Source organism: Brassica napus, chromosome C8, assembly GCF_020379485.1.
Source record: "Brassica napus cultivar Da-Ae chromosome C8, Da-Ae, whole genome shotgun sequence".
NCBI lineage: Eukaryota > Viridiplantae > Streptophyta > Magnoliopsida > Brassicales > Brassicaceae > Brassica > Brassica napus.
In genome coordinates, this window is record NC_063451.1 from 3942878 (window position 1) to 4012656 (window position 69779).

A 69779-nucleotide genomic window follows, 5' to 3' on the forward strand; every position below is an offset into this window, starting at 1 on the left:
TAATTAACAGATCGCGACAGATCAATAATTTTTAAGAGTGCGACATGTGTCAAATATATGATCTCTTTTCTTAAGAATTTAAAAGAGATTTAGAAAATAAAAGTTATTATTAAAAAAAATATCTTCTTACGATTTTTTTTAAGATTTTGGAAAAGAAACAATTACTATTACATAGTCTTTCACAATTATATATTGTTAAAATTATTAGATAGTATTTTTTATTTTTTTTAATCCTAAACAAGTAAATAATTGTAAAAAGTTATTTAAAAGTAATTTTTTTGTTTTAAAATATATAAATTTCGTTTTTAAAGATAATAAATAAATAAAATTGTAAAGAAAAATATTAACTAAACCAAATCTAGAAAAAAAAAAACGAATTATAAAATACTACAAGGGCAATAAATTATTTAATAAAAATCATAAAGTAAAACTAACTATAAAATAAGTAATATTTATTTTTTAAAGCTTAAACAAAAGAAAATTCTAAAATTATTACTATTATTTTACTATAAATAAAAAACTTTCCTTTTTATAGATAATTGTATGTTAATAATTTATAAACCAAAAAATACCTACAAATATTTCACAACTATATTTAAGTTTTAGCTTCCACATATTATTTTCAAAAAATAAAATATTATTTTCGAAAAAAATATTACCTAAGTATTTCTTTTAATTTCTTGATACAACTCAATTTTTCTTATAATCTTATTACATTTTATGATGCTAACGCAATCTTTTTTCAATTATGATGTGTTGTCGTATATGAGTATGTGTTAATATGAAAAATATGTGTTTGTACGTATAAGAAAAAATATAAAATTCGTTAAACAGAAAATTTTTAAAAGTAAATTAATTTTATAAAAAAAATTAAACAAAAACGAATTATAGTATCCTACCAATACACGGAAACTTTTAATAAAAAATATTAAAGAAAATAATTATAAATAAGTAAGTTTCCTTTTAAAAAGTCTAAATAAAATAAATTGTAAAAGCAACATTATTTTTCTAATAAATAACTAACTTTTCTTTTTCATAGGTAATTTTTTTTTTAGAAAATTATAAACCAAAATAACTTCAAATATTTTACTCGATATGATTGTTACATGTGCTAATAAAAAAATATATTGTTAATGTGTCAATAAAAACCTGTCATTATGTGAAACTAACTTTTGTTTCCTAAAATCCTAAATAAAAAAGATTTATAAAATAATTTTTCTTTTTTCAATTTTGACCAAATAAGATTTAAAAAAAAAACAAATCCTTACAAAAGATAATTGTAAAAGTCTATTTAATAGTAATTTTCACTTTTAAAATTTAATGATAAAAATAATACTAAAAATTATTTAATTAACAAATAAAAATTGTTAAAATATTTTTGATATTGAAAAAAACGAATTTTGAAAATAGGAACTTCTAAAAATAGTTAATATTAACTGGAAATAATTATTTGATAGTAATTTATTTTTCTAAATCCTGAACAAAATTAAATTTAAAATATTATGTAATATTAATTTCATTTTGTATAACCCTAAAAAAACTTTAAGAGAATATTTGATATATTTTTAAAAAATCATAAACAAAAGAAATTTTATCATATTTTTAAGTTCTAACCAAAATAAAATTGTAAAAACTTATTTGGTAATGTTTTTGAAAATAATTTGATGATGAACATGATACTAAAAATTACTCCCTCTGTTTAAAATTAGTTTAGATACGAATTGTACAAATAGTATTTTTTAAACTTATTTAATAGTAACTAGAAATAATTATTTGATAACAATTTATTTTTTCTAAAATTTTAAAGAGAAGATAATTGTAAATGTTTATATGATAGTAATTTTCCTTTCCTAAAATCCTAAACAAAAAATATAAAAAAAATCCAAACAAAAATAAATTTAAAATTATTTAATAATAACTAAAAAAAGAATTCGATGACAAGTATGATGTAAAACTATTTAATTATCAAAAATCAAAAATTAGGATGTCGTCATGATTGCTGTTGATATATATTTTCATGTATGGTCATAGGAAATAGATTATTATTATTATTATTGTCACTGAAGTGATTTTTATATGCATTTTGTCAAAAAAAATCAAGTTTCATTGCCTTTCTTATTACATTTTTGTTTTTACTATGTAATATTTTTCTACTTTATTTTTAATTAAAATGTTGTTATAGAAATATATCATTTAGAAATAATAAATTAAAAAAATTATTAAGTATCAGATAAGTTTAATAAAATATTAAATTATTACATAAGAAAGTGTACGATGTTGTCAATGACTCGATTGACCTTATTTAAGTTTCATTTTTTTCATTCTAATTCTTAATTCAGATTGGTTGGATTTAAATTAATAGGTATGAGTGTTTTTTCTAGCACTAAGTAGAAAGTTGATAAAAATTCACCTATGCACATGATTATAAAATACAAATATTACCTGAGATTTATGTATAAAAACGAGTTCTTAATTATAAAATAAGTCTCACGCAATATACGCAAAAACAATCCTAAAATATAATAAAATGATTTATTACTTTTATTTTTTTATTAAATTAAAACATCAAACAAAACCCGTTGCAACGCACGGGTTCACAGGCTCATATCTAGTATTAAATAAACCATTTAATTAAGCAAACTTTAGTTAGCACATGCGTTGTTCTTGCCATCTTTGTTTTCTATTCTATTTGTTTTGTAAACTAGCTGTGTAAACAAGATATTCTATAACGAGGACTTAAATTATCAGTTACTCATATAGTCATATTCTACATCTCATTTTTGATCGATCATCACATAAATTGACGCTACTTGCAATATCCTATGTAACTATTTGCTCTATTTATTCTTTTTTTTTTTTCCTTTTGTAAGTTTTATAATTTTCTAGGAATTTTGAAATCTGCACAAATAATTAACAGAAAATGGATTCTAGTCCGTTAGACATTTCACAAAGGAAAAATGATGATGATAACGTATTTATACCATATGTTGCCATATTATACAATTTATATATTTTTTATTTTTAGAAAACGCTACAAAAAATAAGTTTAGTAATCAACAAATGGTTTGCCAATGATATTAATAGAACTAAGCTTGCATAAACATTTTAGTTTTATGAAATTGGTCCAAAATTATTCGAGAATAATATGATTTTATATTTTGTATTTTATTTTTATGCTAAAAAATTAATTAATATTATATTGCATTATTTTCATAGCATAACTAGAAATACAATAAAATATCTTTATAATTTTCTTTAGGCGTCAGATAAGTCTGGACTGGCATTGTATGGTGTCAAGAAACATAGTTAGTTAGAGTATAAAATCATTCATTAATACATGTTTTGATTTTTTAGTATAAGTGGAGCTTCACGGGGATTCTTCTCGAGAAAATGATGGAATTTTTTACTCTAATTGAGCACTCTTTGACGTTTTAACCATTTTCTTATTGCTTTTGAAAAACCGTCTTATGAGATTTACTCATGATGTTACCTCAAGTAACCTCCTAGGCATTTGCTCTATGCCCAAAATAATGTTAAATATGTAAAAAGTTCTACTAATCTTAATATATTGAACACTCTTTCGAGTAGTATTCTATTATTATGGCAGCTCTACTATTTGTTTAATGTATTGTATTAAAAACATATACTAGATTTTGAGTAATTTTCTTTTCCAAATTTCATACAAATGTGTAAAATATTTGCATTTCAAGTGTATATATATTATTCAACTTTACTACAGATTTGGGAAAGCATATGAAGTTCCAAGTTCTAGAGCGGTTTTCATGTTTTTCACATTGTGACAATAAGAAGACCATTTTTATATGATTATTTGTTAGTTAATTGATATTTTTTAATATGAGATAATTTAAATTATTAAAATCATGTTGATTGAAGATTTACAAAGTATTAATTTGGTGAAGTCATCTTTCTATATTCAAATAAAAAAAAAAAGTAAAATCAAAAATCAAATTTTTTAAATGTGATTATAATATTTAAATATTATTGTACTGATTAACAAAATATATTCAAAATTCTTAGGAATTTTTACTGTATAGTTTATGAATGTTACAAGCATATTGCTGTAAATATATTCTAAGATTTGGTAAGATAATCATACACATTAAGGATTGAATTGGATAAAACAAAATCACAATTACATAGGGAACTAATTTAGGTTAATATGTCAAAAAAAAATAATTTTAAAAATTATCATCATTACAAACATCGGTAACGTTAACAACTTCTTAAATCTATACTATTATTTATGAAGTGATTTAGCTTATTTGTCATGATTTCTATGATTTTAGGTAATTTTGCTTATTTGTCATGTTTTAATTAGGTTTAAACTGAGTCATTATATATAAATAGTTTTAAGTGATTAGCTTATTTGTCATAATTTCCATGATTTTAGATAATTTTGCTTATTTGTCATATTTTAATTAGGTTTCAGCTGAGTCATTAATTTATAAATAGTTTTATTAATAGTTTTTAGCCGAGTCCATAATTTATTAATTTAAATAATACAACTATAAAATATGTAATTAGATATATAATATTTTTGATTTTGCTTATTTGTCATGTTTTTATTAGGTTTTATCTTAGTCATTAATTTATTATTAGTTTTTAGCTGAGGTCATTAATTTATTAAGTTAAATGATATAACTATACATTTTGTAACTAGATATATAATTATTTTATTTTTTTCTTATTTGTCATGTTCTCCATGATTTAAGTTAATTTTGCTAATATCATGTTTTATTAGGTTTTAGCTATTCATTAATTAATTATTATTTTTAACTGAGTCATTAATTTATTAATTTAAATAATACAACTATTTAAGATTTGTGATTAGATACTAATTTTTTTAAAAAAATTGTAACTTTGATGAGTTATGATCAATTCTTATTATTCTATTTTAAAATCATATTTGTTACTGGATAATTTTAAATTATATTCGTTACTAAATGTGGAACATAATCTATCTTTTAATATAGTTTATAGCTTAATGATAGTATAGATAATGTGTAAGTGATATTTATCTTAGTCTAGGTCGTATTATAGTTATATTTGTATGTAAATGCTAATACATAGAATTATGATGCCGACTTTATTGAGTTTTATTCAAGTTCTCTGCATAGTTCTACAAGGCCAAGAACTGTACTACTAAATTAAATATTTGTTCCTTCATATTGAGTACGCTTACACTTAAGCTAAAAATTGTAAAACTAGATTTTTTAATATTAAAAAAACTTGGGATTCAATTTCCAGATGAATCATGTATAAACAATAAGAAAAATATTTTCACACAGTAAGCAATTGAGATTTGGTTAATAAAGACCGAAAACACACAAAAAAATATTTATATCTAACTAAATACATTAGCATAAAATAAATATAATAGTAAAAAAATTAAGAATATATATTAGCTCGCACAAGGTGCGAGCCCACACCTAATTGGGTATGTATAAAATATTCATTTAATTGACAACCACAAAAACATTTATTTAAGAAAAATATACATATACATAATACATTATAATGATTATATTTTTTGCAATCAATTGTAAGAAGAGAATAATCAAATCTTTTATAGATTACATCTTTCAACAAGAAATAATTACATTGAAAAGCAGTTTTAAGTTATTTATGACACAATAAGTCAGTTTATGCTACAAACACACTTTACTCTAACTTTATCACCTATCATTCAGTTTTTCAAGTTAAAACAAAATTATCTTGTAAATAGTAGGACCCACTTTCATCGCTCTTATCTTCTTGATCCACTTTCATCTCTATTTTTTTTTCTCTGAAACTTTGTTATCTTCTTCATTTTAAAATCTTTGACCTCCAATCTTTTTTTTCAAAAGATTATCTTTGCAAAATTAAGATTGAGCCACTAATTCAACTCATAGTGACTATTTACGTCACAGACCATAGATATCATGATTGATGTAAGTCGACAAGTTTTCCACCGCAATTCATAGGTACTACGAGCTCCACTACCATCTCTTTTCTTCTATACAGATCTTCTCTTATGCAGTATCTCAAGTTCGATGGGAAGCCTCAACCTCGTGCGTCAGCCTCTCTTCCACGGTGTCCCAAGAGGTCTTCGTGCTGATCTCAACCTCTCTTCGTGCCTCCGGTGGACCGTAAAGGGAAGTCGCCGCCGCATCCGAGATTATATCGCCATTGTTGAACCTTGAAATTAAGTTTCCTTACTTTTCATATGTGGTCATTGTAATTTTAAATATTTCCACTATTGCCCTAAAACTTTCAGATTTGCAAATAAGTCATCTTCACTTAACCTAAAACTTCTAAATTTGCATTTTAGACCCTATCGAATGAAATGAAGAAATCAATGTACCAAAAACCTCTAAATACATCTTTTTAACAACTATACTCAAAATCATTAAAATTATTAAATATCATAATTTGAGAAATGTACAAATGAATATGTACATGTATCATTTCGTATAATATTGTACACATGGACAATAGAATATATGTGTACTCGTTGATAATATTTGACACACTGAGTACCTTTCAACTATCATTCAAAATGTGATTTTGAGTTTTTGGGTTTTTAACCAAACAATGTGATTTGCGGTTTTAGTGGAGAACCACGATATCTAATTGTGATCTAACTAGACAATTTTATTTTAATTGTGATCTTGTATGCAATTATGGTGCAGTTTGTTTGTTTATATCTAAAGAACATGTGAATTGTACACATGTACAATTTGAAGTTGATGTACATATGTACACTATGAAATAGATGTACATGTACAATATGAGCATTAAGATGTTACTATTGCATCTTAATTAGATGATTTAGACTATTTAAGTAGCATTTAGTTGTTAATATTGTATTTGCATACATAATTGCATAAGACGGTTTGTGGAATGCATACATGTGTAAATTTGTATATGTTTATATGTGTACTTGTGTGCATGTGTATATGTCCATCTTCACTTGTGTACATTGTACATCATTAAGCAATATACCGTACAATCATGCCTCTTCACTAAAACCGCAAATCACATTGTCTGGTTAAAAACCTAAAATCACATTTTGAATTATACTTGAAAGCTACTCAATATGTCAAATATCTTCAACGTGTACACATATATTCTACTATCCACGTGTACCATATTCTACGAAATGATACATGTACACCGATTCATTTGTACATTTATCAAATTATGATATTTAATACTTTTATGTACATATATATTATATAAATATGTTATATTACATTTTAAATTCATATCTACATATTGTAGGGATTGGATTGAACAATTAAAAGTTTTTGGACAATTAAAAAATGATGTATCTGAAAATTTGATAGTTTGGGCTAAATTGATAATAACCTAACAAGATCTGAGAAAGAAGAGAAGCGAAAGAAGATGATAAATTAGTGGATCCTACAGTTTATGCTTTAGTTATACTTTAGTTAGTAATGAATAAAATATGTTAAGAAAAATTAAGAAAAATGTTCTATGAGTAGAAACTGTCTTATTGTGTTATAAAAAACTTAAAACTGTCTTTTTGAGTGTAAATAACTCTTTCAATAAATACTATTGACATCTACACTATAATTATATCATAACCCTAAAACTGTCCATTCATTATATATCACACGTAATTCCTGAACTCATAACTTTACTCGAACATCACACTAAAACAAAGCTAGAATTCACAAAGCAAGCAAAAAGAATAAAAAAACAATCACAATAACAAAGAATAAAGAAATCAAGTCAGATATGCAAACAAAGATGCAATTAAATTAAAACAGCATAAGTTAATGGAGTGTTTTACACTATAGGACAGTTTCCAAGTTTATATTACATCATAAAGCAGTTTCAGCTACTAGGGTAGTTTATTTTGGTTGTTTACCTTGATGCCTTCAACTAAGACCAAACCAAAGTTACATTTTCTAACCAGTGGGACATATCATTTCCTCTCTCCTGACTTTCTTCTCCATTAATCTCGTTCTTTCTTTCCTTTCTAACAAAAAAATTGATTTTAGAAACTCATTCTTCAACCCCTCCAAAACATAAATCTTAGATCTTTTGATTTTTTTTCATCGGTTTTCTTCTCCCAACCTAGATAAGTCAATTATAAAAAAATCCAGTAAGTTATGAGTCACGCAGTTCCGCTAGAATTTCCGTCCAATCGTTAGCTTCTTAAAACCCATTACCATCCCTAAGGTGAATCACGTATCTGTCTCCTCTGCTTTTCATGTCTCTGGTTCTTTTTTTGGTCAACTATATCTCTAGTTCTTTCTGATTGATGAATCATGCTTTCTTTCTTCATAAGTAATTAAAGGTGATTCATTTATCTTAACTTCACATTCACATGGCTATTTCAAAATTAACTATCCGTTGATTGGGATATTAAAACTTGTTTTTTTTCTTGGTTTTGGGCTCTAATCAGTTAATATGTATATAATATTGTAACTTTTGGAGGTAAAAACACAAAATATAATGAAGATTGCATGTTAAAAATCAATGGCGGCTCTGAGATATATTTGCAGAAAACCCAGGAAACCCTAATACGAAAAAGATGAAAATATTACAAAATTGCCACTCATTAAAAAGAAAAATTCAAATAAAATTTATGTAGATTTAGTGTACATGTAAACATCATAATTGTGAACAAAATATGAATTTAATGTACATGTGTACGTCATAGGTTTGTGGACACCAAAACAAAATAACCCAAAAACATGTCCACATATATATATATATGCAGATTTAGTGTACATGTAAACATCACAACTGTGGACAACATGTACATGTGTACAACCTACGTTCGTGGACACCGAAACAAAATAATGTTTCTTTCTATATTCAGAAGATATGTCTACCACTGTAGCTACACCAATGTCGATTACTTTTCTACTATTGATGTTGTTATCATAAAATGTCACTATTACACCATCATCAGAAGATATGTCTTGACATATCTTAAAAGATAGATTAAGAAACATAGACAATAATTATATGCAAGTTATTTTGAAAAAAATAATATGAAGAATCAGATTTTAATTTAGAAAAAATAGAAAGTTTGGAAGAAGAAAGAGGAAGAAGAGAGAGAGAGAAGAACACAAAATAATAATAAAGTTAATATTTTATTATTTAGGGGGGGGGGAGGTTATAGGGAGATGAATTTGTGTAGAGTTTGTGAATTTTGAGAGTTGATAGATTTAAAAAAGTTATATGGATTGTCAAAATTTATATACATTGACTTATGAAATTTGATCATAACCTTTTTAGATTGATATAGATTTTTATGAATTTGTATTACCACTTCTATCATTTTTCGTAAAATAATTATATAATATATTTATTTTCTAAATCATATAGCATGATTATTTATTTTTTGCTTTCAAATTAAAAAAAAAATAATACTGATACATATAAAACTGAACAATTTTCTTAAATAGCCATTTTAAAAGATTTTGTTACAAAAAGAGCATTAAAAAGAGAAAAAGACCAAAAGAAGTTTCATTAAAAATGTAAAAGACTATTTTACCCCTTATGGTATATATGTATAATTAATAAAAATTAAAAAATAAAAAGTTGTTTTATATATATTTTTTCCAAATTCGAACATTTTTATAATTTTTCTATTTTTTAAAAATATTTTTTTCAAATTTTCTTTTTGAAATTCGAATTTTTTTTTGAAACTATTTTAAAAAAAATATTTTAAAATTATTAATATTTGTAAATCTAATTATTATTATTTATATTAAAAAATATAATATTTTTAAAAATAATTATATATTCAAAAATGTAAAAGTATATAAATGTAATGAATTATAGTTTCGAACATATAATTTGGATTTAAGGTGCAATATATATTTGGTAAGAATAATTATTTTGTTTTCTAGTATTTTTATCAGAAGATTTTGAAAATCACATGGATACATATGATATTTTGAAAGTTGAGTATTTTGAGTAAAAATGAAAAGAATTAATCTCCCAATAATACTAGATTTAGTTTGAATTACAGAATCAATAATAACTAAACTTTTTGAATAATAAAAGATTTGAATGGATTTTAAAAATTCTTAAACCAATAATAATGAATTCTAATAAGATTTTTGAAATCCAAAAACCAATAACAATGAATTTTTAAAATTCACAAACTCTACACAAATACTTAGTTAGACTTTAATTAGATTTCAATTGATTCATTAATTGAGAAGAGTAAAACGTGTGTTGGAAGAAGAAAAAGTGTCTAAGGAGCATAAAATGTCTTATAGTGTTATTAAAAACTTAAAGCTGTCTTACGGTGTAATTCTTTCTTTAGTTTAAAACCCTACAACCAAGAGCAGAAGATACATAGAATGGGAAGAAGAAGAAGCTTGATCGAAGAACTCTTAGGCAAATTATGTTTATCTGTTTTTTTAAATTGTATTCTTTCTTTTTCTTGTATTTATATTTTTTTTTAAATTGTAACATCAATGAAAAAAAGAAATAATTAATAAAAGTATTTTTGTTTATTTATTTACTGATATCAATTTAATACTATTTTTTAAAATATTAATAAAATTTTAAAAAATAACGTGTTAATAGTTAAGTTAATAACTATAAAGGACAAAATTATGAAAACCACGTTCAAAAAGATATTGTTTTAATTCAGTTACCAAAAGTGATATAATTAATTATTAAATCAATTAATTGATTGATGCTAATAGTAATATCATTTTTCTAAATTATATAAATATTAATGCCAATTATTGTAATTGATATATATATTGCCATGTCATGTACAAAATTTAACAATAAATTGATTTTATATTAATTGATATATATTTACAAAATTTAACAAAATTGATATAAATGATATAAATATTAATATCAAAATTTAAAATTTATATCATTTAAACTTTCATGCATTTATATAAATGATATAAATATTAAATAAAACTTATTTGAATAATTAACAGAATTTTGTAAACATTTTCTCGCGGCGTACCGTGAATATTTACCTATTACCACCTAATGATAAGAAAACAATCACTGCATGAAAGTTTAAACAAAAAGTGTTTGTTCATTATTTAACAATAAATATTTATATTTATATCATTTAAAATTTAACAAAATTTGAATAATTATTGTAATTGATATTAATATTAATTGATATATATTTACAAAATTTAACAATAAATTTGAATGTCATGTACAAAACAATATTTTGTTGGTCTTGAATTGTATGTTGGGGCATGCCCAAAACATAAATGTGGGATGATCGTGCAACACCAAAACATACATTTAGTTGGTTAATAAATTTTAGTTGATTACTTAACTCTTTTTATACCGGACCGATCAAAATAATGGTCCGTCTATTTATTAGAAGTCAATTAGTTTTTTTTTTATTAGCTTAGCGAAAAAGTGTAGACTTTGATTATATGATTTAGTATTTGAATTAAGGGTGCTCAATCCAGTAAAAACCGAACTGTAATAGAGAAAGTGGTTCGGAATTGGTTATAATGTATAAATCGAACAGATGTTAGTTTTAAAAACTCTGGTATATAAATGTGGTTCACTATATAAACCAGTTAGACCAAATAAACGATTAATTAAAATATAAAAATATAGTTATATGTAAATTACATGATAGAATTGATAATATATATACGAAGTTTATTTTACTGATATGATCTTGATATTTTAGACGTAAATTGAGTAATTTGTTATTTTAAATAAAGAATTTCATTGACATACATTTGTGCTAAAATTAATTAATTTATATATTATGATATTATTAATCTATTTGAGTAATTTTTTATTTTAAATAAAGACTTTCATTGACTTACATTTGTCCTAAATTAATTAATTTAATAATATTATGATATTATTAGTCTTTTCATCTTATGAAATTATAATAATTATAATTTATTTAATAGTTATTTTTATTAGTTAAATAAAATAGAAAGCATCATATTTAAAAATTAGAGTACTGTTTAATAAATTCAAATTTTAATCACACAAAATTAAATTGAATTTTTTTTTTATAAACGATAAATATAGTTGAAGTTGTTGGTATAAAATCAAATACATAAAAAAACGACAGTATATAACCCGGACTAAATAGAGTAGATATGGTTTTATCATGGTATCTAATTTTGTTTTTAATTAACCACCGTGTCCGGCGACCGAAGTAAACCGGATATTCTGTGGGCCTCAGAAGTGCAATATTAAATTATCTGGTGGTCAATGAGGATTGAACTGTAGGTTCACCGTATTGGGGTTATCCCTCAAATGCCACTATCACAAGGTCTATTGGATGGTATCTAACTTTTATATATCCAAATACCAAAAAAAAACTGAAAAAACCAAAATCCGTATTAAACAACCCTACTTTGGATATATAGTTTTTACACCTATCTCACCCTATCTCATCCCACACAGCGTGGATCTCAGCCTAAATCATTTTTATTGGTAGATTTAGAATATCAACCCATATCTAATAGTCAAGATAAGGATATACATCAATATCTTATAATATGAAACTTATCATTATCTTATGTTTTTTTTGTAACAGAAACTTATCATTATCTATATGTAATATTTTGTATTTCATAACTAATATAGAATATTACATTATAGATAATGATGAGTTTTCTAAGATATTGATATATATCCTTAAACTTAACTATTAGATATGAGTTGATCTTCTTGATCTCCTAATAGTTTTCATCTTTGGCCAAGAAAATAATTTTTCTTTAACATATGATTGTGTATTCTACATATAAGAATCATACTGTATGGAAAACTAAAAAAAAATACCATAAAAGATTAAGAAATTTCCATAACTGGCAATAGAGATAAAGGGAAGTGAAAGCATTTATCTTTATAAAAGTAGAAAGGAAAGACTATATTCCTCTTCATCTTTGACCATAAAAAATACCTTTCTTTTGCATATGTTTGTGTATTATATATGTAACCAGACCAAAGAAAGAAAAACTCATAACATTTCGTAAGAGAATACCTTATACAATATATCCTAAATAGTGACTATTACTATGAAAACTTTAATTGCATTTGTTTTTACCGTCCTTTTTATCATATCTGATGCTCATCGTTATATTCCACCTGTTCATGCTCCGGGTAATAATTAATTTTTATACCTCCAATTTTTTATTGTTTGTTTTGTTCGTTTATTTTAAATACAAATGGTTAAATGATTTTTATTTATAAATAGGTGATGGAATAAAGCAGACGGACATAGTATGCTTCCCCCCAGATCCGTGCAGACACAATTGGAACGTAGGTTGCACTAGCTATTGTCATGACTGGGGTTATTATATAGGTGCATGTACTAACAACGAATGTTGTTGTGAAAGATAAATATGCATCCAAGATGAAATAATCTAATCAAATGCATTTGTATCTCTTTTCAAAACATAATATTAAATACTTTTTCATGTGTTTTATATACATATATGTATACAAAAGATTTAGAATGCGATAAATTACCTATATCAAATCAAAGTTAATGTGATTAAATTCGAGTAATTTTTGGAATCAGCTATCTCTTTGTAATTTGAGAATATTTAAAATAGATTGAATTAAGTTATTGGGAGGCTGCAAATATCTATGCTAGTAACGGAGACGTACATTTTAAATTTACTCTTAGACCTCAGAAAAAAAAAAAGAGAAACAAGTGTTTCATCTTCTTTCTTTAAAAACATCTGAGCCAAAGCACGATTAATCCAATTAAGATTAGAGAAATGGGTTTAGATAACCAGCTTCTACGTCGTCTGCTTTTTTATTCTTCCTCCGCGGTGACAGGCGAGAGAAGGACGATGAGGATCATCAAGAAGAGAAAGTTGTAGTAGAGAGAGGAGAAACCATAGTTTGGGTCTTGGAACAGATTGTAATGGATGGAAGTAAAGAGCCATTATACTATTTAAAATAATTATTTATTAATACTTGTGCAAATCCTACATTGTGAATCGCTTTGTCTTCTGAAAAGATCCATTTTGTAATCGACATCAAGTAAAGAACATGTGGAGAAACATAAAAAGCTAAGAGCATAGTTGTATGAAAGCTTTTACATCTCCCAATTATTTTCGCCATCCGCAGTATTAGATCCTACTAAGAGGGTAGCCCCACGCAAGTGCGGTTGGAGATGTGATTGTTGCTCTATATAAATATGTGGAGGCGATGCTGTGTTTGGCTGTGGTCTTTGATTTGCCAAAGATTTGTATTATAAAAGGACTGAGGTGAGGTGATGAATTGTGGTTATTTATGTGTTTCATGTTGTGTATTATTTTCTTGTTATAACAAAGTAGATTTGTGGGATTTATTTTTTGTTATTTTATGTTGAAATAATTTTCATTAATCCAAACTTGGTAACCTTCTATTCTTTGGGTAAGAGCCGGGCTTGAGCACATGATTACGAAACATTTGATTGGGGCCCTCACTTTGTGGGTCTCAGGTAGGGCCTAGTCTCAGGTTAACAATTTTTTCCAACAATTATTGGTTTCTATATTTATTTCTATATATATATATATATATATTCATATAGTTATATAATGTAAATGTAAAATAAAAGGTAAAATCTTATATATTAAAACAGAAGTCACAACCTTGATTCATGTGTGATTTTTTTTAAAAATAGACTTATTCCTAGAAAGTCATGTTACATTTAATCTTTAATCTTATCATTTAAATTTTAGGCCTACCATAAATTTTTATTGGGCTATCAATAATTAGATTTAAACAATAGATGATCCACTGAATTTATAGATAATATAAATTAAATAGATATAATTTAATGTTGTAATATTATACCTCCATATGTTAATTATTTAAATATTTGTCGATGTTAATTTTTAAAATTATAAATATTTTTTTAAATAAAAAAATCATATTACCTACCAATGATTAATTTTTACTACCTTAAAACAATGAAAATAAATTTAAAACTATATAGTTTATTTTAAAAATTAAACAAAAACTAAATGTTTAACTAGATTAGTAAAATATTATTTTATTATTTCATTATTAAAATCGTAACTATATATAAGATTAGTAAAATATTGTTTTATTGTCATATTCAAAGATATTGTAACATTTCACAAATTTAGAAAGTTTTTTAAAAAATTAAACTTTTCGCTTCATAGATTTATATTATCGAGTAAATAATTAAATATTTAGTTTTTGTATAGTTTTTAAAATAAACTATATAGTTTAAAATTTATTTTTATTGGTTTAAAATAGTAAAGATTAATCATTGTTAGATAATATGATTTTTGTTATTAAAAAAAAATCTTTATAATTTTAAAAGTTAACATCGACAAATATTTAAATATTTAGCATATAGAGGTATAGTATTACAACATTAAATTATATTTATTTAATTTATACTATCTGTAAATCCAGTGGATCATCTATTGTTTAAATCCAATTATTGATAGACTAATAAAAATTTCTGGTAGGCCCAAATTTAAATGATAAGATTAGATATTAAATGTAACATAACTTTCTAGGAATATGTCTATTAGGTCAATTTTTAAAAAAACCACACATGAATCAAGGTTGTGACTTCTTTTTTAATATATAAGATTATTTACTCGATAATATAAATCTATGAAGCGAAAATTTTAATTTTTAAAAACTTTCTAAATTTGTGAAATGTTACAATATCTTTGAATATGACAATAAAACAATATTTTACTAATCTTTATATGTACAGTTACAATTTTAATAATGAAATAATAATCCAAATATATATATATATATAGAAGAAGATACAAATACATGTGAAAGTTTGAAACAATCTATTCAATGAAAAAAATTTACCGTAAACTTATTACGTTTTAAAAATTGATAGACACATATATACACATGTACCAATTTATAATTGAAAACAACATATTTATATAAAAATAAATGAAAACAAAAACCCGCGCGGTTGCGCGGATCGAGATCTAGTATATTTTTATTATGCATAAATTTAATAGAAAATGTTAGCTTTTGGGTTATTATAATTTAAAATGACTAAAACTACAATAAAAAGAATATTATTTTTATGATAACTGAAACTAATAACTTTTTATTTAAATAAAATATATAATTCCAATAAAGTTTTCGCTATAAGAAATTTATTATCAATTCCAAATCAAAATAATTTTTTTTATTATTTTTGAATAGTGCCCCGAGTTAGTTTTAAATCTCAGGACCGGTTCTGCTTTGGGTGACGGGGAACTCAACAGGAGACTGATGGATTCCATTGTGGGATGTATATCTTTGATTGTAGAATAGTGTTAGGGATTGTGGAATTAGTTGATAAACACAGATGTATAATATCTAGTTGTTCTCTGGTATTATGGTGGTTTATTTGTGTAGTTTGGGAGTGGTTAGGACTTGTAGGTCTTTTTTTAGTTATAGTGGCATTCACTCACCACCGTTTCTATAGATTTTATAAAAGCTCTAGCAAATTTATGTGTCTGTTGGTTTTGCTTTTGTAATGTTTTTTCTTTATATAATAGAGTGGGTTTACCTTTTGGATAATGGGAAATGTTTGTGTGTTTTTCTTTTAAAGATGGCATGCATTCTATTTATAAAAAAAACATTACAGCCCAATAAGTAATCATTACAAGCAGCCCAGTACAAAAAAGATTAACGAAAGTTAAAACAGATTTTGTTAAGCGTTCCTGCTCGAGCATGCAGCCAAAGCAGTGAAAGAAGAAACGAGATAATCATGGGATGATCCATCATAGCGTCCTAGCGATCATCAGTTAGTTTAATTGGAAAGAATCAGGAAGCCTTCATCAGTAGAGTGAGTGGAAGATCGAGCTTACGAAATGTTTGTGTTTGTGTTAATAATATAGAAGTGGTTGCTATCGATTCCTCCATCGTCCCCATCTTCTCCATCCTTGCTGCCGATTTTCTTCCTTTGATAACATTTATTTCAAGAGAAAGAAAAATAGAAAGAAAAGGTTGAGTTTTTGCAAAGAACCTTTTGGTTGGCAAGATTTTGACATTCTCAGGGAACTTGCAACTTCCAAACTGGACAATGAATGCTCTAGTCTTCAGATCGTGCTAGAGCACCATAAGTAAACAACCTACCCAAGAAGCATTCTTTCACATCTTGTGTCAAATAGCAAAACCAAAGCATTAGAGTCTCTACAGCATAAGTTACACACAAAACAAAGCACAAAACAGCTACTTACTTGTCCCTTCACGGATGAAGACACTGACAAAGAATCAGAAATGAGCTTCAGTAGAGATTCCACATTAATACTAGAGATTTAGCTAACATGTAATCTCAACCCCAACGCAAATTCTTGTATTGCACACTATTAAAGAAAAAAAAATGAGTTTTTTTTTATAGAAAAGTTAAGATCTTTGGATACTAAAAGCTTAAAATAAAGTTGATCTTCCTAAACCAATCTACGATTACTGAGTAGCCATTTTACAAAAAAAAAGTTTTGGGTTATTCCATCAAATGTATAAAATATTTATCAAGTACAAACGGGTTGAACGAATAGAATTGTCATTTCTTCTATGAACTAACAAATTGGCTACTAGTTTTATCAATAAAAGTTAATCATGTGCTTTCAAAGCGTGGATCAAAATCTAATTTAGTGTTTAAAATTTGAGTTAAAAAGTTTAGAATTTACTAAATTTTATAGTGTCAATTTTTTTTTGGCAGTTAATATTATTATTGTTTTTTTTCATAAATAAAATATGACACTTGTTAGTTTTTTATGGATTAGTATATAGGCGAACCTAAGAATAAGGGGCCCAACACTCTAATTTTAGTCTATATTTTAATGACTGATGGGAGTCTCTGATGGGAGTCTCTCTCCTCTCTCTAGAGAGAGTACTCACTCTTTTTCCCCTCTTACCAGATTCAGATTTTTCGGAGGGGGAATAGTTTTATGTTGTGTTTTTGATGTTAAATATTTCCCTTCGATCTATGGATCAAGTTGTTTTTGTTTCGCTAAGGCGATTATCTGTTTTCGCATAGGCGATTCTCTATTTCGTATATGCGATTTTGATGTGTTGTTTCATCCAATATCAGAGGGCTTGTCATTCTCATCTTCTCTGATATGGTTGAATGTTAATAAAAAAGTTATGACTGTTCTAATCAGACTTTTAGATCCTCTAGCTTTCCACCCAGTTTGATTTTGATCCCGGCAGTGATTGATCGGATACCTTAGATCATCGATCACTTTAACACTTCATAGGAGAATCATACTTTCTTTGATAGTATAGCCATTTGGCTTGAAGAAAGCATCTCTGACTGGAAGCTGGGCGGGTTTGAAGGATGTTGCAGTCATCTATGGAGTTGATCGAGAAGAGCTGGCGTTTATGACGGTCCAGCAAATGGTCTATTTCCTTGTTGACTAAAGCTTCCTCTGTTCTTAAATTTCGGTGAGACAAGTTATTTCTGAACAAGTAGCTGCAGTTAATGGTGGATGCATCCTCAAACGAAGATCAACGGTTCAGCAGGTGCAATTAGCCGATAGCGCAAGCTCAAAGTTCTTCATCCCACGGTGGCAAGTGTGAATCTCGAAGTCTTTATCCCACGGTGGCGCGTCCCTAATGCGCGTGAATCTCGTGTCAACAACATGCAAAAGATCTGGATGACGTGTGTCCTTCTCTTCTCCTCTTTTGACGCGTGGCAAGATGACGACTTTCATGGGATGTTTTGTATTGTGTACTGTAGTTATAATGAGCCGTTGTAAGCTGAGTTTGTATATGTCCATTGGGTTTGCTTTAATAATGAGCAAAAGAAAAAAAAACACAAACCCGATTTGAACCCGATCCATATTTAAAGAGAACCATGGATGGATTCCTAAACTAGATTTTGTTGAAATTTACCCATTGGGCGGGCATATAGAGCCCATCATTAGGCCCATCAATTTTGATATGCATCGCCTCTAGAGTCCTAATCATGGATTAAACCAACAACTTCTCCTCCCGTCACAATCCCCGTCGAAAGATCTCCGAATCAAAGCCCTAATTCCTCAATCCCGATCCTTTCTCTCTCGATCTTAGTCGAATCCCCCGGCAGCGAAGATGGTTTTAGCGGAGCTCGGCGGGCAGATCGCCAGCGCCTTGCAGAAGATGAGCAATGTGACGATCATCGACGAGAAGGCTCTCAGCGAGTGCTTGAAAGAGATCACTCGTGCTCTTCTCCATTCGGATGTTTCTTTCCCTCTCGTGAGGGAGATGCAGAGCAACATCAAGAAGATCGTCAACCTCGAGGAGCTAGCCGCAGGCCACAACAAGCGACGGATCATCGAGCAGGTTTTTTTTTTTTTTAATTTGGGATTCGATTAGGAATCGTTATTGGATTTGATCGTATTGTTTGTTTTGTTTCAGGCTATCTTTAGTGAACTGTGTAAGATGTTGGATCCAGGAAAGCCTGCGTTTTCACCCAAAAAGGCTAAACCTAGTGTTGTTATGTTCGTTGGATTACAAGGTGAGGTCTTTGTAAGATTGTGTAGATAAGATTGTTTGTGTAATCTCACTTGACTATTAATGTTTAGGTGCTGGTAAAACCACAACTTGTACCAAGTATGCTTATTATCATCAGAAGAAAGGGTATAAACCAGCTCTAGTGTGTGCGGATACTTTCAGGGCTGGTGCTTTCGATCAGCTCAAACAGAATGCCACCAAGGCTAGGATCCCCTTTTATGGAAGGTGTAAACATTTCTTTTCTTTGTAACAGATTTCTTCTTGCATGTTTGTAAGACCTTTGGTGCTTGTGTTTCCAATATAACAGTATAGGTGAGAGTGTAAAAAAATCGATGGAATTTTCTTTGTGACGGTAGAATCAAAGTACAAAGTTTCTGAAATTGTTTGGATTAGGCTCTGAGGTTTGGTATATGACTATGGCTGCAAAAATCTCCACTTAATGGGACTAAGCTATCTTAGTATCAGCTTTCTTCTTGCATGTTTGTAACAGCTTTGGTGCTTGTGTTTCCAATAGAATAGTAGCTCACGTATAGGAGTGTCTGTATGGAACTTCATTTTTGACGGTAGGGTCAATCTCCAAAGTTCATGAAATTGTTTGATTTAGGCTCAAGGTTTAGCTTAGAACTGTGGCTGCAAAAATTGGCACTGAAAGGGACTAAGTTATATTTCCTTTTCCATCATCCAGTAGGTGTCGTCATACTTCTCTGCGCGCCACTTACGTTTACGAGTTTCTTTAAGCCCTTTTGCATGTTTTGTCCTGCGCTCTCTTGAGGTCTTCTTTTTCTATTTGCAATTACTGCGACTATGCTTGCTGTTTGTAGTTGGATTAATGACAGTAAAAGAGGGAGATGCAAATATTCTGGACAAAAACTATTCTATAGGCATACTGTGATAATAGAATTTTGCTAATGCTGGGTTGTGATTCTTTGCAGTTACACGGAATCCGATCCTGTGAAAATTGCTGTTGAGGGAGTTGATACGTTTAAGAAAGAAAACTGTGATCTTATTATTGTTGACACCAGTGGTCGTCATAAACAAGAAGCTACTCTCTTTGAAGAAATGCGTCAAGTTGCTGAAGCAACGGTATGTTCTGTTGTCTTGGAGTCTTATGTTTGTTCCTTGGTCTGATGTTGCAGGCTCTGATCATGGTCTTTTCATTTTTTCAGAAACCAGATCTCGTTATATTTGTCATGGACAGCAGTATCGGTCAAGCTGCATTTGACCAAGCTCAAGCATTCAAGCAAAGTGTTGCCGTGGGAGCTGTAATTATCACTAAGATGGACGGTCATGCCAAGGGTGGCGGCGCTCTTAGCGCGTACGTATCTTTCACCTTCTAAATCTCGTTCTATGTTTTCAAAATCGTCTGTATAAAAATCTTGTTGGCTTTTCCAATTGGACCATTGAATGTGATCCGTTTTCATCTTGTTAGTGTTGCGGCGACAAAGAGTCCTGTGATTTTCATCGGAACAGGAGAGCATATGGATGAGTTTGAAGTGTTTGACGTCAAACCATTTGTCAGCCGTCTCTTAGGTAACATTGATGACATTGCCCTGAAGAGTAATCAAAGTCTCTCAATGGGTTGTTTATTGGCTTGGAATCTTTTTTATGCTCAACAGGAATGGGAGATTGGTCTGGATTCGTGGATAAACTACAAGATGTGGTACCTAAAGATCAACAACCTGAACTTCTGGAAAAGCTCTCTCAGGGTAACTTCACGTTGAGAATAATGTACGACCAGTTCCAGAACTTACTGAACATGGGCCCACTTAGCGAGGTCAGAAGCTCTTTTGTCAACATGTTACTAAGCTTAAGAGCAGGAGTTGATTGAGATGATAATAACAACCCTGAGGTGTGTGTAGGTTTTCTCAATGCTACCTGGAGCTGCTGCTCAAATGATGCCGAAAGGACACGAGAAAGAAAGCCAAGCGAAGATAAAGCGATACATGACGATGATGGATTCTATGACAAACGAAGGTGAGAACGGAACAATAATATAAAACTTATTCAGAGTAGAAGTAATAACTGATGATGATGTTTTAACTAGTGCAGAACTGGACAGCTCGAACCCGAAGATGTTTAACGAGTCAAGGATGATGAGAATAGCGAGAGGGTCAGGGAGGATGGTAAGAGAAGTGATGGAGATGTTGGAAGAGTACAAGAGGCTAGCAAAGATGTGGAGCAAGATGAAAGGACTCAAGATCCCAAAGAACGGAGACATGAGCGCACTCTCGAGAAACATGAACGCTCAGCACATGAGCAAGGTCCTTCCTCCTCAGATGCTCAAGCAGTTTGGGGGCATGGGAGGTCTGCAGAGTCTCATGAAACAGATGGGTTCTGGCAAAGACATGATGGGTATGTTTGGCGGCGGCAAAGACAAATAGTTTCTTTCTTCCTTTCTTACACATCCAAAGACTACGTCTTGCTGGTTTGTCGTTATTAGTTTTTTCTTATTTGTGAAAATATCAACTTTTGATTTCCCTCTTTTGACTTTCCTGTATTTACATTCTCCCTTCAGTTTTACTTTCTTTGTATTTTTCCTTTCTCTAAGTAAAAGATTTTCACCTATGTTTTTCAAATTGAATATATACGACAACATATGAAAAAATCTCAATGTGGGTTCCACTATCACTATTATGTGGTCACTATTATGTGGGTCTGGGTCTCGATCATTTGTAAGATACTCTGGGTCTCGATCATTTGTAAGATACCATTGCATCTTTTTCTTCTTCCTTATAATAAACTCTCTCTTTTATATTAGTGTTATTTGCTTCCTACGGGTATTAAATTTTACTCTTATTTAAATTTCTCGACACTATAAATTATAAGTTATTTCATAACACGTTATCAGCACGATCGTTTTGCAATTCGGTAAAATTTATTTGTATCATTTATACCATGCTATAATGGTCGGTATACCGCCTCTACTATTATTTATATCATGTTAAAATAGCCGGAATACCGCCTATATTATTTATTAATAATTTAATTAATTTATTGGTCAGCCGAGCCGCCTTATATTCTGTTTATTGTTAATTGGTCGGCCGAGCAGCCTTATATTCTGTTTATTGTTAATTGGACGGCCGAGCCGCCTTATATTCTGTTTATTGTTAATTGGTCGGCCGAGCCGCCGTATAATTTATTACTCTGCATTGACCGGCTGAGCCGTCGCATGATTTGTTGCCATAATTTTTACTTTTATTAATTTTTATGAAATTTTATAGATTTGATTGACTGTTTAATACAATATTTTCAGACTGATTTTTGGTGCACTCGATTTATCACCAACGGTCACAAAGAAAAAATTTCAAAAATTTTCCTTTTCTCAAACGGTCATGAACAGTGATTTTTATCTATAAATACAACTCATTTTCACTTCATTTCATCATCCAAAACATTTCATCTTCTCTCAAAAATTTCAAATCGCTCTCCTCCGATTTTTCCATTTCAAGAAAGATGATTCGCGCACTTTTGTTTTTATGTGCCATTTTTATTTGTGTTTCTATTTATGGTTTATTCGTTGGAGAATTTACTCCGAGTGAATTTAAGATGAATATCGGTTTAATTTTCTTTACATCGCTTCTCCTTGTAATTGCTTGCATGATTAATGTAAACTGTTCATTTTAATATTAATAATATTCTAATAATTTTTATTTATGTGCTTTAGAAATTCAAATGGCAAACATCGAGAAACTCCAGTTCCCGGCTCTGAAAATAACCGGCGAAAATTATGTCAGATGGGTCACAAATGTGAAACCTTATCTTGTAATAAAAAAGATAACCGAAACGATAAAAGTCGGTAACAAATCGCCACCCGAGCATATAGCCGAAGCAATAATCTTCCTGAAGAAGCATTTAGATGAGAATCTAACTCACGACTATGGAGACGTTGAGGACCCAGCCGTACTATGGCAAGCCTTGAAAGACAGATTCGATAATCAAAAGGAAATCAATCTCCCTCACGCTCTTGAAGAGTGGAAAACCCTGAGGTTTCAGGATTTCCAAAGGGTTAGAGATTACAATTCCACTATCTTGAGGATAGTTGCACAATTAAAATATTGTGGTAACCCTGTCACCGAAGCAGAAATGCTTGACAAGACATACAATACTTTCCACAAAGAACACAACATCTTATCCCGAATTTACAGAAAATGTGGGTACACCAAATTTTCTGAATTGATGGTAACACTCATGTTGGCTGAAAAGAACGATGAGTTACTAATCAAAAACCATAATTCCCGACCTACGGGAGCCAAGGCATTTCCCGAAGTGAATGCTACGGCGGTAGAATATTCGGGAAGGAGAAACCAGACCAACCGAGGTCGTGGTCGGCGTTTCAACAACAAACGTGGAAAGCCTTACTATCCTAAAAGTATTAGATCTAACAAATGGGTTAGATCTGAACAACCTCCTAAAGGCAAAGAAACCGAAGAGGATACCACAAAGAAAAGTGAGACTGTATGTTACAGATGTGGATGTAAAGGACATTGGTCCCGTACCTGTCGTACTCCCCCACATTTGTGCAAGTTATATCAAGAGTCCATAAAAGGAAAGGCTAAAGAGGTGAACCTCACGGAAAACGTTGAAGGGACCTCATACCTTGAATCCTCTGATTTCGCAAATGAGCTGGACTAGAATACTCTTGAAGAGTATGAAAATGTTTCTAATAAGACTACTGAATAGTCCTCACTTGTAATGTATAATAATTATGTTTTCAAAGAATAATGTTGTTTTAACAATAATATATGTATAATTATTGTGTGTTTTCTTTATATAATCAATGAATAAATTTCACGTTTCACTTTTGTTTAATGTTTATGATAATTTCAGAAATGGATCAAAACGCAAATGGAACAAAATCAAAGAAAGAGATTCAAGAGATATGTATACTAGATAGTGGAACAACGCACACTATCTTGAGAAAAAATATATATTTCTCAGATATAAAACCAAAAAGAATTATTGTCAATACAATATCAGGTCCTGCAGACGTGATTGAAGGAAATGGTAAAGCAAACTTTACATTGCCAAATGGAACAAAAAATTTCATAACTAATGCACTATATGCTCCAAATTCCAGAAGAAATTTGTTGAGTTTTAAAGACATATATCGTCAAGGATATGATACTCAGTCTGTAACTGAAAATGGAAAGAAGTGTATATATATAACTTCTGATAAATTTGGCAAAAGACACATATTGGAAAAATTTCCAGAACTTCCTTCGGGATTACATCATACTTATATCAATGCAATCGAATCAAATTTTATGGTAAAACAAAATCCAGAAGATTTTAATTTATGGCATGATCGCCTCGGTCACCCGGGCACCACAATGATGCGTAGAATCATAGAGAGCTCACATGGTCATTCACTGAAAATCCAGGAGATTTCTCAAGGGAATAAAATGACATGTGTTGCATGTTCTCTAGGAAAATTGATCGTAAGGCCATCGCCAACCAAAATTGATAAAGAATCACCAAAATTCCTTGAAAGAATTCAAGGTGATATATGTGGACCGATACATCCACCATGTGGACCATTCCACTATTTTATGGTATTAATTGACGCATCCAGTAGATGGTCACACGTTTGTCTATTATCATCTCGAAACATGGCATTTGCGAGATTTCTAACTCAGATAATCAAACTGCGGACACAGTTCCCTGATTATAATATTAAAAAAGTTAGATTAGACAACGCTGGTGAATTCACATCCCAAGCATTCAATGATTATTGTATGGTAACGGAAATTGAAGTTGAACATTCTGTGGCTCATGTTCATACGCAAAATGGTTTGGCCGAATCTTTAATTAAGCGTCTGCAACTGATTGCAAGACCATTGATCATGAGATCAAAACTTCCAACCTCTGTATGGGGACATGCTATTTTGCACGCAGAAACACTCATTCGAATCAGACCGAGTGCATACCACAAGTATTCCCCACTACAATTAGCGTTTGGTCGAGAACCAAATATTTCCCATTTAAGAATCTTTGGTTGTGCAGTATATGTGCCTGTAGCACCACCACAACGAACAAAGATGGGACCACAAAGAAGGTTGGGAATATATGTTGGTTGTGACTCTCCATCAATTATAAGATACCTAGAACCACAGACTGGTGACGTCTTTACAGCACGTTTTGCTGATTGTCATTTTGACGAAAATGTATTCCCAGTTCTAGGGGGAGAAAACAAAAATGTTGGAAGTGATATAAAATGGAGTGTACCATCATTGTTATATCTTGATCCTCCTACTAAAGAGTCAGAACTAGAAGTTCGACGAATTATGCATTTACAGAGTATAGCTAACCAGCTACCTGATGCATTTGCAGATACCAAGACGGTAACTAAATCTCATATACCAGCTGCAAATGCTCCTGCTCGTATCAAAATGCCAAATGAACAAGAAAAGGAGGATGACACACGAGAGCCAAAAACACGCCTGAAGCGTGGTAGACCTGTTGGTTCTAAGGATAAGAATCCTAGGAAACAGAAGAAAGCTGAAATATATGATGCACCCAAAATAGCAGAAAATATTTTGGAAGAAATAAATGATAAGGACTCTGATGAATCAGAGCATCATGAATCGAAAGATAATCATGAGATTTCTATTAATTACATCCATAATAAAAAGATATGGAAAAGGAATGAAAATGATGACATTGGTGATGTTTTCTCATATCTTATGTCAAATGAGGTAAATGAAGATACCGATGATCCAGAACCGAAATCCATATATGAATGTCAAAAGAGACATGATTGGAATAAATGGAAAGAAGCAATACAAATCGAACTTGATTCGCTTAACAAACGAAAAGTGTTTGGATCTATTGTACTCACACCTGAAGATGTGAGACCAGTTGGGTACAGATGGATTTTCGTTCGAAAACGAAATGAGAAAAATGAGATTACAAGGTATAAAGCTCGCCTTGTAGCCCAAGGATTTTCTCAAAGACCTGGTATTGATTATGAGGAAACATATTCTCCTGTAATGGATGCGATCACATTTAGATTCCTGATGAGTCTAGCCGCTGATAAAAATCTTGAGATGCGTCTCATGGATGTTGTTACAGCTTATCTATACGGATCATTAGATACTGATATCTACATGAAAATCCCTGATGGATTTAAAATGCCAGAAGCATTAAGTTCCAAACCTAAAGAGTTATGTGCAATAAAATTGCAAAGATCATTATATGGGTTAAAACAATCTGGACGTATGTGGTATAATCGTCTCAGTGATCATTTAATAAAAGAAGGATACGTGAATGATCCTATATGCCCATGTGTTTTCATCAAGAAAACAATATCCGGATTTGTAATAATCGCGGTATATGTTGATGATCTTAACATTATCGGAACTCAAAAGGAAATACAAAAGGCATCAGACTATCTCAAAGGAGAATTTGAGATGAAAGATCTTGGACAGACACAGTATTGTCTTGGCCTACAAATAGAACATTCACAAAATGGTATATTTGTGCATCAATCCACATACACTAAAAGAGTGTTGAAACGATTTAACATGGATAAATCAACTCCTCTTAGCACCCCGATGGTCGTTAGGTCACTTAATATTGAAAGTGATCCATTTCGACCACCTGAGGAGAAAGAAGAGATACTTGGTCCAGAAGTACCATATCTAAGTGCAATTGGAGCGCTGATGTACCTTGCAAATTGTACACGGCCTGATATATCATTTGCTGTGAATCTTTTGGCAAGATTCAGCTCATCTCCAACCCGAAGACATTGGAATGAGATCAAACATGTTTTTCGTTACCTCCAAGGGACCATTTATTTAGGCTTGTTTTATCCTAAAAGTTCAAAAGGTCAAATAGTTGGTTTTGCAGATGCAGGATATCTTTCAGATCCACACAAAGCCCGATCACAAACAGGATACGTTTTCACGATCGGAGGCACTGCTATATCTTGGCGTTCTCAGAAACAAACGCTCGTGGCTACTTCTTCAAATCATGCTGAGATCATTGCACTCCATGAAGCAGGTAGAGAATGTGTATGGCTAAGATCAATAAGCCGACACATCTGGTCAAGCAGTGGAATTGACGAAAATATAGAGCCAACTATTCTATATGAAGATAATGCAGCATGTGTTGCTCAAACAAAAGACGGATATATCAAAAGTGATAGAACGAAGCATATTCATCCGAAGTTCTTCTCATACACTCAAGAGCTCGTGAAGAAGAAAGAGATTGAAGTAAGATATGTCCAATCATGCGACAATGCAGCTGACCTCTTCACAAAATCACTCCCTACCTCGGTATTCAGAAAACACATCCATAACATTGGAATGCGTCATCAAAAGGATCTGTGACTGCTCATTCGAGTGGGAGCTTACGTAGTTGTACTCTTTTTACCTTACTATGGTTTTTCCCATTGGGTTTTCCTAGAAAGGTTTTTAACGAGGCAACAAAGACGTTAAGCGAGAGCGGAGAGTGACACCGGACCCCAAGGGGAAGTGTTACGAAACTTAATTTCAAACAAAGAGGCGCACACATATGTTGAAATAATAAAAGATGTGGGTTCCACTGTCACTATTTGCACATTGATTTTTTCTTCTATAAATACGAAGTTTTTCGATCATTTGTAAGATACCATTACATCTTCTTCTTCTTCCTTATAATAAACTCTCTCCCTTATATTAGTGTTATTTGCTTCCTACGGGTATTAAATTCTACTCTTATTTAAATTTCTCGATACTATAAATTATAAGTTATTTCATAACACATGGCAAGTTTCTACATTCATTTTTGCATGCAATTTTAGAAGTACTAGAGGGTTGTTTATTTGTTTATAAAATTATATATTTTATATATTAAGCATAATTTAAATTTTTATATTTTAAATGTTAAGTATAACTTAAAATATCAATTTCACAATAAACTAATCTTATTTTTGTGGTATACGATATCAATTATTTTTTATATAATATTTGACAAATTAGAATAAAATATTCTGACTTGTTCAAAATCTTACAAAAAGTAATTTAAATATTCCTTTATAAATAATTATAAACATTTACTATCTTTATATCATGATTTTGTTTTCAGAATCTTACAAAAAGTAATTTAAATAACATATGATATCTTTAGTAACTTAAAATATTTGTAATTACTATAGTAAAAATGTTTTATATGTTTTTGCAAAATATTTATTTTTAATTTTTTAATTTTGATATACGTTTTCTTTATAACTTTTATCTAACTACGTAAATAAAAATATTTAAAATATCTTAATATAGTACTTATATAACATGATTTTTATAAAAATAATTCACAAAATAACTATTTTAAATATTAGATAATATTTCTTTTGAAATTGACTTTAAAAAAGAAGACATATTTAGAAAGGGGAACTAAAAATATTATTTTTACTATTAATGTATTTGGATAAAAATAATAAAATGCGATTTAAATAGAATCATTCATAATTTTGAATCGATCAATACTTTAATTTTTTATTTGATTCTCAAAAGATTATATTTTAATTTATACTTAATTATAATAAAATATTTACAAATCTAAGATAATTACCAAACTAAATGCAAATAAAAAATCAATCAATAGTTTAATTTATTTAGAACAAAGAAAAATACTATGATTGAATTTGGAGAAATAAATGAAATCCAGTAATCACAAATAATAAGAAAACTAAATACTATATATTCAATAGCTTGTCTCTACTAATTCAACCCCATATTTAAATTGGCCCATCTCTTGCCTCTCGCAAGATGCATTGTATCTTTCAGAGTTTACACTTCCGCTGCTGATGATGATAAGTCTCTTCTGTTGCTCTTTCTTCCTCGAGCTGTTTAACACATTTCTCCAAAGACATTACCGAAAATTCTGATTTCTCTAGCTCGGGCTCAGTATCAACAATCACAACATGCTTATGTACAAAGCCAATAAGAGGAGAAATCTGAACCACATTACCAATGTGATCGAGCGTAGACGCTAACTTAACCTCTGCCAAGTTTTATTTCCAATACCAAATTTAAAAGTGATAAATTTATAATGGAGAAATATAAGCTAAGATAGGTAATCAACTGGATGGGAAAAAGATAGGTAATCAACTCTACTTCTTCCAAGTCATCACTCAGTATATGTATGTCCTACATCGAGAAATGTAAACACATGTTGTAATGCTGAGATCTACTTCTGCTTCTGCATTCATGACATATTCTTTCAATAGTATTTCACTCATAGAGATAATAAAGCTCCAAATGATTACACAACAGTGATCATAGCCTACTTGTCTAACCAAATAAATAACCAACCTTACTTGCGGTTGTGCTGGTGGTTCTTGTGCAAGAGGGCTGAGACATTCTATAATAGGGTTCCTTCAAGTTGAGTTTGCACGATGATGTGTGAAGGATTCCACCTTGATCGGCGCCGGCACCCACCCTTTTCCTGTTTAGAAAGCCAATTTGAAACAAAGCAAGAATGATTTGATTCAAAGGAGAGATGTAAAAGAGCAAAATTGACGTAAGAGTTAAATTTATAGTGTAACTCTGAGTACCTGTGGACAACCAAATGAAGTTTACCACTGATTTCTTGGCCTGCCATGACATGAATAGGCTGGAGAGAATATATCTTATTTGGTACCAAAGGGTTGTTGCCTTGTTGGTGACCAATAGCAGTCGTGGACCATCTTTGTGCTGTGATGTTGAATATAGAGAGCATAACATGTTAGCATTTGTATTTCTTTGTCTGACAGAAAATGTATATTAATTGTAAGTGCAAGAAAAAAACATATAAATCTGTGATGGCTTGATACCTTCCATTAAAGAGAACATTGAACCAATGCACTCTGGTATACATGAACGCTGTAAATTTCAACGGAACATCAACCTCGCAAAGTTCGGTTTCCTGTGAAAATTAATTGACAGGTAAATGAGTTTGGATCATATCATTCACCAAATACGAAGATGAAATGAGAGAGTTCCATAAGAGATGAAATACATGAATAGACAAATCGAGAAACACAATTTAAGGCATTGTACCTTTGGTGTAGTGAATACTATGCTTTTTATGTTGCTTTGGCAGTTCGAACAACTCTTCACCTGGCCTGCTCTCCCACACAGGAAGAATCTTTAACTATCACAGTATAGACAGAGCAATATTAAAGCAAATCAGATCAACTGATAAAACAACGTTGTGTCAATAAATATAAATCCAAAGGAAACATTACAAAAAGCAACACACCTTTTATTTTTATTTTTGAATGAAAACACTCACCTTTTATAGCAAATCACTGTCGTTTACAGGTTCGATAACTCCTGCTAAAAATCAGAAACATGAGTGTACCCATTGATTATATTTACTCAAACGTTTATTTTTTCTAATTTTCACAAAAAGTTTGAACAAAAGAAGGGGAGACCATATTAACATAGAACTGGTTTTACAGTCTTCAGGTGATAAAAGAGACAATGTAAGAAAGTCAGCAAAAGCACTGATCTCAGTGATCAACGATATCTTGTTAATTTGATGAAAAATCAATCTTACAGCAAACCTTTGCAGCTTGCGTTCACCACAGGATGCTGAGCAAGAGCCATCCCTGCAGCTTAGCCAACAACGCAGTCATTGTTACACCCTTCGGCTTCACCTGTAAAAAAAAAAAACAGCTCAGTGATTAGAATATGCTGATACGACTTCACAACAATGTACATTCACATTCACCTTCTCGTAGGGTGCATCAAGAGCATCAGTGTTCACTGGATAACCAACACGGAACATTGGAACAGAGAGGCTTTCAATCATGTTTTTGGATACGTCAGATTGCATTGCCGTGAAGGGAACAACACTTGAACCAGGCAACAGAGGAGGCGAGCTTGAGCTTGTTGTGGTAGCTTTCGCAGCAGCAGCAGGAGGGGGAGGAGGCGGTGGTGCCGCCACGGAGGGAGCGATCCCAGCCGCAGCCTCCACGTCAGAAGCAGTGATCCTACCGAACGGTCCAGTTCCCGCAACGGATCTGATATCCACTTTATACTGCTTTGCAAGCTTCTTAGCATACGGCGTCGCTACAGTCTTCCTCGGACCGTCAGACACCGTCGCCACCGGAGCATGCTGAGCGATCGCCGGCGCAGGAGACGAAGCAGTCAGAGGAGGAGGAGACGGAACAACAACGGGAGAGGCAGAGAAAGATTTCGAGGCGGCTTTGCTCTGAGGTTCTTCGATCTCAGCCTCAGTCTCCGCCAGCAAACCGATCGCGGCCCCCACCGGAGCCGTCTCACCTTCTCCGACGATGATCAAATCGCGTAACGGAATGAAGAAGAGGAAGAGCAAAAAGGGTGTCCCGAATCGAGAGAGGAAATTAGGGTTTGAAGATTTGAAGAAGGCGAGCTCGAGTAGGCTTGTTCTCGGTTTTCTTCTATCAATAACATGGGCTTCATGGCCCAACTCTACCACGACAAACGTTAAAAAAATCGCACAGCCCATCTGACGTGGCTAAACGCTTCAACGTGATTGGTCGATTTAATTGTCTTACGTGAACATGCTGTATGAGAAGTATATCTCCCTTTTAGTTATGATGTGATCCAATATAAGATTCACTGCTTTTTTAGTGGAGTAATTCTAGTTTGATTCCAATTCTACTCAGTTTGATAGTTAAAAATGAGTAGCAAATAAAGATGAGTAATAAATATACTGTAGTTATTCCATTTTTGAGTATATCTACTTTTTACTCTATTAATTTAGAATGAAAGATGGAATGGAATTTAGAATAAAGTAGAGTTTGAATTGGAAAAAGGAATAAGGTTGAAAATGCTATAAGATCAGCAAGAAAACAGCTTTGAAACCAGTCACAGATAGTAATGAAATCATTTTATACCAGAAGAAGATCCTCTCACTCACTTTGAATCGATAATACAATAAAGAAGAACGTAGAAGAAACAATAAAAGAATGAATTTAAGAATCACTTTGTGACCCTCAGTGCCTTTATGTCCCAGAAGACAAGGAGCAGTTAGCTCCCAAGAGATGATCTTCAAGGGTCGTTAATCTTTCTTTTTTCTATCGTGTTACGTTGCAAAAACCTGCAGTTAATCCTTATCACGGAACCTGCAAATCAAGTAAAAAAACATTCAGACATAAAGAAACTGTTGTGTTAGATAAGGAAAGCAAAGAGAGAGAAAGTTACTTGTTGTCTAAAGAGGAAGAAGAGCAAGATTTCATTCCAGATATCAGGAACTCCAGGTAGACACCAATGACTACAGTCAGGTACCAACGGGTTATCACTCCATAAACCCACATGACCATCACTTCGAAACGCTGACATCGAAGTTACATCCAAAACCGACACCGGAACCGTCATGTTCTTGACTACTTCTTTGATCATTTCAGAGAATATGCTTCTGTCTCTTCCTTGTGTATCCGGGGTTGGATACTTTGTCACATTACATGACCTATGATCACTACACAACAACACCAAACTTCAATCTATAGAAAAAGCAGAACAAGAACTGGTAAAAAGCTAAAGAAGTTTCTGTTTGTTTGTACCTCCAATGAGATGGCTCAAAGGTCCGAAACAACACACGAGTTTTGTTAGGATCAATCTTAGTCTCTATCCATGACGCCCATGTCTCTAACGCTACTCTATACGCTGAAGGAATCGACATCCCGAGCCTCAGTGAGTTCCCAACCTGAAAGTAACAACCACTGACGTTCCAAACACACAACAGTTAGTATAAAGACAACACTCTAAAGTCTACCAAGTTATTCAATTCAAAGCTTACGTTTCGAAAAGCTTCCCAGGCACCCACCACTGACCAGTATTGAAAACAAGATAATCAGCAGAGCTCCACTCATTGTTAATCACATCCAAAACATCCAGCTTCAACGTGGACTTAACACGTTTCGGCGCGTGCCAACGCAACAACTTCCCAGGCTGAACCAAGAAGACCGATCTGTAGAACTCAACCGTGAAGTTAAAAGAACTAAACCTCACACCCAAGAACCTTATCCTCTTCGTTATATTGTTCCCATTCACTTCATAAACACTCCTCTTATCATCCAAACCCGTCATCAACATACATATCAAAGACTCCCACTGCGTTCTACTCATCGAATCTCCAACGAAAACTATCCTTTTACCTCTCAACCTCTCCAAGACATCACGCACTTGGAACCTCGGGACGTTACAATGCTTAGGCTTCCACCTCCACTTTAGATACTCATCGTGTCCACGCCCGTTGCCTAAACAGTTAAACCCTCTCTCTACAAAAGGACATTCGGACGCGTTGTACAACGGATAGCTATCATCAACGACCCAGTTCCCAACGAATATGTCACACTCCTTACTATTAATTGTAACAGAGGTGTCATTAAACTGCAATGCGCCATTATAACCGAGGCTAGGAACAACGTAGAGATAACCACCCGCTATGATCACAAGAAACGAGACAAGTGTTCCTGCGACGATGAGGACTTGAAACAAGTACGAGATCTCTTTTAACCTGTTTGTATACGGCCGTGGACTTCCTCCGAACGTTCTCGGGCTAGCGAAAGCTGAGCCAATGGGGCTGTTGAAGGCGGTAGAAGAGGTGCTCCTAGGGCTTTCTACAGATAAAGAACTCAATGCTCTTCTATTGAATGATGTGCTCTTTGTGAAACTACTCATTGTTCTTCAATCATTTGATCCTTCTATCTATCCATCTATCTATATATCTCTTAGCTCCTTAACTTTCTATTTAAACCCATCATGCAAGAACAGAGAGATGATCCAATCTCTTAGAGTTGATGTAATTTTCCAGGGAAATTCAACATTTTGACGCAAACCCAGAACTAATCAGATTGAATCACGAGATGGGTATCGATCAAATCCAACCGAATCGAAAGAGAAGAAGCGATACCGTGAAAAAAAGTTGGCGAAAGATTGCGAATTTGAGAACGGTAGGTAAAGAACAGAGACTTTGATGTTTTTTCGAATGCGTAGAGAGATCAAAGACGCGTGTTTTGATTGAAATCGGAGATGAGGAAGAGAGAGAGAGAGAGATCGGCGAGGAAAGAGGGACACTGTCTGGTTCCGATGTCTGCTCTGTAATTAAATTTATATTAATCAAAGTTCGATGACGCGTCGAGATTTGGAAATAGCGTGAAGGGTAATTTGGTAATTTACCACGAAGAAAAATATTGAAAGTTGTCTTTTAAGAATGTTCTGGTCTTGGATCATTGTCTATGTTGTTGCAAAGAAGCATTGTTAATCGGATAATGTTAATCGCTAATCATATGATATATAACGTACGTACTATTTTTCTGTTGGTTCTAAACAGAGACAACAAGAAGTTAGGTGATATATATTAAATGCAATTACTTAATTTGCTCATCTAATGTATTTAATGATGGGGACACATGTTCATAAGTTTAGTCACTTCTGGCAATAAAACTCACAGTTTTGTTTTAGATTTAAGAAGATTGCATTAGGTCTAGCAAGTAGTTCAGATTGAATCTGATAAAGAAACATAAGCGTTATTTACAAGACAGAAAAACAGAGATTTGATAAGATCATGAAACTTTTTTTTTAGATCGTGAAACTTGATCTTTATCTTTCTATAATCTGACAAGACAATACCATAAACCAACCTTTGATTAGTTTCCAGTTAATTATTAAAATCCAACAAAAAAATCTCTACAACTGAAGACAGGAAGCAAACATATGATTACCTGATCCTTACCTTACCTCAAAGATGTGGAGACATAAGAGTTTAAATATTTCCCCTGTAGCTCCAGCTACTTATGGTAGTTTTCTTTTTAGGAAACAATAAAGTTCAATAAAAATTAGCTCTTCTTGACTTTGCTAATATATGTTTGAAATTTGAAGACAAAAATCATTGGTTAATCACTTTGTTGTGATTAACTCCAAAATTAGCTCCATTAGTTCCAGCTACTTTGTTGCGAAACTTGATTACAAAAACACTCACATCAGTATTGAGGAGACTTCAGTAGAATATGGTCATTCGAAAAACAGATGATCCCTTGATTCGAAGGGACCCTGACAGAGGACACATGAAGAATTTGTACTAGTGTTCCAGCTAAGCATTCTATCTCCAGTCGCCTGATTGTTTTGATATGTGTAATCCAATGAAAGTAGCAAACTTAGGAGTACTGTGCTGTAACCATACTTCTTTTGACCATTGAACTAGCTGTTCATGTTGTCTAATCAATTCTCATGTGTGCTTCGTCTTGAAAACAGGTCGAAACTTATCATTGCTCTGCTTCCATTATGATTGATCTTTCATTGTTGTCATTTTCACTATGTGATTCTCAATGAGTGTTTCCAATTCGTTCAAAAGATCATTGATAGAGGTGAAGATTCGAGAGAGGTGAAGATCTTCGAGAGATATCGGTAAATGTTACACACCTTCTCTCTTTGAAAAAAACAAATCTCTCAAATGGCGATTCGAGAGAGGTGAAGATTTTCGACATTAGACTCAGCCTCACATCAAACGGTAAATCATTTCGTAGTTTACCTTCTTTTTCCACTGATAAATAAATTACCTCAATTTTTTTTCTAAAACGTAATTATAGGGATCTAACTTTTTTGTTTTCCGATTTGTTTTGCATGTCGTCTTCGATGGGTTTTATGTCTAACCCTTACATATATTGATATGGATTTTGATAACTTTGAAGCCGATCAAAGAAAGATGATGTTGAACACGTTCGATTTGGTATCAACCGACAAAACCTCCAACGATTTATTTTTGATTACATGTACATTTTTTTTTAACGCTTATTTATTATGACATTACAATTATGATAAAGATTACATAGACGATTTAACAACCGACAATACTACGTGCCTTATGAGGATCTACGCCTAACTGCATCACCTGGCCGTCATATGAAGATCCACGTCTGACTGGATTTATTTGCACCATGTTGAAGATCTCTTGTAACCTTTTTTCTCTAGTCTTCAGTAATAAATCGCTCTTTCCGGTACTTGAAACCTGGATTTCCTGTAATCTGCAATAAATTGCATAGTCTGAGATTCGAACTCCAGACCTGGGTTTAGAAGCCTTTAAACCTTAACCACTAGACTACAGTGCTTCCACCGTGTACATGTTTTTTTAGCTCCTACAATTTTAATCTCATTTCGTTGCAATAAAACAAAAATAGTGAAGAAATTATTGTGTTGTTCTCTTGAAAGATATTACTTTTGTTAAAATGTTTTTTCTTAAAATATAGTTTCATTTTCATAATTAGCCACTAAAGTAAGCGATTTAAAAAATAATTGTTTTTATTAAAGTTAAAATTAAAGGGCTTATTTTTCAAATAATAAAAAAAATAAAAATTAGATTTGTTGAGAGAATGTCCTAGAAAGAGATAATAAGAGAAAGTAGAAAAATGTAGTTTTGGGCAGTTACTGAATTTGTGTTTTTTTTTTGTAATTAGACCTAATTTCCCAAAATTAAAAGACATATTAAAGATTTTTTAAAACAGTAATTTTTGTAAGGATATACTATTCTTTTATGATTTTTAATTATGAATTTTATTATTTTAATAGTTTTATAAACCATACATTATTTGTTTGAGCTTTTAAAATATGAAGGAAAGGAAGGCCGAGGCCGAAGAGAACCACAAGAGACGACGAATCGAGTGACGACGAAACCCTAAGAAAGACGACGCAAATCATATATTATTTGTCTGAGGTTTTAGCTCCTACAATTTTAATCTCATTCGTTATAAGAAAACAAAAATAGCGAAGAAATTATTTCGTGTTGTTCTCTTGAAAAATATTATTTTTGTTAAAATAATTGTTTTCTTAAAATATAGGTTAATTTTTCTTAAAATTGTTTTTATTAAAGTTAAAACTAAGAGGCTTTATTTTCAAATAATCAAAAAATAAAAATTAGATTTGTAGACAAAATGTAAAAAGAGATAGGAAAAGAAAGTGGAAGAGAGGGCGGTGGTTTTGAGTAACTACCGAATTTGTGTTTTTTTTGTTCTTAAACCTAATTTCCCAAAATTAAAAGACATTAAGGATTTTTTTTTTAACAAGTGAATTTTTAAGGATACACTATTCGTTTGTTTTTCTTAATTACGAATTTATTAGTTTAATAGTTTTATAAACCATATATTATTTGTTTGAGCTTTTAAAATATGAAGAAAAGGAAGGCCGAGTCAGAATGGTATTATTATTCCCGAAGAGAATCACAAGAGACGAAATGACGGAACCCTAAGAAAGACCACGCAAGTCATGACAGCGCTAATGACGAAATCTGTGATCGAGAAGGTATGAATCTGTGACACCCGACCCAACATAGCTGAAATGATCGGTGTTATCATGACACTTGTCTCCAGCCACAAGGCTGAAACAATGTGTCTTTAGGATTCCAAGACGTCTTTGACAAAAACCCACCAATATGAGCCGAACCTGAAATGGAAAGTGAAGGAGGGGTGAGAATTTCGACAAAAGCTCAGCGAGGAAAGCTCCAGGAGCCCCTAAATCATAAACCGACATTCACCATACATAACAAAAGCTCTACCTAGAACATCCAGTAAAGCAATATCAAACAACAAGAAACGAGGATAAACCCGACGGTGCCAACATGAGACCACGCCACCTAAATCAATACCCGTGTTCCTCATGTTTTCGTGTGAGAGCTCACCACCTCCGTCGGTACCCGTGAGTTCAACAACTTCACGCAATCACGTTTCCGAAACCGGTCCACGCGTGATCCGCCACCACATTCACACGTTCACGCCGCATCAAGTTGTCTCCACGACATCACACTGTGCTACGTGAACGGTGCCATAACATAAAAAATGTTAGTCTCCACGACATCCCGATTTCTAACGTTGTCTCCACGACATCCCGATTTCTAACGTTGCCTCCACGGCATCCATATTTCTAACGTTGCCTCCACGGCATCCCGATTTCTAACATTGCCTCCATAGCATCATGATAATGTTATAATGAATCATGCCAACTCACGCGATTGCCACATGATCCAACAAGAAACGATGCAAAGCTCGAGATATACAAACCTCCACTACGTTACACCGGCTCACATAGGCCTTATTACCTTCCATATACCATATACACTACCTACACAGGCTTATTCCCCACACAATGCAAACACCAGCATAGAAGTCTCAATCACCATACAACCATATTCAATTTAGCAACCTATGAATAGATCTATGTGTCCACACATTTCAATACAATATATAGGGATATATATATGATATAGTTCAGTTATCAAAAAACTACGTGTATGCTTATAGATAACACATAGGTATGAATGATTTAGCTAGAAACTCCTACTATGAAATGAAATTGAAAGAAGGAAGAAAAGATCACAACAGTCCTCACCTTTAGTATTAGATCTGCGTATGGAAAAGAGAGAAGAAGCAGATCTGAAGGTTACGGCTTTCCACGAACCAGATCTACAAGGAAACGGGTAGGTGCTACCACCAAAGACCCAAGATGAGAGATCTAAGAGAAAGAATAAAAAGGAGAAGAAGAAATTGACAACAATGGTTTTCTTACCATCAACGGTAACCAGATATAGAAAGAACACAAGAAGAGATCTAGATACAGACTTGGATCGGTTCATCGGGGATCTCTGACGGCTTGGCTCCCGCGTGAAAAGAACAACCATCAGCGAAGACAGAGTGGTCAGCCAAGAGAGAATGAGAGAGAAAAGAAAAGGAGAAACCTTGACGGTTAGGGTTTTCAAATCTCTCTGGAACTCTGCAGGGCTTCGCTCTGATTTCTAAATGGAAGAGAAGAGAAGGAGGAGACTTCTATTTATAAGAAAAGAAGAGGAAACCCTAGGGTTTACTACGCGGGCTTGAATTAAAAGAAGGAAAAATATGGGCTTTGGTCCAAATTAATTGAAAAACTAAGGAAATCCACATACCGGCGGGCCGAGATGTGACATAATCCTTATTTGCTTCGTCTTTAAAACTTTTCTCTTGATAAGAGAACATAGGATATAAGATTTTTTCCTCTGTTAAGATCGAATCTTTTCTTAGTGGAATGTGAAGATGCAAGTGGAGCTTGTAAATGTCAATAGTCTTCTGTGACTAACTAGGCGACGAAGTCACTGATGCTGGATTCATAAGTCGTTACTACATAAGGCATGCAGAGTGGTGGGTTACCATGTGGATGCAAGATATGCTAAGATGGAGAAGGATAAACTGAGGGTTTATGTCTTGTCGTAGTCGTTGAAGTAGTTGCTGATGCAGTGTGTGTCAGAGAATGAACCAGGAGGCATGCGGAGTGGTGGGTTACCATGTGGATGCAAGGTGCTGAACTGAAGTCGTGTAGACTTGGAGATCAATTTTATACCGTGGAGAAAAGGCAAGAGATAAACCTGGGGAGCAAGTTTATGCCTTGAGGAATAAATGCATTTCAAGAAAAAGAAAGTGTACTTATTGATATGGAAGTGGTCCATATCCATGTTCCTTGGAGACTAGGGTTTCAGGAACGTGGAGATCACTATAAAAAAAGCTATGGAGTCGTGTGTATTCCATAAGACACTGGCCATTATTATAGAGGAAGGGTAAAAATCTCTTAGGGTGGTTATTGGGTCGTGCTGAAGCAGATGCTGAAGTACTGACGACAGAGAGACAAGTTTGGGAAGATTAGGAGTCTTTTAGTAGAAGCTGTTAGGATGTTAGCACTAGACGTGTAAAGCTGATAAACAAGTATTGTAATAGATTGTTTAGGCGATTTCTAATAAATCAATAGTTGGTTGCTTGTATCTATTTTGTCTTTTGATTTATCTTCTGCATTACTTAATTGTGTTTGCATCTGCACTTGCAAAATGTAAATTGATTCTTGTTGGTGTGATTCAGGTGGTGAAATATTCCTATGGATTCACATGGATATCTTTTAGATATCTTACGTACTGCATTAACGGTATGTAATTTTGTATATTTTCATGTTGTTTTTGTTCTGAAACTTATGAATCTTCTGTACTTTTTTTTTTTAATTTAACTTCGCATAGGTTGAAGTCTAACTCTAAGGAGTTGGATAGAGCTCTGGAAGAGAGAGCCAAGTTTTACGAGAACCGCAAGTAAAATTAGTTTATGTAGATGAGCTTTATGTTTAAGATGTTCATCAATTAACTGCTTTGTATCTTTTATTTTGATAACATCCGTGTTTAGACAGACTACAAACTGAGACATAAATGAGTAAATGAGCTTACTTTTGTCATGTCTTGTCATATCTTGAACCACACAAGTGTCCAAACGCCCCTTCTATATTCCGGAAAAGACAGACGCAAGGTTCTTGTTCTGGATACCAGCAAAACAGATGAAAAGATGAATGATATCTCATAGAGCCCTTATTGTTGTGAAGAAGAGAAGCAAAAGAATGCCAACCCCTAGTTAATGTATAAATCAAATGGATATTTGTTCCAGGAAGAGAGAACTTTATGTCCCTCATTACGTTACCAATCTCTTCAAATATTACAACTACAAAGTTATAAACCTCACTCAAACATATCTCCAAAAGCATGAAGTTCGTCTTTCAAAAGATTTGGGGACCAATCAGAATGGGTAACTTTTGTTGTTTACTTCGTTCTTATAACTCTTTGTTGGGAAAATTAGCGGATAATGTTCTCTTCGGAGAGGATGAGATGTAATGTAGATGGTTTATGTTTGGGATAGCTTTCGTATTTTAGAAAGAGATTTTCTACCAAAGCTTTGTATTTGGAGATTTTTTGGAGACTCTTAGAACTCTTTTTGAAATGTTTTCTCTCTATTGCTTGATTCTTAATGATTACAAGAGAAGTAAACACCCCTATTTATACTAGTGAGAGATATGTACAAGCTACTTCTAGATCTTTCTTTTGATCTTATCCTAAACATTTTCTACGCACTTCTTAATCTACGCTCTTCTTCTTTTTCTAGATTTTTCTTCTTCTTGGGCTTTTGGGTTATAACTTAATTAGTGATTAATCTTGGGCTAATGAGGGAAACCCCACAAATCTCCCCCTTCCCGATTTAGCCCGAAACCGTCGCCATGCCCGTGCCTCTGCAGCAATTTTCAAACTTCTTGATCGATAATACCTTGATCATAAAGTCTGAGCAATTTTCGTCGGTGTGTACCTTGTTGAGATGTATGAGCTTCTCTTGAAGAACTTCTCGGATTCAATGATGCCGAATGTCGATGTGCTTCGAGCGAGAGTGAAATGTTGGATTCTTTGGTAGGTGAATATCACTTTGGTTGTCACATAACAAGTTGTACTTTTCTTGCTTCACTCCCAACTTAAGCAAGAAGTTCTTCATCCATAACATCTCCTTGAATGCTTATGTTGATGCAATATACTCCGCTTCCGTGGTGGATAGGGCAACACACTTTTGTAGCTTCGATTTCCAGGAAACAGCCCCCCCTGCAAAAGTAGTCACAAATCCTGATGTAGATTTTCTTGAATCTTTATCTCCAGCCCAATCTGCATTGGTATAACCGTTCACCTCTAATTTTCCATTGCCAAAACATAGACACTTCTTCATTGTGCCTCGTAGATACCGTAGGATCCATTAACTGCTTTCTGATGCTCCTTTTCTGGATTCGCTAGAAAGCGACTTACAACTCCTACAACATAGGCAATGTCAGGTCTGGTGCACACCATGGCATACATGAGACTGCCCACTGCTGATGCATATGGGGTAGTCTTCATTTCCTCTTTCTCCTTCTTACTTGTTGGACTTTGCTTCGAACTTAGCTTGAAATGTCCACCAAGTGGAGTGTTCACCGACTTTGCTTTGTGCATGTTGAATTTCTCCAACACCCTTTCAATATATCATTCTTGGGACAACCATAAAAGCTTCTTTGGTATATCCCGAGTGATCTTCATTCCAAGAATCTGTCTCGCTTGCCCCAAATCTTTCATCGCAAAACACCTTCCCAAATCTTTCTTCAGTGTGGCGGCTATCTTGTTGCGATCTTGGCCCACAATTAACATATCATCAACATAGAGCAATAATATGAGAAAGTCGCAGCTTGCGTACCTTTTTATGAAAACGCAATGATCATTCTTGATTTTCTAGAAGTTATGATCCACCATGAAGGAGTCAAACTTCTTGTACCATTGTCTTGGGGCTTGCTTGAGGCCATAAAGACTCTTCTTTAATCGGCACACCAAGTCTTCTTTTCCTGGAACCTTGAATCCTTCAGGTTGCTCCATATAGATCTCCTCCTCGAGTTCACCATGTAGAAAGGCCGTCTTGACATCGAGTTGTTCAATCTCCAAATCTAGAACCGCTGTTAGACCAAGAACCATTGGATAGAGGACATCTTCACCACTAGAGAGAATATTTCTTCAAAATATATGCCTTTCTTCTGGTTGAATCCTTTCACAACCAATTGGGCTTTGTATCTTGGATTTAAGCTTCTGTTCTCATACTTCAACATGTACACCCAATTGTTCTTCAAGGCTCTCTTTCCTTTTGGTAGCTTCACCAGCTCATAAGTGTGATTATCATGCAAGTATTGCATTTCATCTTGCATAGCTTCAACCCACTCATCTTTATGAGTGTCTCCTATGGCCTCTTCATAGCTTTGAGACTCCCCCTCATCTGTAAGATTAACATACTCATCTCGATAGCATCTTACAGATGGTCTTGTCTCTCTTCCAGACCTTTGTGGCTGATGTTCTTCCTCTGGCTCCACTTGATATTCTTCTTCACTTTCATCACCATTTGGATCCATGATGGGATCCCCTTAGCCATCATCTCCAATCACTTGCTCATGATCTTGGGGCTTATGAGAATCTTCATTCCTTACAACCCTTAGCTTTGGTTTCTTTGATTTGTTGATGTCTTCGATTGTTTGATCTTCGAAGAAAACAGCACCTCTGCTCCGCATAACTTTTCTATTAACCGGATACCAAAGCCGATAACCAAAATCATCTCTTGGTGACCCAAGATAGATGCACTCTTTAGTCTTGGATATGAACGAACGCTCTGCAACCGAACACCTTCAAATGGTTGTAAGAGACCTTCTTACCCGAGCAAACTTCCTCTGGGACATCGCCTTCCAAAGGAACTGATGGTGTAAGATTTATGACGTCTACTGCATTATTTATGGCTTCTCCCCAAAATGGCTTGGGTAGTTTAGCGTGAGAGAGCATACACCGAACTCTTTCTGTGATCGTTCGATTCATTCTTTCAGCTAGCCTGTTCAGTTGTGGCGTCTTTGGTGGTTTCTTCTCCATTCTGATTCCATGAGCTTTGTAAAACGCTTCAAAGGGACTTCGATACTCTCCACCAATCTCAGATCGAACACACTTGAGTTTTTGACCCGTACTTCGCTCTGCTTGGGCTACAAACTCCTTGAAAGAATCAAGAACTTGATCTTTTGTTTTCAAAAGGTATACCCATACCTTCCTTGAATGGTCATCAATAAAGGTGACAAAGTATGATGCACCTCCAGTGGATTTCTCAGACATGGAGCATATGCGATCTTCGGAAAGTGACTCTATGTTGTTTTCCAGCTAAGCAATCATGACATGGTGAGAGAGAAAGACCTTTCATATCAGGAAGAAGTTTCTTGCGAGAAAGTATGTTTAAACCTTTCTCACTCATATGTCCGAGTCTTCGGTGCCATATATCCATGTCGTCACTTGCGACATTTACTTCTTCCTTGCAAAGCTTGGCTTGTGTTACATATAAAGAGCCTTCTTTTCTTCCTCGAGCCATGATCAAACTCCCCTTAGTTAGCTTCCATTTGCTGCTGCCAAAGTGGCTATCGAAACCGGCATCATTAAGCTTCCCGGTTGATATGAGATTGAGTCGAATGTCGGGAACATGCCTCACATCTTTGAGAACTATCTTACATCATGTGTTTGATGTAAGAATAACATCCCCCTTTCCAACGATCTTGCTTCTTCCTTGATTTCCCATTTGAACATTACCAAAGTCACCACTTTGGTAGGTTGTGAAGAAGCTTCCATGAGGGGTAACGTGGAAAGAAGCACCAGAATCAACGATCCATGAGCTTTCATCAGAGCTAAGATTACATTCTCCAACGAGATATAATTCTTTGCTCTGGTCTTCCACAATGGTTGTAGTCTTGTCTTCATGCTTCTTTGTAGGATTGAACCGGCCTGGTTTTATATTACCAGCTTGTTTGTCTTTCTTGAAAAACCGACATTCCGACTTCATGTGACCCGGCTTGCCACAATAATAGCAGGTAACTCTTGGACGTGACTTGGATCTTCCTCGAGATTGATCTCGTCCTCTGCTTGTGTTGTGACCACGAGTGTCTTCTCTACCCCGTCTATCAACAGTGTTAGCTTCTAAATAAGAACTCGAACCTCGCTCCTTCCTGCAAACTTCTCCGTTTAGAAGGCTATCAGTGACGGTGTCCATGGTAAGCTTTCCCTCCGGTGCAGAATTGCTTAGAGTGACAACTAGTGTGTCCCAACTCTCCGGTAGTGAACTGAGGATTAAAAGGGCTTGCATTTCATCTTCAACCTTCATATCAACTTTGTTTAGTTGATTTATGAGCCCCTTGAAGTTGTTCAAGTGCTCCATCATGTTCTGGCCATCCTTGTACTCCAACTTAACCAGCCGTCGAACAATAAGAGCTTTGTTGCAAGGTGTTTTATTTTGAATCATGGATTCAAGTTTTGTCCATAATTCAAAAGCATTTGTGTAGGTAGAGACATGTTCAAAGAGAGATCGGTCGACATACTTGCGTATTACGGTAACCGGTTTTCTATTAAGAATCTCAAATGCTTTATCATCCTTTCTTTCCGGCTTATCCTTCATGATGATAGGCTCATGCAGATCTTGCAATAAAGGTGATCTTCCATCATCGGTTTCCAATAAGAGAATTTCTCCCTCCTGAGCTTGAACATGTTACCTTCAAAGGTAACGGTGGTCTCCATCTTCACTTCTTCAAAGATAACGATAACCTTACTCTGATACCAGCTGTTGGGAAAGTTAGCGGATAATGTTCTCTTCGGAGAGGTTGAGATGGAATGTAGACGGTTTATGTTTGGGATAGCTTTTGTATTTTAGAAAGATATTTTCTTCTAAAGCTTTGTATTTGGAGATTTCTTGGAGACTCTCAGAACTCTTTTTGAAATGTTTTCTCTCTATTGTTTTTCTTGATTCTTAATGATTACAAGAGAACTCAACACCCCTATTTATACTAGTGAGGGGTATGTACAAGCTACTTCTAGATCTTTTTTTTGATCTTATCCTAAACACTTTTTACGCATTTCTTAATCTACACTCTTCTTCTTCTTCTAGATTTTTCTTCTTTTTGGGGTTTTGGGTTATAAATTAATTAGTGATTAATCTTGGGCTAATGAGGGAAACCCAACAGTCTTGCATTACATTGTACAACAGTTTACATGTCCATTTGCTTACTGAACATTAGTCACACAAAAAAAAAAACGAAGAAGCCTATGAACACTTTTCCACGTTAAAGAGAAATTTGCAGTGTCTTTGCCCAATAATGTTCAGTGGTTAACAGATTCTTTGTCTCATTGACTCTACGAACTGAGGAAACTTCTTGTATTATAGTTGTAATACATTTAAATTTCATTTACATACAATATAATATAGAAAGAACGGAAAACGTGTTTGGTGCTTTTGGTTGTTTGGGGACTTCTTAACAGATTCTTCACTGGTGGATAGATTCATAGCAGTAAAGTCTCGCGGACTTCTCTTTCGCAGCAAACCTTCTCCATCATGAGCTTTGATTAGTACACGTAAGAGAAGCAAAGTAGAGATAAACACCAAAACAACTCTCAAGGAATAAAAGATCAAATAGGTAAAATTGGTTCACTAATTGACTTTGGGCCAACAAACAGAAAATTGTTTCGGTTTGATTAATATCTACACACAACTGAAGACAGGAAGCAAACATACGATTACATTATCCTTACCTTACCTCAAAGATGTGGAGACAGAAGTGTTTAAATAATTCCCAGTAGTTCCAGCTACTTATGGTGGTTTTGTTTGTAAGAAACAATAAAGTTTAATATAAATTAGCTCTTCTTGACTTTGCTAATATATGTCTGAAATTTGAAGACAAAAAAATCATTGATTTATCACTTTGTTGTGACTAACTCCAGTACTAACTTGATACAGAAGAATCTGTATTACCAACATAAATCCGAATAGACGTTCCTAAAACACCTATCTGCAGTTCAATTGCAAAAGATCCCGATCTAGAACCATCTTTTCCACAGGTTTGAACCAATAGTAAAATTACAGAAAGATTCTTAGAAAGAACCCTAAAAGAAGAAGAAACTCTAACAAACATTTGTGATCTTTTCGATAATGATTGAAGAAGACGATGTAGTTTCTTTTAAGCTCGTGGCCAATTTCTCTTCCAATCACACACAGCCACGTGTTGGTTACACCACAACTCCCCCATCCACTCTGCTACCGCCACGTACTCCCTCTCTCTATTTATCTGTATCATAACTCCAGCTACTTTGTTGTGAAACTTGATTGCAGAAACATTCCCATCAGTATTGACAAGATTTCAGTAGAATATGGACATTTAAAAACCAGATGATCCCTTGATTCGGAAGGATCCTCACAGAGGACACATGAAGAATTTGTATTAGACCTAATTTCCCAAAATTAAAAGACATTAAGGATTTTTCTAAAATAGTGATTTTGTAAGGATATTCGTTTGTTTAACTACGAATTTTATTATTTTAATAATTTTATAAAACATATACTGTATTTCTTTTTGAAACAAAACCATATCTATATTATTAAAACTGAAGTACAAATTAGGTTTGTTTGGAAACATAAATTGCAGTTTAAAAAAGAGGTTTGTTTGGAAACATGGATGACAATATTAAATGAGAATTATTTGGAAACTTGGATACCAATATATGTATTTTCTTTTATTTACACATTTAGTCATTGCATTTATAATAAATTAGGTACTTCTTTTTGTATTTTTTTTCTATTTACAGATTCTACCACTACATTTAAAATCAATCTATATTATTAAAATTGAAGTACAAATTAGGTTTGTTTGGAAACATAAATTGCAGTTTAAAAAGGAGGTTTGTTTGGAAACATGGATAAAAATATTAAATGAGAAATGTTTGGAAACTTGGATAGCGGTATATGTATTTTCTTTTATTTACACATTTAGTCATTGCATTTATAATAAATTAGGTATTTCTTTTTGTATTTATTTTTATTTACAGATTCTACCACTACATTTAAAATCAAATTAAATTAATTAATATCTATATTATTAAAACTGAAGTACAAATTAGGTTTGTTTGGAAACATAAATTGCAGTTTAAAAAAGAGGTTTGTTTGGAAACATGGATGACAATATTAAATGAGAATTATTTGGAAACTTGGATACCAATATATGTATTTTCTTTTATTTACACATTTAGTCATTGCATTTATAATAAATTAGGTACTTCTTTTTGTATTTTTTTTCTATTTACAGATTCTACCACTACATTTAAAATCAATCTATATTATTAAAATTGAAGTACAAATTAGGTTTGTTTGGAAACATAAATTGCAGTTTAAAAAGGAGGTTTGTTTGGAAACATGGATAAAAATATTAAATGAGAAATGTTTGGAAACTTGGATAGCGGTATATGTATTTTCTTTTATTTACACATTTAGTCATTGCATTTATAATAAATTAGGTATTTCTTTTTGTATTTATTTTTATTTACAGATTCTACCACTACATTTAAAATCAAATTAAATTAATTAATATATATTATTAAAACTGAAGTACAAATTAGGTTTGTTTGGAAACATGAATTGCAGTTTAAAAAAGAGGTTTGTTTGGAAACATGGATGATAATATTAAATGAGAATTATTTGGAAACTTGGATACCAGTATATGTATTTTCTTTTATTTACACATTTAGTCATTGCATTTATAATAAATTAGGTACTTCTTTTTGTATTTTTTTCTATTTACAGATTTTACCACTACATTTAAAATCAATCTATATTATTAAAATTGAAGTACAAATTAGGTTTGTTTGGAAACATAAATTGCAGTTTAAAAAGGAGGTTTGTTTGGAAACATGGATAAAAATACTAAATGAGAATTGTTTGGAAACTTGGATAGCGGTATATGTATTTTCTTTTATTTACACATTTAGTTATTGCATTTATAATAAATTAGGTATTTTTTTTTGTATTTATTTTTATTTACAGATTCTACCACTACATTTAAAATCAAATTAAATTAATTAATTACAATTCCAAAAATTATCTAAACAAATTGATATTCATATATAGATCATTATTAATATTGTACAAATATTACTAAATAAAAAAATTTCTGTTTCATTTAATTTAGCCAAACACATTAAAATAATTTTTTATTTGTTTACGGAATCAGTTAGGCATAGACATTCAGGTACCCATTTAAGTACGGGTTGTTTCTTTCGGGTATAGATTTTTTGGGTATTGAAATTTCCTTTTAGGTACTTCCTTTTTGTATTTATTTTTATTTACAGATTCTACCACGGCATTTAAAATCAATTTAAATTAATTAATTACAATTCCAAAACTTATCTAAACAAATTGATATTCATATATTGATCATTATTAATATTGTAAAAATATTACTAAATAAATTTTTTTCTATTTCACTTAATTTAGCCAAACAAATAAATAAATATATATATATATATATATATATATATTTATTTATTTGTTTACGGAATCTGTTAGGCATAGACATTCGGGTACCTATTTAGGTACGGGTCGTTTTTTCGGGTATAGATTTTTTAGGTTTTGAAATTAGGCCGTGTTTGGATATAAATTTATGTGTGAATTTCAAGTTGGATCTCCCGGGTCTGTATGAATTTGGTTCTGATGTACAGAAAACTAAAAATATTCAAATAACGAATGTATTTAAAAATGATTTGAATATTTGAACCAAAAATAATCATATGATCCGGTTCGATCTGGATCTTTTGAATACAATTAGTTATATAGAGACATATCTAAAATAAATAGCACTAATCATAAAAGAAAATATCAATGTATAAATACTTAAAAACTAATACCTGCGCTCTAGTACTGTATTATTAGTTTGAACTTTAAAACATGAAGAAAAGGAAGGCCCAGTCAGAATGGTATATTTTACTATATTATTATTCCCGATGAGAACCACAAGTGACGAATCGAGTGACGACGAAACCCTAAGAGACGACGCAAATCATGACAGCGATGATGATGAAATCCGCGATCGAGCAGGTATGAATCCTTATTTGCTTCGTCTTTAAAACTTTTCTCTTGATAAGAGCAGGATAGAATCTTTTTTCAGTGGAATGTAAATCGATTCTCGTTGGTGTGATTGCTTTGATAAAGAACTGTGTGGTTTGGATTGATTCAGGCGGTGAAATATTCCTCTGGATTCACAAGGATATCTTTTGGATATCTCACGTACTACCTTTCTGGTATGTTATTCTGAATATTTTCATGTTGTTTTTGTTCTGAAACTTATGAATCTTCTCTACTTTTTTTTCTTCTAATTTAGCTTCGCATAGGTTGAAGTCAAGCATTAAGGAGTGGGATGTCTGGAGGAGAGAGCCAAGTTGTACGAGAACAGCAAGCGAAATAAATTATGTAGATGAGCTTTTATGTTTTAGATGTTCATCAATTAACTACTTTGTATCTTTTATTTTGATAACTGGTTTGTTTAGACTACAAACTGAGACTTAAATGAGTAAATAAGCTTACTTTTCTCTAGTATTTATTGTCATGTCTTGTCATATCTTGAACCACACACACCAATATTCAGGAAAACAGAATGCAATTATGTTGTGAAGAAGAGAAGCAAAAGAATGCCAACCCATAGTTGAAGTTTTAAAAACATAAAATTTTAGTCGAGGATTTTTCTTCTGATCTAAAAATAGTTTGGGGTTTAAATAACTAAAAACCCTAAATAAAATGGATATTTGTTGCAGGAAGAGAGAACTTTATGTCGCTCATTGCCAATCTATTCAAATATTACAACTAGAAAGTTACAAACCTCACTCAAGCATATCTCCAAAGCACGAACTTTGTCTTTTAAAAGATTTGGGACCAATCAGAATGGGTAACTTTTGTTGTTTAGTTCATTCTTATAAGTCTTGTATTATACATTGTACAACAGTTTACATGTCCAGTTGCTTACTGAACATTAGTCACAAAATAACCGTACAAGGCTATGAACATTTTTCCACATTAAAGAGAAATTTGCAGTGTCTTTGCCCAATATGTTCAGTGGTTAACAGAGGAGCTCCTCAAGTTTCTCCTTAATTTTATTTGTCTCATTGACTCTAACCAAGATATCTACGAACTGAGGAGACTTGTTGTATTATAGTTGTAATACATTTAAATTTTATTTTCATACTATATTATATAGAAAGAGCGGAAAACATGTTTGGTGCTTTTGGTTGTTTGGGGACTTCTTAACAGATTGTTCAATGGTGGACAGATTCATAGCAGTAAAGTCTCGTGGACTTCTCTTTCGCAGAAAACCTTCTCCATCATGAGCTTTGATTACTACACATAAGAGAAGCAAAGTAGAGATAAACACCAAAACAACTCTCAAGGAATAAAATATCAAATAGGTAAGCAAGACATAAATCTCAATGGTTTTTTAAAGTTTTTATTAATAAATACCAAAGTTATCCAAAAAAAAAAGGCTATAATCAAAACCATCAAAATTTCTTCAGTATTCACAGAACAATATACAGAACATCGACACTAGATTTTGCTACACTATTGGCTAGACTCGTATTGAATAAAGACACCGGTTTTTGACCGGTTTAATAACTGGTGATCACAGAGAGACCTAAGAATGGTGTTGGAAAGACTCGTATCAATAGTATGAAGTAATGATCGAAGGATGACGGTTATTTGATATACAATTTGTATGGTTTGTAAATTCTAATATACAATTTGTATGGTTGTAAATTTCACTGATTTTGTAAAAGACAATATTACCATTAATGAGAACCTTACACCATCTCCATTGCAGGGTCATGACCCAGTATCCAAACAAAAAATTAATATTAAAAAAATAAAAAGAAGAGGAAAGAGAGAAAGACGGGTCCTAAACAAGCCCTTTTTAACACCGGTTCTAAACCTCAATTCATCACGTATTTCTTTCTCAGTGGCCTTAATTTCTATTTTGAATTAAAAGTTATTTATTTCTTACATATGCAACGAAAAAGTGATAAATTTATGATCTAGAACCTGTAAATGGATATCTTACCGATGAGGCTGCCCTTAGACCATCTTTAAGGGGAACTCTTAAGTGGAGTTTTTAGGGTATTTAGTAATTAAAAAAAAAAAAATTAAGTTAAGCAACAGATCCTGGGGTTTTTAAGAACCACCTCTTGCAAGACACGTGTGGCAAGAAGAGAGTATTGCGTTTACTCCATCTCTCTCTCGACGGTTCAATGCAGCGATTGATTTCTCTCTGTTGATCTTCTGATTCAACACTCCGGCTCTCTCTGTTGCTCTCAACGATGATGAATCACTGCCTCTTACCGGCGGTGTTGAGAGTATTCGCGGTGATGACGACGGCGCCGAGAGACATGACGGCGAGGGAGACGACGGGGAAATAGATAGAGTTGGGAGAGAGGATGAGGACGACGTGGCCAGTGGCGGTGGCGGTGTCGATGAAGGTGGTGGCCAGTGGCGGCGTCGATGAAGGCGGTGGTTCCGCGGTGAGACTGAGAGGAGATGAAAGTGGTGACATCAACTTTGTATTATTGTCTGAACCCAGTTGCTCGTTATTACTATACACTTAAAGGTTAGTACCACAACCACTGTACAAGGCTTGGTGCCTGATCTTGTCATGTGTAGAGGTCCTGCTAGTTTATTATGTTCACCATTATTGTTATTACTATCTAAGATCATGTGAAATTACGAAGCATTCGTGTAACAACCTTCTCTGTTTTGAATAGATGCTATGGGGTGTGGGAAAAGAAGATATACGGCTGTCAAAGATGCAGACGACATGGAAACATGAGTATATGACAAACCTCTGCCTTGCTTTGGTTGTGGAATCGGATGGTTCTCGTGAGTATTCGATTCCATCCTCTTGTTTATCCCATATATTATCAGTCTTAAGACCAATGCTGATTTCTTCTCTTTGATAATTGACAGCTTTCTACTAGGTTTTGTGTTCCCTCCTTTGTGATGGAAGATGAGGGCGTTGAAAGATTTGGGATTGGATGTGATAAAAGGAACCATCTCAACTGAAGGATCCGTTAAGCAGACCAAATTTTCTATAACAAAACTGTAAGCAACGCCGTTCTGTCCCTGCTCCTCTTTTGCCTTTATGTGTTTTTCTATCACTTATTAGACCACTTCCCCGCCCTTGGCTCAGGAGTCTACTAGCTCTGGTCCTTCAATGGTGAATGGGTTCATATTTATGTTTAATAATAAAAAAGGGTTCATATTTATGTTTAATAAAAAAAAAAATCCTTAAAAACCCTTAGTTTAAGAACCTACCATTGGAGCAATTAAACTAAACGTTTTTTAACAAAAGTTCTTAATCTACATTTATTACTAAAATACTCATTAAGAACTCCTAATGGAGTTCCATGGTTAATCATGCTCTTAGAGTCCGTTTTAAATGCAGTGGCAAATTGTGGTAGTTGGTCAGTCTATATGGACCGGCGGCTGTACTCAAAGTGAAGTTAGTGACAAATATCCACTTACCTTTCAATTTCGAGCTATTTATATTTATGTTACGATATAATAATAACAAAATCATAACTAAATTTATTTGTTGAAGTAGTTATGATTTTTAGAAATGAAATATTTGTTGTCCTATATTTAGGATCGATTAGGTACAATGTTAATTGTTTGTGTGTTTAAGAAATAAATATCTCGAACAACTAAGAATTTTAGTTACTCATTCCGTTTCATTTTAATTGTCGTTTTACGCTTATGAAAATATATTAAAAAATATTTAATTTTGCATATTTACTAAATAAAAATATCATTATCGATACTGCGATACACCTAAACACATTTTAACCTATAGAAAAATAGGATGGACTATAAAGTCAATAAATTTTATATTGAAACTATAAGGCACTACTTATTTTGAAACGAAAATTTTATTGGAGCGGGTATGAAGAAAATACGAAGCTTGAGGAGAAAGTTGGCGTATATCATAGTTTCCATGAGTCAAGAGTCTTTGTGAAGTATTATGTTAACTTTCCCAAAGCTATTGTATAGAGATCATGTCTTAGGTTTGTATATATGATGGTGAGATGTAATGGAATGGACAAGAAATTAAGCACAAAGCTTATCATGGTATCAGAGCTATAATAGCAAAAACCCTCAAAATTTCTCAAGATCGACATGAGTATCACAAAAGAGAAGAAGAACGAGACAGAGATGATTCGTGTGGGCGCGGAAGCGCGGAAGCGACACTCTCACCATACTACCTACATGATGCGGATGGACCTGGAAACACAATAACTACGGTTCAACTAATTAAGGGGGAGAACTATGAAGAATGGGCAAAGCATGTGCGGAACGCCTTGCGAATGAAGGCTTCATCGATGGAACTCTGAAGAAACCAACTTAACCAGAAGATATCGAACAATGGGAGGTGGTGAATGCTATTATAGTAGCATGGATAATGAACACCATTGAACCAACATCCTTTGTATGACTGCATTATCATAGTTACTAACATAGGAGAGGACTATAGAAAGAGATGTAAATATGAATCTCTTACATGGATAGCTTTTATAAACACATTTGGGTTTATTAACAGTTTGTGACAAGCGATTTTGTTTTAGTGAAGGAGACCCGTCGCAGCGACAACAACAAATGCGTCTGTTTTTCGGTGGTGTGGGAGTGAAATATCTTATGTTTTTCTAAATCAATAATACAGTTTGTGAAACTATAATTGATTTGACTAAAGCTATCTTGGATGATAAAAAAAAAAAAGGATTGCAAGGTTAGTAACTTCTACTATAGATTTTAATTTCAACTAAAATTTTTTTGGTCAACTAAATTATAATCAGTTTTTTCATCCATATCATCTTAGTTATAAACGTAAGATTTATTATAGCATAAAAAAACAGGTTCAACAAAATTTAATGTGTGATTTAATAAACAAATGAATAGGCAAGATTTTTAGGTTTTATGGAGACGATAGTAAATGAATATGAAAAGAATTAGAACCAGATGATGAGAAATGATTCGAGCAAATTAGTGGTGACACAGAGCAAAGCAGAACGAAAGAAGAATGAGCAGAGTTAAGTTATTACACATGCTAAAACTAGACAAATCAAATGACACAATGTGAAAACAAATATAGTCAATACAAGGGAAGAGGGTGAAGATAAAATGCATTGAAAAACTGAATGCTAGATTAGTAAGCAATAGGCAAAAGGAGATTAAAACGCAAAAATCTCCACACCCTGGCGCGGGGTAATGATACCTAGAAGAGTCACAAATATAATAGTTGAAGTGAGTATTTGGTTTTATATGCAATTGTATTGAAAGTATGATTTATTTAGAATAGTCGGAATCGGTCTTGACCCCATGAAACATTTGAATGGGGTCCCCACTTCTGTGGAGTCCATTATTTTAAAAAACAAATTTATATGTGTACTAATAAATAAAATGCTAAAATGCATAGCAGAAAGAAAATGATAAAAATTAGTTTTTATAAATTATAATTTTATAAGAAATATAAAATAGGCAAAAAGGTTTTTTAAAAAAAATATTTAAGCTACCCAAAAAAAATTATGTTAAGAAATAATTTAAATTTAAATTTTGTTAAAAATAACTTTAAAAAAATACTAAATAAAATTTTTTTTTTTGGTTTAGGATCCCTGAAATCTCAGATCCGACTCTGTATAGTCGTAGCGGTTTATAATAAAGTTTCTTTTACAAAACATACTTTTACGGGTTTAGAAGAAGACAATGAGAGATTTGCCAATATTTCATAATCTCCGTTAATACCAACCACCAAGGTCAGCAATTCATCGCAATATAACTACCACCTTCATCAACTGATAAATTTCTCAGTAGACAAATCAAATTTTACAACAGGAACGGAGCCTTGATTACAAAATCTCAGCAGAACTTCTCTAAGCTCGAAGAGAAGAACAACTATTTAATTTCTCTCATCAACGAACGACGGAACAAGGTCCAATTCCATAATTCCAATTCAATTTTAATCTATGCACTTATCTTTCACTTACGTTTACCCGTAAAACTTATTACGGCACAACAATATATTAACTTCAATTTATCAATTAAAACCACTATGACTAAACCAAAATCTCACCCGAATCCACTTCCTTTTACATTTTACATTTTAAAAATATTACAACACTTTTAATTATTAACATCCCCGGGCTTACGTGGAGCTCCACCCCTAGTAATAATAACTAGCTTAAGATCCGCGCAATTGCGTGGGATGAATGTTATATATTAAACTAATTTTTATCTATTATTATTTATTTTTATTCATTTACGTATTATGTATATAATTAAATTAGATTAAAGACATAAAACAAAACAATACATCTTGTTTATTTATGATATTTGTTTTGGTAAATAAATAAAATGATTGTTTTGATTTATTTTATATGATATATAACTAAATTTCAATGACATGTACATAGATATATAGTATATTTTAATATAAATATTTATTATTGAGAATTCATACTCATATGATAAACACAAAATTTCTAGTGTGCGATTTTTTAATACAAATTTCAAAATTAAAATATTAAGGTTTCAATATTTTTTCAACATAAATTTAGAAATTATCATATTTATTTATTTTTCTATGTTATATAGTTTAGTTTTAAACTATAATAATATATAATATGAAGGTAGTAAATGAGACTTCATATTCATAAAATTTATGATCATTGTATCTTGTTATTGCCAAAAAAAGTTAAATCATTGATCACAAAATTTTAGTGTGAGACATTTAACGTTTTTAGTAATTTATTGTCGTTTTAAAAATTCAAAATATAACATATAAGAAAAATTTAAATTTTTATTATATGGTTAATGTTGTTGTTTAATATCTTCTAATAATATAAAATTAAACAAAAAAGAGCTAAGATACAAAAGTTATTATCAAATATTTATTATTCATAATCATTAATTTTCATATATAAGTTCATTATATTAGGCAATTCCGTAGTTTTTATTTAAGGAAAGTGCGAAAATATTCTTTTGTATACTAGTTATCAATTTAATAGTTGGTTTAATAAAAAATATAATATAAGTTAAGATGGACCAACCCATTTTTCTAAAAATTCTGAATTTCATTTTCATGGTGACACGCGGCTACAAAACAATGTTGTAATGTTTTTCAATTAATATATAAGGGATGTGCATTTAACATAAACTTAACATATTTCCAAAACTAGCGGATTTTTTTTTGTTTCTGATCAATTTATTCTCTTTATTAATAATGTGCATTTTCAAACATGAGAATGATAGATCTTGGTCTCAACAAAATATCCACATATTTCGTATTGGAGTGAACCACGTCACAGATGATGCTTCAAAGGAGACAATGGCCATTCCATATTCAAAACACAGTAGATCAACATGTTTACTCAGAAAGATGATACGTTGTTAACGTGAGGGTATAGGACTCAACTGATTTATATAAATTGACAATGAGTTTGTGGATGAGGAGCTCACCACAACACATCAGCATACAACACAGAAAGAACAACAACTTATTGACTATCTTGTATTAGTTAAAGGGGAAAAATAATTTGACCATTATTTATCAATTAATTACTACTTTATTATGGTTTTATTTAATTACTAGTTTGATTTCATACCAAATTTACCTGTATTTTCTTTGTTAATAAAAACAATAATTATGAAAATTCTATTACTAAAATTTTGAAATATTAACTATTTTGCCACTAACTGACTTTTTGTTCAAGCTTTGTATAGCCACAAACTTTTAAAAAAAATTCCAAAATATTTATTCAAAATTTATAAAATTTAATTAGATTTTCACAGATTTGTTAAACAAATTTGTCACGTCTGGCCACATATTTATTTTATTTTCAAATATTTAATTAGGATTCGTTATATATAATTTCCTAGGCCACAAATTTACTTAATTTAAATAGATTTATATAGGATTTGATAGATGTGTTTCTTTGCCACAGATTTACTTGTTTTTGACATACTTAATTGCGTTTCGACTGATTTATTATTCTGTAACCACATATTTACTTAATTTTGATAGATTAGTTTATTCATTTGCCGTGGATTTAGTTACAATTTGATAGATTTGTTTAAAAATTTGGAAACATTGAATTACGGTATTGCAAATTTATTTATTTTTTGTACAGATTTATTTAATGCCCTTAATCGGTTATTGCACACTATATAAAACCATTTAATATTGAATTATTTCATATACCAATAATTTAAATTTAAGGAAAGAATGACACAAATAAACATAATAAGCGGCATTGATGGCAACAGTAAAGAAAGAAAAAGAGAAAAAAGGCTGCAAGATATTAAAGAAAAAACAGTAATTACAGTAAATCTCATATAAATTAATAATGTTGGAAAAACTATATTTTTATTAATTAAGATTTATTAGTTTTAAAAACAATTTATAGATTTTTATCTTTTGAATATTTGTATTTATAAAATAATTGATTTTACTGTATATACAGTAATTAAATTTTAGGGATTTTATTTTCATATTGTTTTATTATATTATTTGGCATAATATTTATGTTTTATAGAACTTAAATGTAGTTTTAGATATAATTTTACTAAATATTATCAAAATATATTGAAATGTTAAAAAAAAGGAAAATTTTATGTTTACCACTTTCATGGTACCACTTTTCATCTTTACCACAAATAAAATGACATTTTCAAAAATATTTTATTCATTAAGTGACAAAAGACTCGTATACTATTGTTATCTATATATATAATAAATCATTATTTAAATAAATAAAAAATATTTTTTAAAAAAATGATGTTTTCGAATTATACTTTTTCAAATTTGAACATTTTTATAAATTTTCTTTTTTTGAAATTTTTTTTTTTGAATTTTTTTTGATTTTTTTTCAAATTTGTTTTTTGAAAATCGAAAATTATGTTTGAAACTATTTTTTCAAAATTTTTAATATTTTTTAAGTATTCATTTATATATTTATTAAAGTCTTAAATTTCACATTCCAAAAACCATACTCCACCCCTCAGCTCTAAACCATAAGTTTAGATTAGTAACCCTAGGGGTATAAGTGTTTTTTACCCTTCATTAAAATTGAGGGTAAAAATGATTAGTGTAAACATGAAAAGTGGTACTATGAATGTGGTATTTGTGGCAATTTCCCAGAAAAATAGAGATAATTCTATTGCAAAGGGGAAATTTTGTGTTTACCACTTTCATGGTACCACTTTTCATCTTTACCACCACTAAACAGACATTTTCAAAAATATATTCTTCATTAAATCGCAAAAGATTCTCATACCCTTGTTATCTATATAATAAATCATTATTTAAATAAATAAAATAAGTAAAATAAGAAAATAATTTTTTTTTATGTTTTCGAATTATAATTTTTCAAATTCGAACTTTTATAAGAAAAAAAGTTTCAAAATTTTTTTTTATTATTTTTTTCAAAATTTTCTTTTTGAAAATCGAAAATTATGTTTGAAACTATTTTCTGAAATTTTTAAGTATTTATTTATATACTTATTAGAATCCTAAATTTCACATTCCAAAAACCCTACCCTACCCTACCCTTCAACTCTAAACCTTAAGTCTAGATTAGTTAACCCTAGTGATATAAATGTCTTTTACCCTTCGTTAAAAGTGATGGTTAAAGTGATTAGTTTAAACATGAAAAATGGTACTATGAATGTGGTATTTGTGGCAATTTCCTTATTGTAAATATAAAGCCAACAATATAATGTTTAGTTTATACTTATATAAAGTGTATATATGTATAAATTATTAATTTATGATTTGAATGACACCGTATATTTACGTATGATTTTTTTTTAAAATTATTATCTTATTATTTTATTGATTTGTGTAATATTTTAACCGATGAATTGGATCAAAAAATTATTATTTTATCGTTTTTATTAGTTTATCGAATATTAATTTATAGGTCTTATACCTTATGTGAAAAATAGAAACGAATGGGGGAAAAGTAAGTCTGAGATTTGGAACTCAAATCATTTCTCATATTTGCAGCAGCAGCATAATTATTTTCGTTGTCGTTGTCGAAAGACACATTCAGAAAAAGATATGGTAAAGTGCAGAGTACATAAATTCCACATCTCCGTATACAAGGCACCAATTGATTGTAGAACATTGAAACATTCAAACAGAAATAAAAAAAGTGCAGGCTTTATGACATCTCCACTTACAAAACAAAAGGACATGGATAAGCTAATCATGTGTTCTTGCTACTTTCGCTACAAAAGTTTTTAGTCACCAACAGGGTAATCACGAATAAGTTTCAGCTCACTTCTCGACACTGTGTGGATATCATTTTCTGCCCTTGTCTACTCTCATGGTCTGAATACAAAAATCGTTCAAAGCAGAGGTGATTGCAGGAGCAGCCCGGCAGATATTGCAGACATGTGAAAGTTCGACAAATAGCTGTAGTAACTCAGTCTTCTCTACCCTTCTTGCAAAATATTCGGGCATCGCTTTGATGATGGAAGCTATTTAGTGCATCATATTCAGTTCTTTTTCCTGCTAAATAACCGTAGAACATAACAAAGGAACACAAATATATCATCACCTTAGACGGGCACCTGCAATATTACGCTGGATCCATTTAATTGTTTTTAGAATGTGACTATAAGCACAATCACACGGCTTCAACAAACAAAAAGAGTGGTCTAGACTTCACCTAAGGGTGGTAAAGATATATTTCTACCATTTACCATACAAAACTGAAGAGTCCCTGATCTCTGTGTTAAGCTTTCTTCACCTACAACACTGAGACAAGGCCACTATAAATAAGCACAGTAAAAATAGTTCTGAATCAAAGCAGTGTTTTTACTCAATATAGAGGAACAATGCATTTAAATCTTTATTAATAAATCAAAACAACACCAAAAATCTGAGTGTACTTCATTAGACAAAAGATTTGAAAAACAAAACTTCAACTTTGTTCTCTTATGCTAATCACCAAAAGAAAGCTCAGTTTTTGTTCTCGCGATAGCAATATATTCTGATATATTAAAGAGTCCCTATATTAAAAGATGATGTTCTCTAGAAAGAATGAGAGCGATGATGTAAAACCATTAGACACGCTGCTATATATTCAGGAGATCAACAATGAACACAAGCCCCAAGCGCTCGCTGCTAGTAATTATTGATCGGTAGAGCTGATGATAAAATACTAGTAGTAAGCTATAGAATCAGTATACTGTAAAATCTGTATTTTCATATTTTTATATTTAATAAATTGATTGGTAAAGCAGTAAATAATTCATATATAAAACTATTATAAACACTAATATGTAATATATAATTTATTTATTTCTAAATAATAGAGATATTTTTATATTTATAATATATAAATATATATTATTCTATGTTTTGTTATTAAAAATAATGAATCACGTATAACTATATAAATTAAATTATATTTTAAATGTTAAATATATTTTCTTTTTAAATAAATATAATTTATTTTATTTTTTTAAAAAAATATATCATTAATTTCGGATATAAATATAATTTTGGATATTATTAAATAAAATAAATAAATAAATTATATATAATTATTTTTTAAATTTTTATATATTTTCTATGCAAATGCTCTACCAAAAGTTTCATTTGAGAGCATTATCATCTTGTAAATGCTCTTTTAAATGTTTTTTTAAATTGTTGATTAGATAATAAGGAGTATAATATTTTACCAATCAAGGTCTAAGAGTTGAACAAGATAAACTTTTTACAATTACGATAAAATAAAAATAAACAAATTTATTTTGTTAGCAATTACGATAAAAAAATTTGATGCTTATGTTTTTCCTTGTAATCTTTGTCAAGTTATTTAATTTTTCTTATCATTTATATATCTTTTTATATTTAAACTTTCATTAAAAATATAAACACTTTTATAGTTAATAAATACATGCATATAATTAGAATAAAAATAAAACATTTTTTGTCGCTTATATATAAAAATTAAATAAAAAAGATTGCACGAGGACAATGTCATGAACAAGTCATCCAAAGTGATCTACATGATTATTCAAAAGCCCATTCGTTTTCGGCGCCAATCTCTGCTTCTTCTTCCGGTGTAAAATCATTTTTAATGTTGAAAAATGTTCGAACCTCGTCTACCGAAAAACCTTTGATCATATCAGCTATGGTTTGGCAAATGAGATCAAGAAGATCCTTGATGTTTAGATAATTAGCAGCCATTATCAAGGCAAAAAGCATCTCCTGATCCATATTCTTCATGAACTCAGCATCCCAATTCTTGAGTTCATCTTCCGTGGAAGAAGATGAATCACCATCGACATCGGGGTTGACAAGATGTTTTTTGCAATATTCGATCACTTTGGCGAGAATCACGCCGGTGACATTGGAAATAGGGATTTCACCATCGACACAGTCATCTTCAACCATGTGAGCTATCATTTGTGACTGTACAGCCACCGCTTCGTCAACCTTAAAGATCTTGTCATCGCAGCTCTTCAACGTGATAATCTTAAACGTCGACATGTTGGTTCTTTATAGAGATTGATGCTTGTTGAGGTGAATGCTACAAAGTATGAACCTATGTCTCTATTTATAGGATTTTTGTCTGTCAATGTCATAACTTGTTTAAGAAATGTATTTTCTGTTGACACTAAAAATAGGAAAGAAATATATGTTTATTAAAACATACATATATATAATTAAGACATTACTTTTTCATCAAAAGTTAAAAAGAAATAAATTTATATTTCTTAAGTTTTCTACTTATAAAGTCTTAAAATCTTAATATATATATATATATAGATATATTAAAATACAATTAATAAAATTAATTTTGATTTGAATAACAATATAAATCTGTATCTTTGAACTTTAGAGAGAAAGGAAACAATTTTTTTGAGAAATTAAAATTTTTATAGAAGATTTTTTAATTAATTGTTAAGTTCTTTTGAGAAATATTTTACCCACATTGAAAAATGAACTGTGTTGGTAACACGAAAATTTTGGTTATTTAAAAAAATTACATTTTATGTCATATATTTATCTTTTATATGCTTAATAAATTATTATTAGCTAATCTAGCTACCCTCAAAACTCTATAAATTAATAATAACAGTATTATGATTATTTATTAAGTTATTTAGCTATTAATTTTAAAAAAAATATGAAATGAAATGAATTTTGAATTAAAAAAAATACAAAAGTCTATTTATGCATATAAAATTTACATATATAGTTATTGTTATTTTATGATTTTAATGGGACTATATATTTATCATCGAATTTCCGAAATATTATTATCTTATTAAATTATGTTATATGTTACATTGGCCCAACTTCGACTTGAAATTTTTTATTAGTTTTTCCTGTCTGTTAGTTTTAAAGTTTATGTTGTAGTTTGTTATTAGCTCATCTTACTAGTTTATTGTCTATAATTTATAAATACTTCTTTTAGAAATTATAACAAAGTTTTTTAAAAAATATATATTTTTTCAGTAAGACTATCAAATACAATAACAAAGATTTTATAGATTGCATCGCATCACAAAACAAAATAAACTCTTCAAGAACGCATCTAAACCATCAGAAAGTATGATTTGACAAATACGATTTCAATAGAAATCAATGATAAATTCTACACCAAAACTGAGGTTGGGTTTTCCCCTAAAGATTGATACCAGAAACGATCTTTTTTCACGCTTTTTGACAACATCGGAAGTGTTTTACTGCATCACAACGGGCTTCAGTCACAGTCGTTGCCTACATAACATAAGTTTATCAGATAAAGATCTTTTCATTTGGTTAAATCTGTTTTCAAAGAGACCACTTAAGTTTGCTATTAAAACCGTGAAACACTTTGTGAAAACCATTAGGCTATTTACAATTGTAAAAAAACATTACACCCTAATTTACATTTTTTAACGTTCCACTTAATTTTCTCTTTCTTCCACCTATTTATTCAATATCTACACAATTGTTACATATACAATGGTTTGTTTAATAATATTCAACACTATACCTTACAACTATTTTTATTTTTTATTTTCTTTATACTTGAATATTTACATATTAACAATAAAAATATATAAAATTTAAATCAAAATAACTAATACTAAATAAAAATTTAAAACATTTTTTGTTTGTATTATGTAAGCAATAAATACAAAAGTACTGAAACCATCATTTGGGATATTTTAAAAATCCCCTATATATTATTTGTGAAACATTACAACTTCTTTTTGTAGCCACATGTCATCACTAGGATGATTCTTAGAATTACTAGAGAAATAGGTTGGTCCATCTAATTATATAATAAACTTTTTATTAAACTAACCATAAATTCATTATTAATGTCAATTAATATTTCCTTAAATAAAGATTACGGAATTGCCTAATGTGGGTAAAGTATATATGACAATTAATGATTTTGAATAAAAAAGATCTGATAAAAAAATGTATCTTCTATCAAATTTGTTTAATTTAAAACTATTAAAATAACTTAAAAAAAACAAAATAACCATATTATAAAAATTTAGATTTTTCTGTATATTTTATATTTTGAATTTTAAAAAATGACTATAAATTATTAAAATTGTTAAAAGTCTCACATTCAAATTTTGCGATCCATGGTTTAAAATTTTTGTTATGACAAAATACAAATGATTACAAAATCATATAAGTAAAAGTCTAATTTAATTAATCATTAAGATTTAAAATATATATGTATATATATATATCATTCTAAATTAAACTATAAACCATATTGAATAAATAAATATTTTAGTTTCAAAATTTACTTTGAATAATTTTTTTGATAAAAGTTTTGAACTAACATTGATAAAATTTTTTAAATTATCAATTACTAAAATTATTAGTCCCACAATGAAAATTTTGTTATCAGTAATTTAAAGTTTTTGCTATTATACACATGATCAAAAAAAACATATGAGTAGAAAACACCATTAAAAAATAGACATTAATATTAAAAATATACTATGTATGTTAATATCATTTAAATTTAATTACATATCCTATCAAATTTTTTTAAAAAATTGTTTGTATTAATAATATTGATTTATACGTTCGCACCAATTTTATTATATATGTAATAGTTACTGACTTTTAATTATTTAATATATATTTATTATTTCATAATATGTAAGAACATATAATACATAAAATAATTTATATATATAATTTTTATCCCGCACAAGGTGCGGGTCTTAATCTAGTTATTATTAAATCTATAGCACCTGCGTATGAATGTTTTATCTTTTAATGTAATCAAACAATTCTAGATCGTGAATTCAAGTCTGAAGAGTAAAGCATGAATCACAGAAGCCAAATGTACCTTTTACAGGTAAATCACATTAAAAAAAACGTCATAATTTTAGTTCTCCAATGCTTTAGATTCAATAAAGGCCAATTAAATCAAGGGATCCCTTAAATCAATAACTCAAGGACTGATAACTTTATGTGTTTTACCAACTAAAACCAGTCATGAAATCTGTTCTTATCCAGTGTTATATGAATAAGAATAATATACACTGTCTTATCTTATTCACGAAACCTGTTCTTATTCAGTGCTATATGAATCAGAAAAATATACATAGTCTTATCTTATTCACGAATCATGTTATAGTTCAGTGTTTTAGTTTTTATTATAGGGTATATGGCGAACAGTGTATAAGAAAAAAAAACATTATCGATTTTAGTTTTCTTTGAACCCACTAACCATTTAAATGAAAATTTATCTCAGCTAATATATTATTTCCCGTTTCAGTTTAATTATCATTGTATAGTAAAATTTGATAAGCTTTGTGCTTAATGTCTTGTCCATTCCATTACATCTCACCATCAAATATACAAACCTAAGACACGGCCTCTATACAATAGCTTTGGGAAAGTTAACATAATACTTTACAATGACTCTTGACTTATGGAAACTATGATATACGCCAACTTTCTCCGCAAGCTTCGTATCTTCTTCATATAAGCTCCAATACTAGTCTCCCCCTCAAGTTGGTGCATAAAGATCACAAATGCCCAACTTGCCACAAAGATAATGAAATTGTTGTACACCTAACCCCTTTGTAAAAATATCTGCCATTTGCTCAGTGGCATGAATCTTCATTGTTTGAAGCTTACCTGCCGTAATCTCATCCCGAACAAAATGACAATCATTTTCTACATGTTTCGTTCTTTCATGAAAAACTGGGTTCCTTGCTATATGTAACGCAGCCTGATTATCACAATACAGTTGGACAAGACCCTTATGTTTGATTCCAAAACACTCCAGTAGCTCACAGTTCCATTTCAGCTCTGAAACTGTATCCGCTATTGCTCGGTATTCAGCTTCCGCTGATGACCTAGACACCACTCTTTGCTTCTTTGTTTTCCAAGCTATGAGTGAATCTCCCAACATTATCACAAAACCCGTTAATGATCTCCTCGTCATAGCACAAGCGGCCCAATCCGCATCACAATACGCTGAAATATGCAAGTCATCCTTCGCAGTGAGCAATATACCTTGACCCGGAGAGCTCTTAAGATGCCGCACCACTCGTAATGCACCAAACCAATGTTTTTGTTGAGGTTGATGCATGAACTGAGCCAACACATGCACAATGTATGATAACTCAGGTCTGGTAATCGTTAGATACACCAGTCTGCCCACTAATCTTCTATACTTCTCGGGATCCTTAAACAAATCATCTCCGTCAGCTGTCAATGTATGATGCTGTTCCACAGGCGTTGCTACTGGTCGGCCTCCCAATAGACCGCATTCAGCTAATATATCACACGCATACTTTCTTTGAGATAAGTATATCCCTATTGAAGATCTAGCTACTTCCAATCCAAGAAAATATTTCAAATAGCCTAAATCCTTCCAAATACTCTTTAAAAAGATTCATAGCTTCCTTATCATTGCCTCCTATCACCAAATCATCTACGTACACAATCACATACAACTGAAGTCCCCCGCGCTTCAATGAGAACAATGAGTAGTCTTGCTTATGTTGAGTGAAACCGTACTCTTTCAAAGACCCCGCAAGCTTACTGAACCAACATCGAGGTGATTGTTTCAATTCGTAGATCGATTTTCTAAGCTTACAGACCTTTTTCCCATCTCCATCCTTAGTCTTAGACCCCGATGGAAGCTTAATGTATACTTCTTCTTCTAAATCTCCATGCAAAAATGCATTATGCACATCATTTGGTGAACTTCCCAATTTTTCGCTGCTGCAATTTCGAGAAACGTTCGAATCTAGATATCTTGACAACATGAGCGAACATCTCATCATAATCTATGCCATCCTTTTGTCTATTTCCTAGTGCTACCAACCTCGCTTTAAACCTTTCTATCGTCCCATCAGCGTTAAACTTGATAGTAAATATCCATCGACTTTCCCGGTGGTAACTCAGTAACATCCCATGTGTGATTGATCTCCTCGTATCCATCTCCACTGTTACAGAATTTTTCCATCTTTCATCTTGTATTGCCTCATTATACGTTCTCCGTGGTACATTAGCTGTAATCGCTGCCAGAAAAGCCTGGTGTGCATCCGAGAAACGAGCACAATTCACATAATTTGCAATGGGATAGGGAACTGTACCTGTAGATGACGTGTCTGGTGTTGGGGTTGAACGTGATGGGTTCGCAGCCTGAGCCGTGTATAAGACATAGTCGTGGAGCTTTGTAGAAGGTCACTTTTCTCTCTGACCTCGACCAAACTCATGAGAAGCAATTATTTGATCTATGATCTGTTCTTTCTCTGTTTCATCCTCTTCCTCATTCTCTTCTGTTTCATTCACCACCACTTGGTCTTGTGGTTCACTTGGCACTGTTGGTTCTGCACTCATTGAAGGTATCACTGTTTCGATGGCCAGGTGTGTTTCATCATCAGCAATGAGAAAGTATGAGGTGGTAATTCCTCTGTTTTCTTCTCTTCTCTCGTCATGAATGAAAAACTATTCTCATGAAAAACCACATCTCGTGTGATGAAAAATTCTCCTGCTTCTAAATCATACACTTGCCAACCTTTTTTTCCAAACGGATACCCAGTGAACACACATTTTCTGCTTCTTATAGCAAATTTATCCTTATCTCTATTTTCTTATGTGCATAGCATAGACAACCACATACCTTCAAACTCTCAAGTTCTGGTACTGTTCCAAATAACATCTCGTACGGTGCCTTCCCTTGCAGGAGCGGTGTCGGTGTTTGGTTAATAAGATGACTCGCAGCGAACACATTCACCCCAAAATTTGCTTGGAACATCAACGCCCAAGCCACATTCAGAATGTGTCTATGTTTTCTCTCCCCTCGGCCATTTTGATGAGGTGTTGCTACACACGATGTCTGATGCACAATCCCTTCCTTCGCAAAATGATTCCGCTTACATAGGAACTCTGTACCGTTATCACTTCATATAATTTTGATCCCTTTTCCGAATTGTCTATCTACCATTGCCATGAAGTTTTGAAAAATCACAGCTACCTCACGTTTTTCACTCATAAAAAAAATCAATACTGCACGCGAGAAATCATCCACAATTGTTAAGAAATATTATCTCCTGAAGACGAAGGAGTTTTGTATGGCCCCCATACATCACAATAGATTAAATCAAAACTTGCTGCAGCTTTATTATCACTTTCAGAAAAAGAATCTCTGGTTTGTTTAGCGCTAAAACAAGTGTCACACACCACATCAATCTCTGGTGATTTTGTCATACTAATAGAATGCGATAAAAGAGATAAAACACGGTCTGAGGGATGATCCAGTCGACGATGCCACAAGCTCCTTGAACCCGAACTAGCAGCTGTCTTATGTGCCATTCCTCTGATCGATCCTTTGAAGATGAAAACCCCATCACGTTCTTTACTCGCACCAATCACCGTCATCTTGGTATGGTCCTGCAATACACACAAATCAGATGTAAAGGTTATAGATGATCCTTTAATCATCTTCAACAGTTTTGCCACAAAAATCAAAGAACACCTTAAGTTTGGAGCATAAAGTACTCCTCACAGCCACATATCTCCACCTAGGAAAATATCTCCCTGTTTTATTGCGATTGTGTGATCTCCATCAGGTAACCCAATAGAACAAGGCGCTATATCAACTATATTTGTCAAATACTCTAGATTCCAAGTCACATGGTGGGATGCTCCTGTGTTTATTATAAACTCGATAGATTCAGGGTTACCGTTAAGTTTCTCACTCTGGCCGGTACGAGGCGTATTGAACAAGGTCATAAGTGTCTTCCATTATTCATCATTCAAGGGGGGCTTATTGTACTAAGGATTTGGGAGAATTCTGGTTTTTGTTCAAATCTCTCCTTATTGTATCTAATATTTATAAAAGTTCTATCAAATCCACCCTTATTGAATTAATCATTTATTCAAATTCTTTCAAATCCCCCCTTATTGGAAAACAAGGATTTCACTCCTAATATTTATCAAGAGTTATTTGGAATTATTAGGTAATTGGTTTTATAGACAAAATTCACCGGAAACAAATACCATCTAATGAGATGGTATTTCAAAATAAATAAATAAAACAATTTTTTCATCTTCTTCGTCTAATCTACGTCGTCTGTCTCTTCTTCATTAGCTTTGGTCTTTTGACACTGCCAAGACTAGATATATTTGAGTGTCAATTTTAATTCGATGGAGGAGTACCAAGTGCAGTTAACTATGGCGATCAACATCTTATCATGATCCCAGAGAATGCACGTCTCAGCTTGAGTCGATGTACGGATTGCCCTTGGGTTTGTCGTTAAACTTATGTCACGTAGAGGATTCTGATCATTTGATTATCAGGATCGTGGGTTTAGAGGAATCATGATTATCATAAATCTCAAACTTTTTTTTCATCTCTTTGTGTTGCTGTTCATATCCAGTTTTGAAACCATCCAAGTTACCACAACAGAAGTGGAGATTCTGGTCATGCAAATGTATTATATCCGTGCACAGTGTTGAGGAAGTCACAATCGTGTGAAACAACAACCAAAGTATTCTTCCAGCGACATATACTCCTCTAACCAGAGAACTGCTCTAAGGTTGAGATGGTTGGTGGGTTCATCTAACAACAAAAGAGTAGGTTGCACAAAGAGAGCTCTGGCTAACGATATTCGCATCCTCCATCCACCACTG

General features: G+C 31.9%; 3 protein-coding genes, 2 long non-coding RNA genes and 1 pseudogene across 6 annotated transcripts; 3 read left to right on the forward strand and 3 right to left on the reverse strand.

Moving 5' to 3' along the window:
- The first annotated feature begins 12421 nt into the window (after positions 1-12421).
- Positions 12422-13445, forward strand: LOC125591443. Its single transcript, XR_007327448.1, has 2 exons — positions 12422-13122; positions 13217-13445. It is a non-coding gene; the product is annotated as an uncharacterized LOC125591443 (long non-coding RNA).
- Positions 13446-18923: 5478 nt separating this feature from the next.
- LOC106423769 (signal recognition particle 54 kDa protein 3) lies at positions 18924-22017 on the forward strand. Its single transcript, XM_013864530.3, has 9 exons — positions 18924-19281; positions 19357-19456; positions 19524-19677; positions 20385-20535; positions 20619-20767; positions 20882-20982; positions 21069-21226; positions 21312-21426; positions 21502-22017. The coding sequence occupies exons 1-9, from the start codon at positions 19051-19053 to the stop codon at positions 21831-21833; spliced, it is 1491 nt and encodes a 496-aa protein (XP_013719984.2). The 5' UTR covers positions 18924-19050; the 3' UTR covers positions 21834-22017.
- A 7585-nt stretch (positions 22018-29602) lies between these two features.
- LOC125591444 lies at positions 29603-32070 on the reverse strand (annotated as a pseudogene).
- Positions 32071-32205: 135 nt separating this feature from the next.
- On the reverse strand, positions 32206-34513 carry LOC106360509 (protein trichome berefringence-like 7). Its single transcript, XM_013800121.3, has 4 exons — positions 33199-34513; positions 32963-33121; positions 32604-32877; positions 32206-32524 (listed from the first exon to the last, which is right to left on the reverse strand). Exons 1-4 carry the CDS (start codon positions 34080-34082, stop codon positions 32516-32518), a joined length of 1326 nt encoding a protein of 441 aa, XP_013655575.2. The 5' UTR covers positions 34083-34513; the 3' UTR covers positions 32206-32515.
- Positions 34514-51730: 17217 nt separating this feature from the next.
- Positions 51731-54338, forward strand: LOC106423715. 2 transcript variants are annotated; one of them, XR_001284716.3, is made up of 4 exons: positions 51731-52199; positions 52354-52468; positions 52556-52690; positions 53034-54338. It is a non-coding gene; the product is annotated as an uncharacterized LOC106423715 (long non-coding RNA). The 2 variants fall into 2 exon arrangements; XR_007327449.1 differs by having other exon boundaries at positions 51734-52199; positions 52556-54235.
- A 6861-nt stretch (positions 54339-61199) lies between these two features.
- On the reverse strand, positions 61200-62722 carry LOC106423757 (SKP1-like protein 13). The gene has a single exon (XM_013864519.3). The coding sequence runs from the start codon at positions 62142-62144 to the stop codon at positions 61665-61667; it is 480 nt and encodes a 159-aa protein (XP_013719973.1). The 5' UTR covers positions 62145-62722; the 3' UTR covers positions 61200-61664.
- Between the last annotated feature and the right edge of the window lie 7057 nt (positions 62723-69779).

Bases quoted from the DNA above. Each gene is read 5' to 3' on its own strand.
- LOC106360509 (XM_013800121.3), bottom strand. From the start codon at position 34,082: ATGAGTAGTTTCACAAAGAGCACATCATTCAATAGAAGAGCATTGAGT. The intron at 33,122-33,198 runs GTAAGCTTTGAA...TTGGAACGTCAG, and splicing joins CCTGGGAAGCTTTTCGAAAC to TGGTTGTTACTTTCAGGTTG. The intron at 32,878-32,962 runs GTACAAACAAAC...GTTGTTGTGTAG, and splicing joins TTTGAGCCATCTCATTGGAG to TGATCATAGGTCATGTAATG.
- LOC106423769 (XM_013864530.3), top strand. From the start codon at position 19,051: ATGGTTTTAGCGGAGCTCGGCGGGCAGATCGCCAGCGCCTTGCAGAAG. The intron at 21,227-21,311 runs GTCAGAAGCTCT...AGGTGTGTGTAG, and splicing joins ACATGGGCCCACTTAGCGAG to GTTTTCTCAATGCTACCTGG. The intron at 21,427-21,501 runs GTGAGAACGGAA...TAACTAGTGCAG, and splicing joins GGATTCTATGACAAACGAAG to AACTGGACAGCTCGAACCCG.
- LOC106423757 (XM_013864519.3), bottom strand. From the start codon at position 62,144: ATGTCGACGTTTAAGATTATCACGTTGAAGAGCTGCGATGACAAGATC.